The 72,089-nt window shown below is 37.9% G+C and overlaps 1 protein-coding gene, 1 non-coding gene and 2 pseudogenes across 4 annotated transcripts; all 4 read right to left on the bottom strand.

Moving 5' to 3' along the window:
* Window positions 1-874: 874 nt before the first annotated feature.
* Window positions 875-993, bottom strand: LOC111782744 (5S ribosomal RNA; annotated as a pseudogene).
* Window positions 994-1,470: 477 nt separating this feature from the next.
* LOC111782760 (5S ribosomal RNA) lies at window positions 1,471-1,589 on the bottom strand (annotated as a pseudogene).
* Window positions 1,590-28,387: 26,798 nt separating this feature from the next.
* LOC111804091 (uncharacterized) lies at window positions 28,388-58,415 on the bottom strand. 3 transcript variants are annotated; one of them, XM_087118540.1, is made up of 25 exons: window positions 58,283-58,415; window positions 58,002-58,192; window positions 57,043-57,152; window positions 45,121-45,286; window positions 44,912-45,012; window positions 44,750-44,822; window positions 44,518-44,653; window positions 41,827-41,987; window positions 41,029-41,153; window positions 40,855-40,954; window positions 40,189-40,285; window positions 38,028-38,079; window positions 37,689-37,790; window positions 37,452-37,598; window positions 37,176-37,338; window positions 36,841-37,068; window positions 36,592-36,746; window positions 34,977-35,105; window positions 34,474-34,591; window positions 31,963-32,158; window positions 31,673-31,784; window positions 31,398-31,552; window positions 29,488-30,958; window positions 29,180-29,374; window positions 28,388-29,073 (listed from the first exon to the last, which is right to left on the bottom strand). In XM_087118540.1, the coding sequence occupies exons 2-25, from the start codon at window positions 58,132-58,134 to the stop codon at window positions 28,603-28,605; spliced, it is 4,896 nt and encodes a 1,631-aa protein (XP_086974666.1). In that variant the 5' UTR covers window positions 58,135-58,192; window positions 58,283-58,415; the 3' UTR covers window positions 28,388-28,602. The 3 variants fall into 3 exon arrangements, with proteins under 3 accessions (XP_086974666.1, XP_086974665.1, XP_023544563.2); XM_087118539.1 differs by having other exon boundaries at window positions 58,002-58,160; XM_023688795.2 differs by lacking the exons at window positions 44,750-44,822; window positions 57,043-57,152; window positions 58,002-58,192; window positions 58,283-58,415 and having other exon boundaries at window positions 45,121-45,260.
* On the bottom strand, window positions 38,941-39,038 carry LOC147787902 (U6 spliceosomal RNA). The gene has a single exon (XR_015412652.1). It is a non-coding gene; the product is annotated as a U6 spliceosomal RNA (small nuclear RNA).
* Window positions 58,416-72,089: the final 13,674 nt, after the last annotated feature.

The following is a 72,089-nucleotide window of genomic DNA, read 5'->3' as shown; positions in this document are numbered from 1 at the left end:
ATTGCTTGGTTTTGTGTTAAATGATTCCAGGATCGTTGAAAAGTTTTTGGTCACTGTTCCAGGGAAGTTTGAAGCCACCATTACTACTCTGGAGAACACCAAAGACCTGTCAAAGAATTCTCTTACAAAGCTCTTGAATGCTTTACACGCACAAGAGCAAAGGAGGTCTATGAGGCAAGAAGGGGTGATTGAAGGTACCTTACCTGTTAAGCATCAAGACAACAACAAGTATAAAAACAAGAAAATTTTTAAAAACCAATCGACGAATGGAGATTCATCTGCCAATTATCAGAAGACAAAAGGAGGTTCCAAAAAATCCTATCCACCTTGCCGCCATTGTGAGACGAAAAGTCATCCACCATACAAGTGTTGGAGAAGACCTGACGCCTTCTGCTCCAAATGCAATCAACTTGGATATGAAGCTGTGATTTGCAAAGTCAAAGGTTAGGTGAAAGAAGTAGATGCACAAGAGGTTGATCAAGAAGAAGAAGATCAATTGTTTATTGTGGCAAGGCCCACGCGGACACGTTGGGGAGAAGAAACGTGATGGGTGTGAGCGTGCGAGCAGGGGCGGTTGCCATTTGTAAAAAAAGGAAGAAAAGAACGGGGAGAAATTGAAATAACAAGTAAAATAAATAAAAAAGTAGTGCACCACTCTCACCCAAGCACGCATAACTACGGAGTTTTGATGGGATCCGGTGCATTAGTGCTGGTATGATCGCACCCAGGATGCAATGCGCACAAATTGCATTTAACACATGCGGGGCGGCATGATCGAGGCGACGGTGAGTGCACGCACGTGCTTGGAATGGCCGGTGGGGCCCGCACAGACAGTTGGGGAGAAGAAATGCGATGGACGTGAGCGTGCGAGTGGGGGGTGCAATACGAGGACTTCCCAAGTAGTCACCCAACTTAGTACTACTCTTGCCCAAGCATGCCTAACTGGAAAGTTCTGATGGGATCCGGTGCATTAGTGCTGGTATGATAACACCCGACATGCAATGTGCACAAATTGCATTTAACGCATGCGGGGCGACATGATCGAGGCGACGGTGGGTGCACGCACATGCTCAGAACGGCCAGTGGGGCCCGCGTAGACACGTCGGGGAGAAGAAACGCGATGGGCATGAGTGTGCGAGCGGAGGTGGTTACCATTGAGAACTTCCCAAAGTGGTCACCCAACTTAGTACTTCCCTAGCCCAAGTGCGCTTAACTGTAGAGTTTTGATGGGATCCAATGCATTAGTGGTGGTATGATCGCACCCGACATGCAATGCGCACAAATTGCATTTAACGCTTGCGAGGCGGCATAATCATGGCGACAGTGGGTGCACGCACGTGCCCGAAAACTGTTAGCGAGGAGAAGAAACGCGATGGACGTGAGCGTGCGAGCAGGTGCAGTTGCTATTTGTAAAGAAAGGAAAAAAAGAACAGGGAGAAATTGAAATAACCAGTAAAAGAAATATAAAAAGGGGTGGAACATGAGTACTTCCCAAGTGGTCACCCAAATTAGTACTACTCTCGCCCAAGCACGCTTGACTGCGGAGTTCTGATGGGATCCGGTACATTAGTGCTGGTATGATTGCACCAGACATGCAATGCGCACAAATTGCATTTAACCAATGCGGGGCGACATGATCTAGGCAATGGTGGGTGCATGCACGTATTAAGGGGAATGAAGCATTTCTTATAAGGGTGTGGAAACGAATCGCTAGTAGATGTGTTTTAAAACTGTGAGACTGAAGATGATGCGTAACGGGCCAAAACGGATAATATCTACTAGCGATGGCCTTGGGTTGTTACAAATGGTATCAGAGCTAGACACTGAGCAGCGTGCTAGCAAAGACACTTGGCCTCCAAGAAGGGTAGATTGTGAGATCCCACATCGGTTGGAGAGGAGAACGAAACATTTCATCATGCCTATACATAAATTAGGGTCTAATCAGGTTTTTCAACCTTCTTGCGTATCTAGCAAAGTACATTCAACATATCATGTTAGAGTTGTTGAGATATGATTCAAAGTATTCAAAATGAAGATATGATTTGAAGTAGTTGAGATATGATTCAAATATTCAAACTACCAAGATTTTAGGAGATTGTTAGTAGATTTGAATTTATCTAGATTTGCATGATTTACTATTTCTGGTTCAGTGTATTAGCTATAAATACTGGAATTGTGTAACCCTCTAAGCATCAAGTCAGTAGACATTAATAAAGCACTGCAGCTTCTATCTATTTTATCTATTCCTATCTCTTTCACTATCCCTCTTTCCAACAATTTTGGTATCAGAGCCAAGTTCGTTCGACACGAGGGCGAGTGATTATTTTCTTTCACAAAACAAAAATGGCAGTAGCTGGTTTTTCTTCCTCTGCACCGTTGTTACCAATCTTTAATGGTGAGAAATATGAGTGGTGGAGCATCAAGATGAAGACCTTGCTCAGATCGCAGGAGCTATGGGACTTGGTGGAGCACGGGTTTGTTGATCTATTAGAACCCACAATAGAAGAAAAGGAGAGACTAAGAGAAACCAAGAAAAACGATGCCAAGGCTCTATTCATTATTCAGCAAGCAGTTCATGAGACTATCTTTTCACGAATTGCAGCAGCAACCACATCAAAGCAAGCATGGTCAATTCTGCAGAAAGAGTTTCAGGGAGATTCAAAAGTCATAATAGTGAAATTGCAATCTCTAAGACGTGATTTTGAAACTCTGCTCATGACGAATGGCGAATCAATTGCTGATTTTTTGTCCAGAACAATGACAATAGTCAGTCAGATGCGCACCTATGGAGAGAAAATTTCAGACGAAACAATTGTTGCAAAGGTGTTGAGAAGCTTAACTCCAAAGTTTGACCATGTGGTGGCTGCCATAGAAGAAGCTAAGGATCTATCCATACTCTCCGTTGATGAACTGCTGGGCTCACTTCAGGCTCATGAGGCAAGAATCAATAGAGCATCAGAAAGGAACGAAGAAAAGGCACTACAAGTGAAGGAGACAACCAACAACGAAAACAACGAAAGAGAAAATATTCATTTAGCAGGTAGAAGTCGTGGAAGAGGAGGATTTCGCAGCTTCAATGGTGGTCGTGATAACAGGGGTAGATGGAGAAGTGATGGACAGAGACAATTCAATGAACAAAGGAATGTCATACAATGTTACCATTGTAGAAGGTATGGGCACACAAAATCTGATTGTTGGTATAAAAATCAACGAATGAATTTTGCAGCAGAGAATGAAGAAGAAGAAGAAAAGTTGTTTGTGGCGTGCATGGATACTAATCCGAAAAAAGGTGACTTATGGTTTGTTGATAGCGGATGCTCGAACCATATGACAGGCACAAAATCCTTATTCAAAGAGCTTGTTGAGACGCAAAAGATTAAGGTGCAACTTGGAAATACAAAACAGATGCAAGTTGAAGGAAAAGGTACGGTAAATGTCAAAACCAGTCACGGTAAGATAAAACAATTAGATAATGTTCAATTTGTACCTGATTTAGGGTACAATTTATTGAGTGTTGGGCAATTGATGACCAGAGGGCATTCTGTTCTATTTGATGACAACACTTGTGTCATTACGCATAAGAAATCAGGCCATAAAGTTCAAATTGACATGACTTCAAATAAGATGTTTCCACTTGATATTTCTAACATGGAGGATTTTGCTCTTACTGCTAGCACGAAAGATGACTCAACATTATGGCATCTCAGATATGGACATCTTCATATGAACGGCCTGAAAATACTCAGGGATAAAGGTATGGTTTTCGGATTACCAAGAATTGACTCAACTAATTTATGTGAAGGATGCATTTATGGCAAGCAGACTAGGAAGTCCTTTCCTGTTGGAAAAGCTAAAAGAGCTTCACATTATCTAGAACTAATTCATGCTGATTTATGTGGGCCAATGCAAACGAAGTCCTTGGGTGGAAGTATATACTTTTTACTATTCGTTGATGACTATAGTCACATGAGCTGGGTTTACTTCCTACAGCATAAGTCAGAAACTTTTCAGAAGTTCCAGATTTTTAAAGCTATGGTAGAGAACCAAAGTGGCTGTCACATTAAAGTTCTTCGCACAGACAGAGGTGGCGAGTTCATATCTAAAGATTTCAATCTCTTTTGTGAAGAAGAGGGCATCCAAAGAGAATTAACAGCTCCCTACACTCCAGAACAGAATGGAATCGCTGAACGAAAAAATCGAACTATTGTGGAGATGGCAAGAAGTATGTTACAAGCAAGGAGACTTCCAAACCAATTTTGGGCCGAAGCCGTAGCAACATCTGTTTATCTATTAAACATCTCACCAACAAAGGCGGTTATGAATCGAACTCCTTATGAAGCATGGCATGGAAGGAAACCATCTGTAAGTCATTTACGAATCTTTGGTTGTGTTGCTTATGCTCTGAAACATCCTCAAATTCGTCAAAAGCTTGATGAAAAATCTGAAAAATGCATTTTCATTGGCTATTGTACTCAATCAAAGGCATATAAATTATACAACCCCATCAGTGAAAAGATTTTAGTTAGAAGGGATGTAATATTTAATGAAAATGTGAGTTGGGATTGGAGTAAAGAACAGGAGCAGCAAAATATTACAGTTGAAGTTTCCCCAAATGAAGAGACAAGGGTCAACTCCAGTGCATCTCCTAGTGCATCCACTGCAACACAAAGTGTGTCAAATTCATCATCTTCAGAATCACTGAACAGCAATTCTTCTCTTGAAGAACTTTCAGATGAGACACCTCCAAGGAAGTATAAATCTTTAGCTGACATATATGCATCATGTCAATTTGCTCTTACTGTTTCAGACCCTATGAATTATGAAGAAGCAACTGAAAAAGAAGACGGGAAGAAAGCCATGGCAGTAGAGATGCAGTCCTTTAAGAAAGATGAAACATGGGATATGGTTGACCTACCAAACGAAAAGTTTTATGGAGATTTACAAGAAGAGGTTTATGTAACACCGTCAGAGGGATTCATAAAGGAAGACAAAGAAACAAAGGTATACAAGCTGAGACAGACAATGTACGGATTAAAGCAGACGTACTTACGAAGGCCTTGTCAGAAGAAAAGCTCTATACTTACATCGGCAACTTTGAATCATGGGGGAGTGTTGAGATATGATTCAAAGTATTCAAAATGAAGATATGATTTGAAGTAGTTGAGATATGATTCAAATATTCAAACTACGAAGATTTTAGGAGATTGTTAGTAGATTTGAATTTATCTAGATTTGCATGACTTACTATTTCTGGTTCAGTGTATTAGCTATAAATACTGGAATTGTGTAACCCTCTAAGCATCAAGTCAGTAGACATTAATAAAGCACTGCAGCTTCTATCTATTTTATCTATTCCTATCTCTTTCACTATCCCTCCTTCCAACAAGAGTTGCAACATTAAATTCAAGTCCAAAAACATGCAATTGAGCTAAATCATTAAATATTTCATTTCCTATGATTGGTTTAACCCTCCTGCCCATGTCACTCATCCCAATGTCAAGTATTTGTGGTCAGAGGTCTGACCACTAACTGCTTCCAACTATTAAGCGGCTAGGACATTATGAGAAATATCGCTCGATATTGGTCAACTGTTAGGGTGACTCACTAATAGACCAAATAATGCATCTCAACTGAGAGAGGGGGCGATCCTCGTGCTTGCCAAGCTACTACCCTCATGTTATTCTTCACCCTTGTAGACGAGTTCCCGATCAAGGGATAGTTGGGGATCCCTTAGTTGTACCAAAGTAAGGTCTTTATATGGTGCATTGTACTTCAAGGCACGACTTGCTACTCTAGCTCCTAGGTGGTCACTATGGATGACTGCGGATCTATATTCCTATTATAGGTTCACTAATAGAAACTACTGTCTTGACTGTTAGTCCCCACAGGGCCATACAACTTGTGAGAAATGACCCCTATATCTATCATCACCATAGAGACCTCTATCCCTCCTTGTAAATGAGTTCATGATTAGGAGTGAGTTGGCGAGCCCACTAATTGTTCTTGTATGGTAAGTTGTTGATCTACTCAACACTAGCTGCTAAGACACGGGTCGACTTTGGTATAACTTGTATTCACACTCTAAAATCGGACATCTAGGTTTGTTTGTGATAACATAGCCTTTTCACCCCTCATGAGCTGATAAGAAAATCTTTCAAATCTATAATATCATTAAGGGTCTTGAGCAGCCCTAGTTGTACTTAACCCCTTGAGAATTGAGGGGAGTTGTCCCGAGCAACTTGTATGTATTGATCTAGGGTTTTGAACTGCTCATCACACCCTAGTGCACATTTATGGTCCTACAAGGCTCAAAGTTTTGGAACAGTGTCGTCTCCTAACTAACCATCCTTAGGGGTCAATGTATGGCCCTCGGTTCACATATATAGCCTAGGTAGAGAAATTCATGTTAGCAAAAATTAATAGTAGGTCATGAGGCTTTAGATGCAACTTTAAGTGCAAATTTTTTTGTATTTAATAGATTAAAGCATCCATAATTCAGTCATACGCTCTCTATTCACGCTATTCTAAATCAATCCTACATATAAACTTATATAGAATAGTCTAAAAGAGCCTTTACGGAGTTTGGGATGTTTGGGTGCTCAGTTTTCCAATTTTAATATCCGAAGTGGGTCCTAAAATGAGTCAAGAGAAGAAAATTGGTGAAAAAGTCTTGAAAATTAGATTTTGAAAGGTTATAGAACATGAAAAACTAGTAATTGGCTGCCTGTTCACCTTGTCAACTTTGACTTAGGTTAGCTTCTATTTCCCCATGTCTGCCCTATTTTCTCGCACTTTCTCACCTCATCGTCATAGTTTCAAACCCTCTTTCGACAACGAGCTCGGTTGGTAGAGAGTATATGAATTTGACCTTTCGGGTCTATTTGATAAAAAATAGAATAACATCCTAACTAGTGAACCCTTATAAGACCTTTACTCTTGGGTCGAGGTGCTACCTTCTAAGACTTTTTCTCTAGTAGGTACATTATGGTTTGTGCTTGTCTACTCTCATCATTCATGGGAGGCTAGATGGTGAACCTTACCCATAGGACCATCTAGCCACCCAAGATTGGGGGAGCGACCCCCTGTGCTTGCCAGCTACTAAGGCTACCCGCGTAATCCTACGTCCCTTAATAGGATGGATGTGCTATGTAGGGTAATCCAACTGAACTTTTGTCATTCTTGGATGTCATAGAGGTCAACTAGGTTCTAGGCCGTTTAAATAAAATAAAAAATTAATGTATAAAATTTAAATCAAAATAAAGACAAGAAGCAAGGCCATCATTAAAATTAAAATAAAATCCAATTATAAGAAGGGTTCAAATTTATTGCGAATGAAAAAAAAAAAAAAGGTTTGAGATATAATTACAAAACAAAATAGAAAATATTCAAATACAAAAATGAACTTACGATCTACAGAGACCCCCTCTATGACCGCACCTCAAACGCTTCCCCACCTCGACCGACAACCTTCAAACACATGAAAAAAGAAAGAAAATATGTGAGTATATAAATATACCCAGTAAGCATCCTACTCGTAGGCTCTCATTGCATCTTTGACCTAGCATAAGACCACATGTTTTACTCTAGACTCTAGGTATATTGCTATTATTGTGCGCAATCTTAGTTAGCTAGCTTAGCAATATTTGAGGTGAGGCGCTACCCCACGTAACCTTGTACCAGGTGGGGGAGACATGGTGAGTGCTAGCATGCTCATCATCCATGAGGGGTTAGCTGGTGAACTCATACCACAAGCTATGAAGTCGCCCAAGGGTGAGGACATTACCCCCCTATACATGCTAGCTCCACTAGTTACCTACATGATTAACTTCCTCCCGTTGGACGAACCTTCCATGTAGGATAACCATTAACTACTAGCGTGATCAACGTCCAAGCACAGAAAAGATACACCATGCAGAGTAATCAATCAAACCAATGAGTAACACAAATCTAACTAGCCTCACATCTACCTCGATGGTACCGTATAGGAGTGCAAAGAGAAATGGAAGGTAATTAATACTATATTAGTTACTATCGGCCTCGGAGGCTACCATTATCATTCTTAAATGTCGTGGAGGTCTACTAGATTTTTAGGGACATCTAGGTGACTTAAATCACATCTCTTTGTTTCCAGGACATTCATAGTTAGCTCCTTGGGCTAAAAAAATCTCTGAATGCAAACATCAATAATAACTTTATTGAAAATAGAATATGTTTTTGTTTAGAAACTATGAGTTTTAGGACATAAAAGCCAACAGAAGCTTGATACCTTCCTCTTCGTACAACTTTGAGATGTTCTGGGATAAGAACTCGCCACTTCGATCGGTGCACAAGGTTTTCAGCTTGTTATCATACCTATTTTTAGTGAGTCTTTTGAACTTCTTAAATGCACGTAATGCCTCTTCTTTATCTTTGAGCTTGTTCATCCACACCCAACAACTATAATCATAAAGTAAGAGAAAATACTTGTTACCTGCAATCGAAGATGGGGTGATCATACTACACAATCTGCATGAACCAGTTTCATTGGTCACTCAATACGAAAACTTGTTTGAGTTGGGAAGAGTAGTGTTGTTTGTTTGGAGACTAGGCAACTTTCACATAGCTTGTTCGGGTGTATGATTTTGGGTAGCCTTGTAGCCATCTTCTTCTATTCCATCATTTTGAGTTCTAAAAATTCACGTTCCGAAGTCTGGCATGCCATAGCCAAGTTGGGTCTGTAAGTATTGTCAATAGGGAGGTGGGCTGACTGGTCTCCAATAGTATCTTCTACAGGTGGTTATGCAACCATTTTATCATCATCAACAAGGTTTTATTTTTGTCGAAAACCCTGAGGAACGAGCCAACTAACTCTGCTCTACTTCCTTCTTCTGTCATTTAACCAAGACGGATAATGTTACTCTTCATCTTGGTCAGTAAACGTTGGTCATCATTCTTGCACTAGAACAAGATGGATCATTTGCATTGGATTGAAACAATCGATCCATCGCCAAACTACACATTTTCAATGAGCTTCGCATCAAGCACTTTGAACTTTGTTCGATCAACGGTCATGTGGTTGCTTGCTCCGTTGTTAAGGTACCACATGGTGGTCTCTACTCGGTCTTCTCCTTTTGTGAGAAGGTTTTCCATAACCTTTTCTTCGTTGAGAATCAATAGGTTGGGCATCTTCTCGGCCAACATTAGTGCGGGCAATTGATCTTGCGTGAGTGTAAGGTTTGCCTCCTCATCTCAATTCTTCTTGCGGCACTCTACCGCATAGTGTCCATATTTTCCACAAGAGTAACACTTGATCAATCTCTTGTCGTTCTAAGGGTTGAAATTGTCATGAGTTTGTGAGGTATTGTCACGGCCTTCTCTGCCACCATGTCCGCGCCCATGTCCTCGACCACGTCCACGACCTCTGTTTTCCTTGTTATGGCTGTCAAGTCCCCTTGTACTTGAAAAAGAAAAAAAAGAGTCAACTGCATTATTCTTGTTCATCTGCGCGAGCCACTCCTCATGTGTGAGTAAGAGGTGTTTTTCCTCCTCTTTGTCTTTATAGCCACGAAGTCTCTCCTCATGACCTTAAGACGACCAACAACCTCCTCAAATGACATATTTTTGAGGTCGTCGAACTACTCGATGGAGGTAACAATTTGCATGAATCATGGGAGAACAACTTGAAGGAACTTCTTGAGACAGAGATCTCCTCCACCATGTTGCCTAATGAACGGAGGCCACTGACGATTGTCATCAACTTCATGGCAAAGTCATCTATTGACTCTCCGTCGTTCATGCGGATAGCCTTAAACTCACCCTTCAAGGTATGTGCCTTTGCTTCCTTGACACATTCCACACTCACATGCATTGTTTGCAACATCTCCCACGCTGCCTTTGTCGAGTCCTTTTCTCCCAACAAGAGAAGAACATCCTTCGGGACTGCTTGTTAGATGATGGCAAGAGCCATCTTGTTCTTACGCTCGTCAATGTCACCATGCTCGATGACATCCTATGCCTTATGCCTGTAAGTTGACATGCATCTTGATCGACCATGCTGCGTAGTTACTCTTCGTGAGTAATGGGTACTAAAGTGTTACACTCCCCTCCTTTCCGCTCTTTATCGTTGTCACTTCTCCTTCGGAGACTTTGTATGGAGACGACATTTGTTTTCGCATCTTTGTTCTGATACCAAATATTGGATTTGACCCATAATTGAAATATTTTGAAACAAATAAAAAAGGCAAAGGTAAGACTTGAGGGGAGAGTGCTTTTGGAACAAAGTAATCTTAAGCAATAACTTTTCAATTCTCTTTTGTTGTTAGGTTGTTGTGAAAAAAGCATACGTCTCGTGAGTATTTATGGTGGAGAAAGCACAAAGTTGTTTCCTAAACTTTCTCCTCAAGTTATGAACCACTAAGTCTCCTATAGTTGCAATTTGGCAGCTACTACCAAACAGGTTACTCCGATGCTTTGTATAGGATTTTGCCAAGATAGCCTCACTACTTACGAAATTGACTCGAAAGGGTGCGTCATTTGTATTAACTCAAGATTGTGAGGCAAGTTTTCAGGATCTAAAAGATAAGCTTGTGACTATTAAATAAATCTCACACACACTAACAATAGAACGCTCTGATACCAATTGGTGAAACTATATTACTCGCGTATTTGTGAAAGAGATGTCACGCACACTATTTTTTCTTTTGAGAGTGGAGAGACAAAGAGACAGAACACTAAGTTTTTTCCAAAAAAAACCCTTCTCTATTACTTCTCTGTTTCTTTGCTCTTTGACTTTACAATAGAAGGACTAGGTATTTATAAGTTTTTCTAACTCTAATAATACGTATGAGAGAGCTACCCATAAACCTGCCATTATTCCTACAAAGGCTCTCGGCCTTTTCTTTCGCGCTGACTTTTCAAATTAAACTCTCGTACCAAATTAACTATAATTGGCATTTAGCATTTAAAGTTTATTCAACAAAACTCCCCCATAAACTTAGATGCTCTATCCAACGACTCCACCTGTGCCATTTTTGTTTTCTCGAGCTCAATCGTGGTTTCTTCAATTTCCTCTCCTTATACTCGAGCAGCAAACTAAGCTTATCCTTTTCTGATGAAACTTTATTTGGAGCTTCTCGAAAAAAGCCCATTTGAGACAGCAACTCCTCATTTCTCCTGTTCTCAACCACGTTCGACTCAGTCAAAGACGTCATAGCTTCTTTCAGTTTACTTAATTCCTTTCGCAAGTCCATAACGACATTTTCCACTTCCACTTTTGCCTCCTCAATTTCGGCTTTATCACAAGTGATTATCTCAATTGTGCATCGTATACTCACTGCCTCCTATTGGACTCGATTCAGATTCACGTCAAGTGAGTCTCTCTATTGAGTTAGTATCTCTACATCTTTCTCCTCCCTCACTAGCTCTTCCACTCAACCATCAATCTCCATTAATAAGTCATTCTCTTTCTCCACACCTTCTTCAATTTTCTTCACAAGCTCAGAGATTACCTTTCCATTCTCTTCCTTCTCCTGTTTGAGATTGAAAGAACTCTCACTCAGCTCAGCCACTTCCATCTCTAACCATTCAATCTCCATTTCTAAATATTTCTTTTCTTTTTCAATCTCTTCTTTCTCCTTCGAAAGGCGCTCGTTCAGGGATTTCAACGTATGCAACTGAGACTTCTCTACAGATTTATCCATGACAGTTTTGGGTTGTTGCTCTAAATCTCTGTTCTCCTCCTCATGATCTGGCAGTTTCTTTGGCTCGTTCGCTGATCGCGTGGGCTTCTTCTTCGCCATTGTTTTGAGAATTTGAAGGGAATGCGGCTTGCATTTGCATCATCTGTTTCTCATGTTCAATCTGCATTTCTGTCATCTTTTCTCTCCTTTCCATCTTTTCTTCTTCTATTTTCTCTTCCATTCTCATCCTCTTTCTTCTTTCTTCCTCAAATTTCCTTTCCCGCCATTGAAGCTCACTCTCTTCAAGCTCAAGCTCTCTGTTATCCAGTTGTTCATCCTTCATTTTCTCATCTCCGATATCGCGATTTTGCCAAATTCGCTACATATCACCTCATTTCCAATGGTTTCCACCGCCTCACGACTATCGCCATTGTCTTTCACGCCGCCGTGTTCTTTTGCTTTCACATCTTTATTTTGGGCCATCAAGACAATACCTTCGTTTGTTGCGTCATCCAAGGTTAGGTTGATCTTTTCTTCCACCTTTTTATCGGCTCGACAATCTCTTGTAAAATGCCCCACTCTACCACAATTGTAACATTTGTTGGAGTTACAATTGTTCGCATAGTGACCATATTTTTTATGGTGTTAATATAACACATGCGGAAGCAATTTGGATCATAGGCACTTTTAGAACATCAATTATAGTAAATAACGAGCATGTTCATAAGTATTAAAATTTAATGAGTTTAGATACTAACCTTTTGTAGTTCAAACTCCTTTTTCCTCACTAATCGGTTTCGAACCACCACTAGTGTCTTCTCCACTATCCTCCGACCTTAGAACGGGATTGTGGAATCCGGTGGGTGACTAAACTTGGGAGGGATTTTGTATATGTGAAGAGAATGTTTGTGAGAGGTTTTTCTCAAGGTTTTTCACCAAGAAGAAGAAGACCTTCCATGTACCATGATCACTCTATTTAAAGAGTCATGTTTGCATGTTCATGCAAATTTGAGATCACCAAATTTTGACACTTAAAATTCCACTCAAATGTTTGGGATTATGTGGCAAGCATGCATGTTTGAGTTAACCAAATTTTGACACTCAAAATTCCACTCAAACTTGTGGGGTTTATTTGGCAAGCATGCAAGTTTGGTTGAACCAAATTTTGACCCCTCAAAATTCCACTAACATGGAATTTTCCATTAAATGAAGTCAACATTTTTACTTTCTTCGTTTTAATTCAACAATTAATTTGAATAATGAATTTCAAATTAAACTAACATTAAATGATTAATTAAACTATTTAATTAATATTTAATATTAATTCAAATGCCAATCTCAATCAATTCCGACACAATTGATTAAGATATTTAAATCTTATTTAAATATCTCAGTTTCTCTCTTTTTGTTTAATTCGTAAATAAAACAAAAATGCGGTTAAATATATCGTATATATGTACGCATATTCCCTAATTTGAATTCGAACACTTCGAACTCACTCGTCACACTGTTCTATTGTTTAGTCCGATATGAGCTAGCAGAGGGACCTAATGGACCTATAGATCATGGGCTCCAACGATCCAAGATTAATCGGTTAAACTCATTAACCTTATTAACCAACATTCGTTAACTACTAGGACACTCCATTATAGCCTAGTAGTTGCACTCCCCTCACTATAGATATATTTATTTCCATTTTATATAACCATGATTAGTAAGTCGATCCTTCACAGGTTATTCGTAACTAAAGCTGGGTCAATTTACCGTTTTACCCCTAAAGTTACTTCTTGTTCCTTATGTCTCACTGATCCTCTAATGAACAATTGGTTTGTGGTCCAACCAGTAAACCGAATCCCTCTCAGGCTAATGAGAAGGTGGGGCCCCTTGTTCAAGACCTGGAGTCAGTGCTTAAGGGAACTACCTCTCTTCTATCCCTAAAAGTGGGTAGGAGTGAATTCCATCTTGCACCCCACGTCCCCAGCCATTCACCCAGTCTTACCCCTGAAATGGGAGGCCTATTGAGACGGTGAACTAGAGCCACTCTAAGGATTATTCCGAATAAACAGGATTAAAACCGAGTTACCTAGGTTATCGAATAGACGGCGAACTAGAGCCACTCTAAGGCGAACTAGAGCCACTCTAAGGCGAATTAGAGCCACTCCATGCAAATCTAAGGATAATTCCGAATAAACAGGAGTTTATGGTTAGCTCAGGATTAAAACCGAGTTACCTAGGATTTAGATTAATGATCATAAAGTTCACTTTATTCAATAACAATCTTTACTGAATAAACAACAATAATAACTTTATTGAAAATATAATATATTTTTGTTTACAAACTATGAGTTTTAGGACATAAAACCCAACAATTTTTTACAATTGTAGCCTTGAATATTGGAGTAAATTGATCGGCCGCCTCTTCATCGACTGCGTCCTCTTCCACGCCAATTTGCATGGCTCGACTGTCCCTTCTCCTTATAGTATCCTTCATTACTGCTGCCTTGACCATCTCGTCCATTTCCGCGACTTCCATGACCACAACCTCTACCTTGAAAATTTTGAGAGTAGAGTACCTTTTCATCTTTAATTGATGTCTTGGTTTGAAGTGCTTGATCGAGTGTTTCCTTCTTCTTCTTCTTCTTCTTACATTGCTCGTGTACCTCGAGAGATCCGACGAGCTCATTGACTGTGAACGTCACTAGGTCCTTTGACTCTTCTATTTCATATACAACATTCTCGAAGTTGTTGGTAAATGACCTCAAAATCTTCTCCACAGCCCGCTTCTCGGCTAACATTTCTCCATTTTGGTTGAGTTGGTTTACCACGGTCTGTACACGCGTGATGTAGTTAGATACATTTTATGACTCCTTCATCTTCATGGTCTCCAACTCGCCACGAAGAGTTTGGAGACGCACTTGCTTGACTAGGTCGGTTCCTTTGAACATTTTTCCTAAAGTGTCCCACCCTTCTTTTGAAGTAGTTGCACTGGCAATTTTCTCAAACCCCGACTCGTCAACGGCTTGGAACAACATGTATAGTGCCGCCTTATCCTTTGATCGCACCTCTTTCAACGCCTTGTTTTGTGTAACTGTATAACCCGTGGTATCTTTTGGTTCTTCAAAACCTTCTTCGACCACCTCCCATGCATCTTGAGAACCGAGAAGAGCTTTCATTTGAATGCTCCAATTCTCGTAGTTTGTCTTCGTTAGTCGTGGTAGCGACATTTGACCCGTCACATATGCTATTGACTCTGAAACCAATCAGTAGAACGCTCTGATACAAATTTGTGATGATGGAGTTAATATACACATGCAGAAGCAATTTGGATCTTAGGCATACTTAGAACATCAATTATAGTAAATAACTAGCATGGTCATAAGTATTAAAACTCAAGTTCTTTGAGTACTAACCTTTTGTAGTTCAAATTCCTTTTTCCTCATGAACCGGTTTCGAACTACCACTAGTGTCTTCTCCACTATTCTCCGGCCTTAGAACGGGATTATGATATCCGGTGAGTGACTAAACTTGGAAGGGATTTAGTATTATATGAAGAGAGAGTTTGTGAGAGTTTTTCTAAGGTTTTTCCAAGCAAGAAGTTCCATGTACCTTGATCACTCTATTTATAGAGTCATGTTTGCATGTTCATGCAAATTTGAGTCACCAAATTTTGACACTCAAAATTCCACTCAAATGTTTGGGATTATGCAGCAAGGATGCAAGTTTGAGTTAATCAAATTTTGACACCTCAAAATTCGAGTAACTCAAACATGGATTTTTCCATTAAATGAAGTCAACATTTTGACTTTCTTCCTTTTAATTCAACCATTAATTTGAATAATTAATTTCAAATTAAAGTAATATTAAATGATTAATTAAACTATTTAATTAATATTTAATATTAATTCAAATGTCATTCCCAATCAATTCCGACACATATTTGATTAAAATATTTAAATCTTATTTAAATATCTCAGATTCTCTCTTTTTGTTTAATTCGTAAATAAAACAAAAATGTGGTTAAATATATCGTCTATATGTAGCGCATATTCCCTAATTTGAATTCGAACACTTCGAACTCACTCGTCACATTGTTCTATGGTTTAGTCCGATATGAGCTAGCAGAGGGACCTAATGGACCTATATTTCATGGACTCCAACGATCCAAGATTCACCGGTTAAACTCATTAACCTTGTTAACCAACATTCATTAACTACTAGGACACTCCACTATAGTCTAGTAGTTGCACTCCCCTCACTATAGATATATTTCTATCCATTTGATATAACCATGATTAGTAAGTCGATCCTTCAAAGGTTGTTCATAACTAGAGCTGGGTCACTTTATCGTTTTACCCTAAAGTTACTTCTTGCTCCTTATGTTCCACTGATCCTCTAATGAACAATTGGTTTGTGGTCCAACCAGTAAACCGAATCCCTCTCAGGCCAATGAGAGGGTGAGGCCCCTTGTTCAAGACCTGGAATCAGTACTTAAGGGAACTACCTCTCTTCTACCTCTAAAAGTGGGTAGGAGTGAATTTCATCTTGCACCCCACATCCCCAGCCATTCACTCAGTCTTACCCCTGAAATGGGAGGCTTATTGAGTCGGCGAACTCGAGCCACTCTCACCCATGCAAATCTAAGGATAATTCTGAATAAACAGGAGTTCATAGTTAGCTCAGGATTAAGATCGAATACCTAGGTCATCGAATGAAAAGAAAATCAGTCTCGATAGTAAACGACATTATAAAGTGAGAATGATTTTCTTCATGGTCCGATCTTATGTAATACTCATTGCATAGAACGCCCCCACTCACATGTCTCCGCATGTACAATTTAGTGATCACATTGTTTATGTCATATACAAAAGTGGGCCGCATCCATAGTGTTCCCAGGATAAGGTACTCAGCCTTATCCCTGTACTATAGATCATTTTGACTATATACTTGAACTTGATCCACTCTTATGTCTCTACATATAGTTCAAGTAATCATACTATAGTCAAAGTGTTCTTAGTTTATTGGATTTAGATTAATAATCGTAAAATTCACTTTATTCAATAACAATCAACATCAATAATCTTTATTGAAAATAGAATATGTTTTTGTTTACAAACGATGAGTTTTAGGACATAAAACCCAACATGTGAAACTATACTACTCGCATATTTGTGAAAGAGATGTCACGCATACTATCTTTTCTTTTGAGAGTGAAGAGACAAAGAGACAAAGAACATTGAGTTTTTCCAAAAACCTTTTTCTATTACTTCCATGTATTTTTCTTTTTCTCTACTCTGTTTCTTTGCCGTCTGACTTTAAAATAGAAGACCAGGTATTTATATGTTTTTCTAACTCTAATAATAGGTATGAGGCAGCCACACATAAACCTACCATTATTCCTAGGGAGGCTCTTGGCCTTTTCTTTCACGGCTGACTTTTCAAATTAAACTCCCATAACAAATTAACTAAAATTGGCATTTAGCATTTAAAGTTTATTCAACCGTGACGACATCAGTACTCAGGATGTCTGACGACATAGGAAACTATGTAATTTATAGTGATGCTTCCAAAAAAGTGTTGATGTAGCGCTGAATGGTCATTGCATATTGATATATGGAAATCACTACAAGGGGAGTAAGATTCGGATTACCTTGTTGATCATCTCAAGGCAAGAACATTGTTTGAGATTCGAATCACTTCACAAGCAAGATCGATCATGTTGAGCTTGAATGATTCTTGTTGATCAAATATCTCAACGCAAGAACACTTATTTGAGATTCGAATCACTCCAAAAGCAAGATTGATCATGTCGAGTTTGAATGATTCTACATGCAACCTAAACTACATAGAATTGCAAAGAAACTTAGTCATTGGCTAAAGAAAAGCACAAATGCTCCTTTTACTATATTTTCCAAGTCTACTTACAAATACAACATGCATGACTTTATATAGCCTCAAAATGAAACTATTCAAGGCATTCGAAGAGTTTTAACATTCATACTTAATGGTCACAATTAACCATTAGTAATTATAATCTAAAGTAAATAAAAAGTCTTAAAATACATTAATGAAATACAATAACTCTAAATTGTAATCCATCCAAAATTTATAACATGAAACTTCATTCTTCTTCAATGTGGTATGAATTGAAATATCTTTTGATAATTTCAACAATATTTTCTTCCCATCTTCATTGAAGCGTATTGTATGATTGATGTCTCTTGGTTCATATCAAGAGGTGTAAGTACAATTATTGTTATAAAGAGTATGTTTGTCATACTATTTCTTATGGAACTAGCACATAATGGAAACATTTAAAAAGTCGGTGTAAAAAGTACCCATATAAGATGGAAGACAAACTACAAACTACCTTTAAGTATTCAACCTTCAATAAATGAAAAATGTAGTAGTAATTTTGTAATTTCATTGTTTAGTCCAACAACATGTAGAGCATGTGCTAAGATGATAATTATGGATGAATTGTGATTTAAATTCGTAGAGAATGAGAGTTTTAGATTTCTTTGCAGTATTGTATGTCCTAAGCCTGACCTTCCATCCAGAGTAACAAAAATATTTCAACTTAATAAAGAAAAAAAAATGAAGTTAAAAGTTTGTTTTAGTGAGTAATTCAAAAATGGTTTGTCCTACTGAAACCTAGACATGATAGTCACGACATGATTTATTGATTTGGGATTGAATTTGCATAAAGGAATTGTGAACTTTTGTCAAGTTACAAATCATGAGGGACAAAATTATTGAAATTGATAAGGTTTATAACTTTACAAAAGTTTATCATAGTTGATAATTCAAATTTCAATGATGTGACTTTTTCATATATTATGAAAAGTCTCCAAAGCTAAAATTCAGCTTGATGGAGAAGTATTACACATGAGGTGGTGTGCTCACATAATTAATTTTATTACGAATGAGGAGATTATAGAAAGGTATGACTCCATTTTTACTGTTGTCAGATCGTCTCTTAGAGATTGGAAAAATTTAAAGATGATGTGAAACAAGAAAATTTTGAACCTAGAACACTTGTTTATTTAGATGTAGCAACTAAAATTCTACTTATTTAATGCTTGATCGTGTTTTGAAACTTTAAAAAAAATTAAAAAAAAATTAAAAAAAAAATAATTAGATTTTATTGAAGATGATCATGGAAACAAAAGAACAAGAACAAGAATTGGTGATTGGAAAAATCTTGTAAATGTTTGTCACGTTTTTTAAGGCTTCTATGATATCACTACAGATAAATGATTATTTATACGTGACTTCTACTTCTTGTTTTCATGAAAATGTTATTGTCGTTTAGTTTTGTGCTTGAATTTAGGAGTGAAAAGGAACATCTTTATGAGATGAACGTAATCGATAGATCTATTTTCTTTAGTTAGGACAAATTCACTTGCTTTAGGGTCCTTCATAGAATCTCTGACCGTGTCCCTTCCTCAATGAGTCAAGAGCGAGTCATGCCACATTGCATGGGAGGAACTAATCTTTCACTTCCTTTTTGAGCTTTCGATTGACGGTCGTCCCTCCGGTTCTTTCAGGTTTTCGCTTTCTTCCTCTTTTCTTACAGTTCAATCAGGTGAATGGGTTTACAAGAGAGTCAATTCAATTAGAATAGGTTCAGGTAGAATAGGTGAAGGAGGAAAATCAGGTTCAGGAGTTTACAAGAGAGTCAATTCAATTAGAATAGGTGAATTAATAAATAAAGGTGAAGGCAATGGAATTGCTTTACCGAATTGGAGAGGTTCAGGCAATGGTGAAACCGACAGGTGAATGAGTTTACAAGAGAGACAATTCAATCCTCAGCTGCTTTACTTAGTGAAAGAAGAATCGGCCAGTTTACCCTGTGAAATCAGGTCAGGGAATAGAGGTTCAGGAAGAAGACGAGTTTACAGTTCAATCCGGGAAGGGAATATCGGTTCAGGTTCAGTAGTTCAGTCGAATTAATCTTTCTTCTTCGTTTACAGTGAATAAATAGGGACAAGTGATTGAGTTCAGGAGTTTCCCTTGTTTACTATTCATGAAAGAATAACAAACAAGAACTGAATAGAGGAAAAGAAAAGGAGATTATCATCCAGCCGCTTTACCTAGTGTTTGAGTTCAATCTGGTTCGTTCAGTACAGTAGTTCAGGAGCGAAGCCGAGGGGAAGGAAAAAGCTACTTTTACCTCCTTCAATCAGGCAAGGGAATAGAGGTTCAGGGACAGGTTCCGGAGAAAGAAGAAATATCTCAAGAAGAAGAATTGAAAATCAATAGAAAACGAAAGAAGAAAATATGCGAGATGAGTTCAAGAAGGTGATTGAGCTTCTCTTGAATTTTCATTGTTTACTATGTTTGAAGGGAGAGGAAAGAAAAGATTCGAGAAGAGACCGTAAAATAGCTAGACCTTTTTCTTTTCTTACAGTTCAATCTGGTTCAGGAGGTAAGATCAGAGAAAGAAAGAAAAAAAGGAAGGTTAATTAATAAATAAAGGTGAAGTAGCTCAGGGAATAAATAGGTGAACGTTCGGTAGTGAAGGAGTTTACCTTGTTCAAGAGTGAAAGAAGGGAATAAAACAAAGCTGAAGAAAGTAAAGCTGAATAAGGAGTAAGGATCAATAGGTTACGGAGTAAACTCGAATCAAGGAGAAAGAGAAGAGCTAAGATTCCCAGTTTACAGTGAAAGAAGGATTGAATATGCGAGTGAAGGATCATTCATCTTTCTTCAATCCGTCCAGAGCGGAAGAGAAGAATAAAACACCTATTTACCTTGTGAAATAAGGGAAGGGAGAGAAAAGAGAAGAGACAGACCCTTAAATAGTTTAGTTCAACCCTTGTGAAAGAATAACTCACAATCACTTCCTGAGAATAACTCTCAATAACTAAAGGGAATAGATATGAAGGTTCTTCAAATAGCTTTATCGAGTGTTTGAAGGTGAAGGAGTTTACAATTAAAGAATAAAGAATAAATAGGTTCCGGTGAAGGAGCGAAGCAGAGGTGAAGGTTTCTTCTTCGTTTCTTACAATTCAATCTGGTTCCAGTTTAGCAGCTTTACCTTGTGAAAGAATAGTTCAGAGCGAAGCCGAGGTTCAGGTTTCTTCTTCTTTTCTTACTGTTCAATCTAATCTGGTGAAGGAGAAGATTAAGAATGAATCTTTCTTACCGGAGGGAGAGTAAAAGAGTGTTTAAATAACTCACAATCACTTCCTTCCAATAACTCACAATAACAAGAATTAAGGATAATATCAGAGAAAGAATAAAACACCTATTTACCAGTTCAATCATGTTCAGATTCAGGTTATTATCATCCAGCCGCTTTACTTACCTTGTGAAATCAGGTGAAGGAGAAAGAATCTTGTCTTGCTTGAGTCTTGAAATTCCGATTGAATTCATTTACTCTCCTGTAAAGCAGCTAATTCATTTATTCTTGAATGGTAAAGTAGCCGTATGACAGGAGAGTGTAAACTCTTGAACTCCGGGAGCGAGGCCCTAAAAAAAAGAAGCTATGAGTGGTAAACTCTGAAAAGAAATATGGAAAGAGGGGATTTGGCTGATAAAGATGGACAATTACACATCAGACTACCTTTACCCTCCCCCGCCAGAACAAAGAAAAGACGAATTCCAATCTCCAAATCTAAGAAGATCCACACTCCTTCAAAGTCTCTCAACTGAAGAAATGATTTTTTTATTGAAAAAAGAGGGTCGACCAAGCGTTGGCGGCTAAGGTCTCAGGACTCCTTGTTTTATTGAAATTCAAAAATAGTATTTCTTGACGAATCGAAGTTTTCTCAACTTCAAGCTGTAGAGTTCCGCCCCAAAAAAATTCATGTAGCCCCCTCGGGCATGCTCTTTGTACAACAAAGCGAAGAGCTAGTAAGGGCCAGAATTGAATATCATATTTTGTGTAGAATCGGATCTGAGGCTTTTTACTAGGATTGGAACAAACGAAGAACGAGTGACCACAAGCTCCGTCGCTCGACATGCAGTTAGCTCAAAACATGTTCATTATGTGGCCGAGCGAAGTGCACCTGCACCTATCTTTATGAAGGGTGAAGGTGAAGCAGTCTAGCATTACTTTAGATAGGAGCAGAATAGATGACTTACAACTCAAAGTTAGTTCTTCGGATCAATAAATATATCGTACCACGTAATGGAGATCAGATCTTGGTTTAGATCCGATGGTTGAAGGAGGGCAACGGGAGGACTAGTCGATGTAGGCCCTCAAACCGGCACACCCAACTTCTTAGTCAATCGGCACTTTCATCTTGTTCTATGTCGGGATATTCCATTCAAGTTAGACCACCAGCATCTGATCTGAGTCAGCAGAATCTAAGCTAGTTGCGGTTTTCTCTTTGATAGCTAAATAGGCGTTGTCAGTATCTACTGTTGAGGCCTTTCAAAATGCTGATTGAATTTTTATTTCTAATTTATACAAATTCTCACGCTCTAATAGTTGGACAAAAAGGTAAAATCAAGTCCGTAATGTAAGAGCATTCTTTTACGCGCCATTCAAAAATGAATTCTGACATTAGTAATGCATCAGATGGTTGATACGGGGGTCACATTGAAATATTCATTGAATTGTATGCCTCTTTTTGTTAAGCTAAGCTTAAGAAAGAATCAAGATCTTAACATCAGATCCAGATTCCGCTCCTCGAATTGTATTTGTTATTGGCTCTTGCCTGTTCTATCAGTTATCATTCTGGCTATCTAAATCACAAGCAGAGGTTTGACGGGACTATGACAGGCAATTTCTGTTGTTAAAATGGACCCACATTGCACCAACAAGTCACCTACTCTGCTTAGTTTGAGAAAAGTAGGAATTCCCTTGTACTGCGCGAACTCATATGCATACTTGGATGCTAACTCGAATGATGTCTCAGGATAATTCATTTATGAAGGCACCTCGACTAGACGACATTTCAAACAAACTTTGCGGAAGCGTTTCACCAAATCGATCGTGGTGAAGTCAGCAATCGATTCGGCGTATCATCCGCGTCACGAATTGGATGGCAAGCACAATTCTAACTAGTTTTCCGCACTACTTTTATGCAGTTTCAGACTCTCATGCCTGTCTGTTTAATGAAAAACTAGCATCCCCGAAGCCTTTCATTTAGGTTGACTTTGCTTTCTTCTTAGTCTTCCGTCTAGTAGTGGAAGGCGTGTCTAGGAATCCATCCTCGTAGAATAGGGAAGCCGGCCTTTCTTCAAATACCACGGCCCCAGGGCCAAACCATAGGTCTCCTGGTGCTATGGGGATCTGCCACATGGTTGTTGCTGAGAAAGATTCAGGGTAGAACAACCATTCTGTTTTAGTTCTTCTCCACATTCTTACCGAGTGATCCAAGAATTTGCCTATGATTTTTTCAACTGAGATTTCGATATAGAAAGATCCCTTATTTCTTCACCGCAGATTCTCGCGTCGTTTTCTTGAAAAGATATTAGATCACCGTGGGACACTTTAAAATGAGTAATGGGTACCATTCCTTTATTCACACAAACCCTTCGATGACTTATCAACTACCTTGCTTGAGGAAGAGTTTCACTAAAATGGAGACGAACCGGAATAACGTCCGATCTTGTTTCTAGATTGAGCGGAAAAGGGATATAAGAAGTTCGTTCTCTTCCTTTGTGCATCTTTGTGATGGGTAAATCCCCATGAAAAAGAGGCAACTTTCGTGTAGTTTGTGATTGTATGTAACTGTTAAGATTTTCTCTCGAATAAATCTCTCTTAATAGATCTCCTCTTGTTTCTCAATTTTCGGAGAATGCGGCATTGTATTATTGTAAGTTCTCTGTTCCGAACATTTCCTAAAAGTAGACGACAAGTTTTAAATCTTAATGCAGGCAAGACATATCTTGTTGAATCCGTTTTTTTGCCACATCGCATATAATGGGAATCAAACCCCCTCTGTAGCGGCGGGCGTATGGAGAATCTTCGAGATACTTCAGCAACTTTTTAGGAGTTAGTTTTGGTTTGCCCCTTTCTCTGATAATCAGGTATCTTTATAACGGGAATCAAACCCCCTCTGCAGCTGGCGGGCGTATGGAGAATCTTCGAGATACTTCGGCAACTTTTTAGGAGTTAGTTTTGGCTTGCCCCTTTCTCTAATAATCAGGTATCTTTATGTCATCCTTCAGCTGGTGCGCAGGAGCACACTTCTGTTTTCCCCAACCTATACAAGGGGGTGGTAATGAATAGAGATCTCCCGCCAGCTGTCTTCTTTTCCAATCACTGAACTTCGTTCGAGAGATCTGATCTCATCAGATCTCACCAGGGCGGGCGAAGGGGAAGGAAGGGATGGGTGATCTCGGAACAGCAACGGGAAAGGGCTCGTAGCCCCCCCTCTCCCTCTTCCTCACGCCTATTTGTTCTCCCGGCCTTGGGTGGAACTCTTCTTTTTTAATAAAAAGATGAATGGATTGGGCCATGATACATTCCGAAATATTTTTGTAAAGGAATAGACTCTTTTCGTCCCCGCCTGCTTGAGGACTTATGTGTATGTTTTGGAATAGGGATGTTCCCCTTTTGTAACAAGTAGACCCATGATACGGACTAATAGCTGTTCATACTCTTACCCGAAAGTCAGATATCTATATCATAGTTGGCCAATCCCCCACGGCTTCTCATGAATGTCTCTCCCCCTCCGCTTATGGAGTTTGACCTGCCTTTGACTCCGCTTGCTTCTAACTCCTAAGCTGTTTGACGATCTGACTTTTTCGAAGGGTCGGCGGGACATGGGAGCCTCAGCTCATGCATCGGTTTACCGAAAGAACCAATGCTATCCCACTTCCTTCTATTCAAAAAGGCGAGCGGCCCTTACTTAAACAAAAAGGCCAAATTTGGGGGCTCCTTCCCTATTTCTCGGTCTCGCAGCTTCCTCCTCTTTATATATTACTAAGCCCTCAATCAAGTGGGTAACCCCGAAAGGCGAACTCAGCCACGTTTTAGGAGTTGGTTTTGGCTTGCCTCCTATTTGATTAGTAAAGCGGTAACGAGCAAGAAAACGGATGCGTTAACGCTTTTACTTGAGATTTGAAAATGCAAATGAAAGAGGAAATAGAAAAAGAAGTAAATTCCTTTCGAGTTTCGCCTTCACCCTTCCGTGCACCCGCCTTAGGCGAGGCCAATCCCACGGCTAAGATAGTTGCTCCAGAGGTCGCGCAGCAGCTTCTTGCTTCGACCGCGAATCCTGCCAGTTCCTAGGGCCGTCCAACCCCTATCAAAACCCCAATCAACGACCGGGGGCAGCTCAAGAGGCGCTGCCAGAGGCGCTGCCAGAGGCGCTAGCACCGGCGGAAGTTCCACACCGCTATCCCCATCCCCTGAGGCACTTTGCAAGTAAATTCACACGTTAGTCACGCAGCAACTACGTTTAGAGTGGGAAAGAGGGCGAGTGGCCCTCACTTTCAAGAAATGAGAAATATGTATTTGGAAATAGTTAATAACATTCTTTCTCAGGATCTGGAAATATCTACGTAGATGGATGTCGAACCCCCCCACGAATGGATGGAGCAGATTAGAGATAACCATACAATCTGCTAAAAAGTCTTTTGGCATAATACCGCTATGCTATGTTATAAAAAAACAGAAAAGGTTTCCTCTCCCTCTCCCTATCGGTTGAGCTACTTACTCCTTACTCCCTCTCCTTTTCTCGTCGAGCTCCTTACTCCCTCTCCCTATCGGTCTCGCTCCTTCCTTACTCATGACTCCTTCTCCTCTTCTCCTTGCCTTTTTTTCTTTCTTTTTTTTCGATATGCCGCTCCACGAGAAAGAAAACCAAGTGTGCTGTGGTGATGTAAGAATTGAGTTTTTCTACTTTCACTTGTTGAGAAAAGATATCGGGGAGACCCTTGACCTGGGCAGGCTCTCGCGCCCTTCTTTGTTTAGTTTGTTTATCCCGGTGGTTGTCCTCTCGAGTCAGGTTCGCAGTTTGCTGGGTGCTTTTCTTGCTTTTTATGAAGTTGCCCCTTTTCCTTCGTTTGTGTATCTTTCTTTCTCCCATGCTTTCCGTTGGTCAACAACCAACCACATCTCTCTATAGTTCTTCACTACTCATACAGGAAGGAGTCTCTTTATGTCTGGAGGGAATAATCATTTTCTCTCAATCAAGAATGGCTGGATAAATTGACTTATTTCACACAATTCTTCTGGTCATGCCTTTTCTTCTTTACTTTCTATATTCCCATATGCAATGATGGAGATGGAGTACTTGGGATCAGTAGAATTCTCAAACTACGAAACCAACTAGTTTCACACCGGGGGAACAAGATACGGAGCAACGACCCCAACTGGTTGTACAGTGTTTGAATGGAAAGAACAGAGAAGACACCAATAGCTGAATCACTTGAATCAGTTTCAGGCGCGAAGCTGCTCGACTGTAAAGAAGAGTAGTGAAGACGAAGACATAGTTCTCGAATAGTGAAACCCTTGTTTACGAGGTGAAGGATAAAAAGAAAGAAGGAATCAAGGAGCAAAGCAACTCGACCGAGAGGGAGAGGAGCAAATCTTTCTTTTATTTTCAATTCCTTTGCAGTGAAAGAAGGGAGAGTAAATGAATTAGCTACTGAATGAACCTATTTACCGAGTGAAATCAGGGAAGGGAATAGGGGTGAAGGGGCGAAGCCACTTTACTGAGTTTACTGTGTTTGAATAACTCATAATAACTGGAGGGAGTCAAAGGTGATTGAGCTTCTCTTTCATTTTCTTAGTTTACCGTTCAAGAAGGTTCAGGATCAGAGGAAGGAGTGAAAGCTAGAAGGATTGAATATGCGAGGTCAGGAGTTTACAATTCAATCCGGTCAGTCAGGGAATAGAGTTAAAGAGTTCAATCAGGTTTGTTCAGTAGTGATTGAGTTTACCGAGTGAAAGAGTGAAAGAAGGGAGAGTCAATGAATTAGCGGCTTTACCTCCTAAAATAAGGGAAGGTCATATCGGTGAAGGTTCTTCAAATAGCTTTATCAAGTGTTTGAAGGTGAAGGAGTTTACAAATAGGAAAAGGAGTTCACTCTCATTAATGTTTCGTCTTTCCTTGATGAATAAGGATCAAGATCCGTTCAAGAATAAATAGGTGAAAAGGAATCGGAAAGGGGCGAAGCTGTGAGACCGAGTTTACCTCCTTCAATCAATCTCATTCATCTTTCTAATAAGGAAGTCCTTTTCTTGACTTGGCCTGTGTGCATTATACCTATCCCCTTTTTAAAGAACTTGATTTCAATCTCAATAAAGAAATGAAAGCAACACTCTTTTGCATGTTGTCCTCTTACTCTTTGAGTCTGCCTTGTGGAGGTCTCTCGGGTGTCTATGGTAGATCCGATCAGTCTCGTGATGAAGATATCAATTTTTTTCGATCTTCCGCTAAGAAAGGGTATCATGACTACAACTCAAGTTGCCCGGTAAACTACTCGGGGCTCCCCATGGTTTAGTAAGAGGGAAAATTTGCTCTGAATCCGGGGGTGAACTTCATTCATTATTCACTCAAAAGTGTAAGCATGCCCGAATGTGGACAATGTTATAAGTACTATAAATTCAAATATGAAGATAAAGTATAACAAGTATTGAGACCTAGTTGACAAAATCAATAAATTGATATTTATAGCTGTGGTACTCGATCCTCATTACACATTGGATTGCATATCATTTTTCATGGACCGAGACAAAAAAAAACTCTTCTATCGAAGAAGCCCGCGCTTCCTTTGTTGAAGTAAGTACAAATGGTATGGTTTGAAATTTCCTACGAATAGACTTAGTGAAATCCGATACTTCGTATATCATACAAAGGCAAGATCCGTCAGGTTCAAGATTGATCTTTAATAATGAGTCAGAAAAGGGTTCCACAATCCCTTAATCAAAATCAAGAAACTATTCGTACGTTGTTGAATAGAAATAAAGAACACCACTCTTTGATAATTTTGTCAGTATCGAATTGTTTGCCAATGGATCTATTCAATGATGTAAAAGATTATAATGCTCAAGGTGATCATTCATATGAATCAATACTTATATAATACAATGAGGAACTTAATAATAATTTTGATGGTTTAGTGGAAAGTAAATAATTTAAAATACTGAGTTCATAAAAATTTGAGTTTTTTGTCTATTGAACTTCTAAATCAACATTGTAAGAGGATTCTAGATTCTTTTAAGAGTTCTTTGACACTAAAATCCAGAGATGTTTTGATATTTCCACAAAATTAGAGAATTACTTATTTATTATCTATTTGTTACAATCTATTATACATTATTTTATCACAATAATGGGAAACTTTTCTTAAAATAATGGGAAACTTTTCCTAGACATCATATTTGAAAACCTTCAAACAAACACGAACTTCGTATCTCTAAGCTTATTTCCACTTTTTAAACCATTCAACTAAAAGGGTTCTATTATTTTATCGAACAATTTAATATTACATATCATATGCATCTCTTCGATCATTGTATAATTCCCACAAATTTGATCCTATAGAATGATTACGACTTTGGTGCTATGAACTTCTAAAATCCGTTCAATATCGAATGTTGTACAGAACAAACATTTGTATGGTCCAATTGGTTACATAAAGTATGGTCCAATTTTAAACCATAAATATTGTTAGCGTTCCCCAAGACCATATGAAGTTTCACTGTTTCTTGGGATTGGCTTCGGGCCCTTTCCTACGCAGATTAGCTTAGGTGGAGGGCGAAGAATGCCCCCTTCCGAGGGGGCCCGATTCCCCAAGACCCCAAATCCAACCCAAAAAGCTAATAGAGGGGGAAAATCATTTAATTATAGGCTTTAAGCTCATAACAGTATATTAAATGTACAAAACTGGGCCAACGCTTCCAATCACTAACTACAAATAAATAAAGAATTGTAAGCAAACAATCCCAATGGGGGGCGAAGGATGGAGGGAAAAGATGAAAAAACTGAGTGAAGGCCAATACCTGAGAGTTCATCTGGAGGCAGTGCCTAAAATTTTAGCCAAACGGTGAAGGTACAGGTTCTGCAAGAGCATCTGATCTTTTTATGCTTCCCATGCCACATATTATGCATCCAGGAGAGGTTAGAGCCGAAAATTTAGCGCCACAAAGATCGCATATATCATAACCAATCGTCGACAATCGACTGAGGGTGGCAGCACAGAACATTGAGGGATCTTCCAGTGGATCAATGGACTTGTTCATCAAACCCCTTTGAATACAAATGTCAATGAGGCTCCTCAACTCATCTTGCTTACTTGCAGGAGCTTTAGAGAACAGAAGTTCAAGCATCTGTTTAGAATAAGAGAAATTCTGAACCTCCATATTCCGTTTTATAGCAGTTCGTATGCAATTTATACGATGCTTTGCCAGAAGAGGCAAAGAACCTAGATGGCGTGATAGTCTGCCCATCTCATCTTTGGCACTCAGTGCACTCGGTCCTTGTACCTTTTGTAATCTTCCGATTTCCTGCACAAAATGCAATCACAAGGAATTTGCTTTATTTCCTACTTTACAAAACTTCATTAGCTAGAAAACAATTAGGGAACAACTGAAGGACCTCAGAAATGATTACCTGAAGAAGAGTCACAGCTATCTTGTACTGGGCACATATGGTCGCTTGAGCTTTAATATCAGCTCCTCGAGAATGGTCTTTGGCAAGTGCCAGAAAAGATTCATCAAAACAAGACAAAGCATCTGAAAGATTATTCTGCTCTAGATGTGCTAGCCCAGTCTTGAAGCATACAGAAGCAGCAGCACCACGGGGAACCTGAATGACGAAATTAAGGTTGAAGATGGTAAAGAAAAAAAGTAAAAAGACAATAAATGAAACGTTACTGTTAGAGTTAGAGAGGCAAGATGAAATTGTAGATAGTTGAGAACCTGTCCAGGTCGCACAGAAGCCGCTTGAGGTGGAGTAGGCTTTACAGGATCAACAGAATTTGGAAGTCCTAGGAAACTAAGATCAAGAGGCTGTGAAGAAAGTAAAGGCTGAGCTGGCTGAACTGGCTGAACTGTCGGCAGCATGACAGTGGGTTGACCCGAGGATTGTGGTGGTACACCCCCATCAGGTAATCCAATTGGTTCGAACGATACAGCCAGTTGCTGGGTGGCCTGAGGGGTGGCTTGAGGGGGAACACCACCATCTGGAAGGCCAACATTAACTTCAGGAACATTGGCCTGGTTGGAAGCGACCTTGTTGCTCTCAACGCCACGGGACGCTGGATCTAACTGTGAAAGGTAAGTTCCAGGAGGAGGAAGGGAAGCTGCAATCTGAAGAGAAGGAATTGTATTTTGGAAAAAGTCCTCCGGAATGGGTCTGGCCGCAACTCCCACACCCGTGCCCGTGCCCTGGGTAGAAGGCAGGAACACTGGTGCAGGTTGCATGAATGAATTTGAACCAAAAGGATCAGTCGAGGCAGCAGAAACAATTGGAGCGGTTAAAGCAGTTGTAGCAGGAGGTTGGGATAAAGTTTCCACAAGGTCCTGAGTGCTACCAGTCAATGACTTGGTTCTGCTAATGGGTGGACCAAATCCCTCCCCAAGTTTAAATTGCATCGTAGCTTCTTTGATCTTTTTCACATCAACTGTTGGAGATGCAACAGGTTTATCTCGTATTCTAATGTGTAGCTTTCGAGTTTTTGAAACGTTCTCTTCATCGCTACTGCTACCATCATGAGCATTACCATACATTGTTTTCTTGAATTCTTCTTCAGCTTTAGCCTGTTCATCTGCAGAGGCTGAACTAGAAGATTTTTTCATAAGAGTTTCCAAACCCATCAAATTATCCTTTGACTCACCATCAAATGATGCCTTGGATTTATTGGAAATGGATTTTGCTAAAGGTATTTGAAGCGCAGTGGACTTATCAATACTTCCAACAGCAGGTGGAAAAGATCTGACCAGTCTATCCTCACTTACTACTTCAACAATACTACCTCTACCTTTAACCGTACCAAGGTAAACACCAATATGATCTGCAACGATCGAAGGTATAGAACCGTCATCTGTTTTCATATACGGCATGACTTCTGCAGCCAGTTCCCATTGAGGTATAGCCTTCAAATTGGTGGGAGTTTTGATTTCCCAGTTTCCACCACCCCATTCTGGACCTTTGGGAACCACGCTCTCAGCAGCAAAATTTGCAAAAATGCCTTGTGTCCATCCTGTAGAGCGGACCCTTAAAATTCGCTCGCAATATCGTCTCAGTTCAGAATCTACGCCATCCTCTTCCAATTTTTGAGCTAAACGACGCAATGCACTGGGGTTAAGGTGGCAGATAAACAAATCAAGTATGCTTTCATTGTCTGCTATAACTTCAAAAGTTTCTTTGGCACTATCGAACTGACCAAACCTGCAAGCTTAAGTCAGTCATTTTTTTATAAAAGGAAAAAATAAGAAACAAAATTTTCATTCATGGAAGAAAAGGAAGAAAATTATTCAGAGATACACTTCCCAAAGGGAGAGAAGAAAAGCGAAAAGAGAAACGATAGCAGCAAAAAGAAATTTTCACAAGTTAACTAAAGGAGACAGGGAACCACAATTCATTAGATTTCTTTAAGAAGCATTTAAAGTAGCATGAGACCAAAAGCAGCCAAGCCCTCCAAGTGAGAAAATTAATTCAAACAATGGGATAAAGATAAATGCAAAGAAAAAGAGATTAAAGAAAAGAAAATTTAAAGGGAGGAATGCTAAAGCACACTAAGTACTCAGGACCAATGAATTTTGAGGTATTGAATCAGCATGCATGCATCAAAGAAAACGAAAAAAGAAGTATGATCTTATCTGCATACTTGATACATGCGTAACCCAACTGTCGAAACCGATGGAATAAATGCGATGTTGGAGGGCATCTTGGGTAATCTCTAGATCGTAAGTATTCATCCTTTAAAACGGATAAAGCAGTAGAAAAACGAAGGGCTTTAATAGCATATATACCCCGCAGCACCTGAGTTAATTGAGCAACAGGTGGAGAAAGTTCTTGGTTAAAAATATAAAAAATAATAATTAGGATAGAGGTTTGGAAGGTACGGAAGTGTGAGACAAAATAATATTATCCATCACTCACCTGCGTAAACTGTGGACCAGCTTGGGACAAGGACACTGCAAGATCTCCACAGACAGGAGGACCACCAGCTAAAATATCAAGAGACCTTGGAGTGATACGCAAGCTGTCAAATCTTCATGGAGTAACATTACAAGTTAGATTTCATAACTTCAGATGAATTCAACACAGATAAGGTAACAAAAATCCATTAGAAAAAATATATAGAGTTAAAAGATCTTATTTAGGGGTCCAAACCAAGAAGGCAGCATATCCGCAAAACTAAAAATATCTGCAGATGCAAAGAAGAAAACCTTGATGTGATTTGATAAAGTATTTCTGAAAGATCAAGCTTCTGCTCAAATCGTTGTTGCATTGTAGCAAAACCAATAAGAAGAGGTTCAAGAAGTCCAACAAGACAACTCCTTATCTCCACTCCCTTCTTCTGTCTGGGATTTATCTCTGTTGGAGTCACGAGCAATAACCGATCATTCAAAGCACCAGCGAGAACTGCACAGAAGTAACACATTTGCTGGTCAGACTTGTATAAGAAAGGTAGAATATGTATGGTTATGTCATGCATCATAGATAAATACATTATGAGTACGAATTATGGTAGGCCTTGCCCAACAATTTTATCTATTATCCAGAACAGAAGGGAAATTGTGCCCACTGCCTTTCAAAGTACAGAAACGTGAAATAAAGGATGAATACTTGTCCCCTGTGATAAGGGCAATTTGTAAGTTACCGGCCCGACTTTTGCCAGAATCTGGAATGGGCTAATGAATCTTGGTGCCAGTTTTGGATGCCTGTACTTGGAAGAGGAAGATTGACAGTGGAGCGCAACTTAACAAAAACCCAATCATCGACTACAAACTGAACATCACAGCACTTTTCAATGGCATATTTAGTCATTCGCAGTTAAGCTCAGAATAAAGTCTTTCACTTTCTTAGCATGGCTTCCCTATTACGGAGGTGAATGTCAACCTCAGCCACCACACTAACATCATCAATATAAAATCAAATCATTATAATGTAGGATGGGGTGAACGGCCATACTCGACCTCAAGGGGAAACTCAAGCCGCGGTATGATATGCAGTATTGTAACTAAATTCTGCCCAAAGTAAACATTTAAACCACTGTTTTGGTGTAGTCATTGCAAAATATTGGAGGTAGCTTTTAACAGCCACAAATTTTAATAAGATTTCCAGCACCTCAACTGGGGTAACTTCCACAAACAATGGTTCGAGCATAATAAATTCCACCAGCAACCTCTGGTCATCTTTGTCCACGACCTTCATCATAGATTTCAGTGACCCTTGGGATTTTACCAGACTAAGGTCACCACGTAGTTGAACCAACCAACCTCCAATTCAAAAATCCATCTCCAATTGGCAACAATCGAACTGGATTTTTCCTAGCATCACTAGCCAAGGAATTCCCATTGAAGTCAATGCTACCAAGGGGTTAAGGAAGAAAGTCACATATTACAGTTAGATCAGAGATTGTGAGAACTACATCTTGACATATGCTGGTCATGCAAACGAAACCTCCTGTTCCCAGAACAACCACAGAACTTGTGGATGGAGAAGCAAGCAATGTTTTATTCTTAACGATTTCTTCAATGATTATGAGTAGCTCCACTATCAATCAACACCACATCGTCCTGCCCTACAATCATCCCTCAAACTTTCATTATCATGGGTGTATTTAATCCCCATCATCTAATTAAGGGAGAGATTGGCCATTTCATATGGTTTCATTTGCTCGTCAATATCAGTGCGCAATTCAGTTAGCATTCCTCACGAGCAAGCTCCTCTCTATTCCCTTCTGTTTCACCATTGTGCAAAACAATCCCTTGCAACTCCTTTCTCTTACAACGGCAGCCGGGAGTGTACTTATCACCACATTTAAAGTAGATTACCTTCTCCATCTTGAGCCTGAGTTCACTCTCTGTGAGTCTCTTGAAGGGCCACTTCGAAGAATTCGTTGAAGTCACAATTGTCAAGATCCTCTAATCCCACGACTACAACAAAATGTAAATGATCAGGCAGTTGAATTATTTGACTCACTTGACCTGCCCGTAGCAGATGCATTCATACCCTACCCAGCCTAATTTTCGAGACTAAATGTAGCCCCTAGAATTTTCTTTTGCCAGACCCTATCATCATCCTCAATCAATTCAGCCATCGTCAAAGAGCAGACTTCTGGATATTAGGTGTGCTAATTCCCCCTTTCTCGATGTGAATCCCCCCTACAGTGCAAGAGATAGCTGCTTTCACTTCTTCAAAGATGACTGTAAACTATACATCCACCTTTACATCCAAATCCAATTGTCTCTCACTTACCTCAGCAAAGAACGAATTCATTTTTTGTTTCCATTCCGGAAAACTGTTTCCATTTCCACTTGCTTTTGTCTGACGCTCAACCTCTTTTCTTCTAACTCGTCAATCCTTCCTTCCATCTTCCCCACCATTCCCAAGAATCGTTGCTTTGATACCGAAGTGATAGGCCTTGTCCAACAATTTTATTTATGATCGGATGACAATGTAATAAGGAAATTAGAAAGCTTCCTACCTCTCCTAATTCTCGCAGGGAATACAAAATGATGCAAAATGATACCCTTCCCCAAACAGACATCACCCTAAATAACCAACTCTCCAGCCCATTCTAACTATCATAAAACTTTGGGCCCTATAATTGCCCCTCATTCATTCACTCCTCTTCTTTCCTCTCTTACATGTAGACACCTTAGTAATCGGGGGGGTCTATCAAATTATACAGTAGAAAGAAAGAAAATTAACAACTATATTGTGAAACACACCTGCATAAGGCATACTGATCGAAAGAATGGTCCTCACTTTTCCATCCCAGCCAAGGACACTAATCGCTGTTGCAGTAGAAAAGATGAGCGCAGGTCCAATCCACAACAGGGATCGATAGTGCACATTAGTTAAGTATTCCAACAAGTTCTTTTGAGCAGAAAAGGTCACAATTTGTGAACTAAGTTCTAAGCATTACAAAAGGCCTAACTCGTGTTTCAAAAATATATTGTATTGATTAATATTATTTATAATGGTACACATTTCCTAAGAGTTTCAGAATTGAGGTAAATACAAACTGCTCTCCAACATTATTTTCCCACTAATAATCAAACTTTTAACTTGGTAATAAATTAAAGCTTGCCAAAAACAGGTTTGATCTATTCCTGGAACAAAAAATAAATAAATAAATAAATAAAAATAAAACTCAGCCACATGTACAATTTTGTCTTGTATCATGTAATAGGTAAACAAAGAACATCTTATCAACCAATGTCAAGGATATTGAAGGAATTCCCTTATCATATTTTGTGTAACTGCTAGCCAAGATATCAAAATCAGCTGAAAGCATAAGCACTCTCTCGGTGGTTAGTACTCCAGCAACAAGTCCTCTAAGAGTTTCTTGCCAGTGAACCTGCAAAAACAAAATGATTGTTTTTTCCATGAGTGTCCTAGAAAATGATCGGTCTCCAGAAGAAGAATTCTTTTAAAAGTCGATTACTCAGTTGAAGACTATACGCCCTGTGACAAAATATATCTCAAACAAATTCATTTAACTTATTGATTTATTAATTTTTTCAGTTATCTCAAGTTGAGGGGCAGGGTATGTGATATAACTGCTACAGTTTGAATAGTACTTAATGTATTAACTGTGGCTAATGAGTAATCTTTTAATCATTCTAATATAGTATAGATTTTTTTCCCCTAAAATAGTCCTGTCAATTAAAAAATAAATAAAAAACCTTAAACAGGATAGATCGCACAAATGGGAGAAAGACAGCATCCTCTCCTTTGCTGCCACTTTCTTATCATGGTATCAAGCATTAGGATTTGTAAGCAATTAAAATTTCTTCTTCATTTTCCATTCTCCATTCTCCATCTAACAAGACCTAAAGTTTCAGATCAGGAAAACCAGTTTAAGGAGGTAGTTATTTTCATACACAATCCCAAGAGGACCACCATTAATGAATGTGCAAGAGTGCTACTAAGTACTGTTGCTGATTGCTACAAATGAGGCACGCATACTACCTGAAAAATAGGGTGCCTCACCCACATGCTGATGCATAAGGGATATGCTGCAGGTTTGAGTTCTATATATATATATCACAACACGAATGTGCCATAGCCACTCAAACCAGCTCTCTCAAGTTTTTCTAGACTTCTATAGAAATCTAAAGAAGTTCTTCATCCCAAGAATGTTAATTCAGTCTCTTTATAATGATTCGCGAGGTTTAGGCATCAACAATAAGACACAGAAAAATTCTCAATTCCTACCAAAACCCCAATCTCACTCCTGCTACTCTATTCAGGAAGTTTGCAGTAGAAGAATTTTCAATGCTACAGAAATTTCTGAGAAAGCCTCAGGAATTTAATTTATTTTCCTGCTTCTACTTGGTGTCTCAACTGACCAAATCTAATATCTCTGTAACTACTCTCTAATTACTTTAAGCACCAATTGGGGAGTTGTTAAATAACTTTATCAGCATCAACTTTGTAATTTCATTCACATCAACTTCAATAGCATGTACTCTAATAGCTTGTTGCTCTTGTATTGTTCCATATGTTTGCCCCTAACTACTGAAATTGGTTTCAAATTCTTTTAATGGATTTTTCTGGGTTAATCTCATATTTAAAATGGATTCAAATGCTATTTTCCTAGTCCTTACAGGTGCCTTGTGTTAGTCAATGTCATAATTTTTTAGGATAACGCTTTTTTCTGCATCATTTCCATGACAAACTTAAATTATATGTCGTGTGTGTGTGTATACATGTACCACAAAAAAAATAATAATAATAATAAATGAGAATATTCTCCTTTGCTTCCCCTTTAGTACTAATACCAAAAGCACCAAAATCCTCGCATAACGGCAAATTCTTACTGCTCGTGCAGTTCTGATTACCTGAAGGACAACCTCATTTAATCTCAGCTTAATTGATTTTCTCCCTTCACCCTTCGTTGGTATATAGTTACCATCAGCTGTCGAATTACGATGTCCTTGAACCAGTTTAACCAAGCCAATCTGGTCCCCATGAGATGCAAACATCAATGTTGATTCTACAAATGCAGTGAATTAATCTATCAGCATTCATGGAACCAATTTAATAGAATAAGGAGTGAATAGATGAATACATAATGTCTACTCATTTACCTAATGGAGTAGAGAAAATACGATCCACTTCAGTCTCAAACATAAATGGCATAGGTCCACGGATAGAATTGTTATTAGTATCTGTACTGTGGTTGTCTTCAAGAACTTTTTCATTGTCATTCTCTTGTGAAGCATTTCCTGGTAGTATATGTAAACCAAGTCCAGTCTTATCATCATCTAGAATAGCAAACTGATTCTCGTTGGGGCCAATAAAAGCAGCATCTCGACCTAGTGACACCAAACATGTAGCAATTCAACTATGTTGCTAATCATGCTTGTATTTCTCATAAATTTACCATAATGCCTTGAAAAAAATTGAACATATTAAAGCAAACCTTTGACTGTGGTACATTTGCTGTTTGCTGTTAGAGAATCAGTATTTTCCCAATAAAGTACAACTTCATTTGTGGCCCCACTAAACTCAAAAGTAACAAGAAATAGACGCTGCTTTCTACTATGAACAATACACTTCGGATGAAATTCAACATTCCCTGGAATCTGCAAGATAAAAAAAATTTCAACCTTAGAAGCCTTGAGCAAACCCCCTTTTGATTTGGATAAAACGAACATTACATGATAATGAATAAAGAATACATTAGTCAGAATATTACCGATGTATAAAGTTTCTTATAGATACTATCTGATCCGGAGCATAGATTATGTGCCATGAGGTTTTGACCATCTACATAAAAAGCCCTAACAGGATAATGAAGAATTCGGTTTTCTTTACTGAAGAAATTCAACTCCAAATGAAAGGGCTGTCATTTTCTACAATAATGTTAGATATCCAAGAAAACACTGTATATTTGTTAATCCTTACAATACAAGCATTGCACTGGAAAAGATACCTGACAAACTGGAACATCCTTCAAATGATGTTTAGTATCTAAAATTGTGATGATAGGTAACCGAGAAATAGGAGTATCTTTTGCATGGCCTTCCATAAAATGCTAGAAAATAATACAAGAAAGACAGAAGAGTTCTTTAAATAAAAGGAACAATAAATAGAAGAGTTGAATTGAAAAAATATATATATACTCTGAAAAGGGCATACAAAATTCCAGGATTTTGGATAAAAAAACCCCATCAGAGACCATTACACTTTCTAGAACAAACATTCACATTTAACTCAGAACTTAACGTTGCAGATATAACACATAAAAATCACAAATATGAATGTAACCTACACTGTAAAGGAAAGCCTTCCGAGCAATGTCCGATATAGTAAGCGAACTATGGCTGCCCAAAATGGTAAATAAAATAATCAAAAAGTTATCCAAGAATCCTCAGTTTAAACTAACTTTGACAATCAAAAGTTTGACCAACTTTGGTTACAGACTTGGGTTTCAGTTTCCTATTCAAAAACAAATAAAAATAAATAACTTTGACTAAGAAAAATATACCGTTGGATAAAGCCAAAAATGGTCGCAAGTATAGAAGTACCGCTAGTTTAAAGTTTTTTTTTTTTTTTTTTTTTTTTTTTGGAGAGGAAACAGGTATACTATTTCATTGATGAATGAAAATACAAAAAGGAGAAAACCCAACCACTTGAGGATTACAAAAATAATCTCCAAGAAGTAACCACTAGTGTCAGCTTTAGGACATGCAACATTAGTATTTTTCATTTCTTTTCAACAAAAAAGAGGAATGAAATAAAGGAACCATTGTTTTTCATTTAAATATAAAATAAAATATCTCTATCCGACAATATTATAGGTAAACTACATTAAAAATCTCTATCTGGTTTCCCTTTTTTTTTTTTTTTTTTCTAATAACCCTTTATTAGGGACCCCACCGCCACAAATCCAGGGTCACGCCCCTATACCACTCTTATCCAATGGTATTCTAGGAAGAAAATTGAATTGTGCCTTCAATGAGGAAGTTTGTTTCAAGAAAATTGAAATTTTAAAATGTCATTTATGTACTCTGTTTTTGAAGTTAGCTGCTGGTGAAGAATTCAGGAAATCATCAAACTCAGGGGTGCATAATCCTTTGTCTATTGAAATGATTCAACCGAAAGTAAGAAGTAAATAGTTGCACCTTGGAAGATGAAAGATCTGATGATGACTCTAATATCAGTGTTAGTAGTATAGATGAGGAGGAGATGTGGACCACTTCTTGAATTATGCATGTCACCTTGCATAGGAGCCAAATGTACTCTGTATCGTTCCAATTATATCTAGTGTCCAAGAAGGAACTATAGATGAGGAAGGGATTGGTTCATTGCCGAAGGGTCATCAAAGGAATCATGCGAAGAAGAAGATTAGTGGAGTTTTTTAAAATGGCTGTGACCTTTCATTGCCTTCATAGTTCTCTTAATGGATAGTGAAAAAAATTAATCCTTCCATCAAAGCACCTGAAAAATGAGAATATAATGTTATTCCAGACAATTCTGGAATTCCTAGATTTCTTTGGATCGACCATCAAGATGGTTGGAGGGCTTCCGGTTCACTAAACGATTTATGTTTGGTTGAGTAGTGTGTTTGCAGTCCAATCACGTGAGGTGGCATGCATGAAAAGGTTCTGATTGGGAAAGTTAATGTTGCTCTTTTGCTTTTTGAGCTCCTTTCAGTTACGAAGCTTTTTATTTGGTTGTTTCTGTCAACAAGAGTGATCTTGCAAACTGAAGACAGGCATTTTCGTTGATTTTTTGCTTTCATCGAAGGTTTCTGGATGTTCTGTTCTTCTTGGCAGTAGATACAGCTTTCGCAACTTGATGGGATTGGTTTTATTGCTTCAGCTCATTGGCTTGTCAAGATCTTCTTAGCCGTTTTGATCTTCAATGTTTTTTTTTCTTTTCTTTTTTTTTTTTTTTTTTTTTTTTTTTTTTTTTTTTTTTTTTTTTTGTGGCTCTTGTAATATTTGGAGATTTTTACTTCATTTGGTTGTTTGATTTTCTTTGTACTCCCTCCCTGAGCATTTTTCTATCTTTGTTAAAAAAAGCATGCAAACAGTAGTGAATGAAAGAACTCAACAACTACTTGAGACTTCTTTTACTCTAGGGATTTAGCATCGCCCAATAATTTTTTAAAGAAAAAAAAAACAGGGGAGAGAGAGAGTATTCATTATTTTAAAAGTGACCACTCAGGAACTGCGCCATACCTTGCCATTTAAACAAATGAAAATGTACTGGTGCCTTGAAGTACCATTCACCAACGCTTCACTACTTGAGTTCCCCTTTCATTAACAAAAATCATGTTTCTTAACTCTAAACCTAACAGATGTCTAAAAAATTCAAAAGTTTACTTTCAGCTTCATCAAAGATTAAGATCAAAGTATCAAAAAAAAAGTAAAGGAGATCATAGCCTTTTCCCTTTTCTCAATCAAGTAAAAAAAGCATAAGCTCACCCTTTCAGATGATGTTCTTGCAGTTGCGCTTGAAGTTGATGGTCAGCTAATATTCCAGATGCACCCAAGGATGAAAGCTTTTCTTTCAAAACAGAAGCTGTAATAGCCAAACAACAATAAGTTGGACATGACGTGTAGAAGATGGCACGCTTACAAAAAGAAGAAAGCTTCTATGATTTATGGGAACGTCAAATTGTGCGGGCGTGACAAAAGGCAATATAACATCAATTAGAAAAGGTGTGCATATCATTTCATTAACCTATTTTTGGATCTGCAAACAGGAAGTACACCACAGTAAACTAATTACAATTGGTCAAGGTAGTTAGAGCATTTTTAAAATAATGTCAACCTACTAACAACTTCCCTTAAGGAGATCTACAAATCATTGGGAAAGTTAGGCCAGGATTAGGAAGCCTTTCAAGAGTACGATAAGGATCAACACACTTGTTTATTATTACTATTTTAATAAGGAACACAATGCATTTTATAGAAGATATGAAATTATAAAAATGAGGGGAATATAGGCAAATTCCGAGCCAAGTGGAAGTTACCAATTGGCCAAAGAAAAGAGAGAATGCAAGATTTGAAAGGAGCAAAATATTTACACCATGAGAACCCAACTGAAAGCATATGGCCCAAAGTTTGCTCAGTAAGGAGTCCGATTACCAGAAGATCCTCTTGCACTTTGCAGAACTGCAAATAGTTGTTTTCGTCCTTCCCTTGTGTATGCAGCCCTATTTTTTACAGTATCAGCACCTGACACATTCTGTCAACCAAAAAATGTGAATCTTTCTGAAAACTAACAAACAATTAAGACTCTATACCATCAATTCACATAACTGCAAACAGCAATGCTGCTAAATTGAGTTTAGGGTGAACTTCTAATGCTTTGATCCTCGGTAGGGGATAAACTGCTTCTCCACCCTTCTGGGAAAGGATGCGAGGTATATCGATTGATTCAATCACTGCCAAAACATAAATAAATATAAGAAAATTAAAACAGTTAGTACGACAAATACATAAAAAGGAATGATAATTGTCTTGATTGGGTTGTCTTCATATTCCCTTGTAAGTTTCATTTTTCTGCTTTCTTCTCACCCAACGAGATTTTTTTTTTAATCAATTTTTGTTTCTTTTAGGCATTAATGAAAAATTTGTTTCTTGTTCCAAAATTGATCGATCACGGACACTTTGGGCAAAAAGCACAATAGAAGGAGAAGGAGAAGAAGAAGAAGAAAAAGAAGATAATAAACAAACTAATGATTGTCACAATCAAAACAATCGATATCGATTACTAGAGGCAAAATGAGCATACCATAAGCCATACAACTTCCACCAAGGGCAGAATCAAGTAAAGAAACAACAAAGATGGAATAAGAATATTCATACCAAAAAACTTTAAATGTTTTAAAAAATGCATAGAGCACCAGAAAAACTTTAGTCAACTCTTCTATCGAATAATAAACAAAAAGTATTAAAGAAAAAAGCTCAACTGCTTATATTAAAAAATAATAAGAACTCACGTCAGTAATTGACTTCCACAAGGGAAGACCTCAACAAAAAACCAATATTAATTCAACAAATCAACAATATGTATCCTAATAATAGATTTCTGTTGAAATCATTCAATAATATCACCTGCAGGCTCAAAAAAATTTGCTTGCGTGGGAGGTCTATTTGGATTCAGAATGACTCGTGTTTTCCAAACTTGGAGGTTACCATCCTTGGAGAGACTTACAAGTAACCGCAACATTGGTAACCAAGCAACTGAAGTAATTGGCTGAGAACCTACTTGCGTACTGAAATTCCAATGAAAAAGAAGACTGTTATGATATTTTCCAAGGTTTAAAAGGAAAACTACTTAAAGTGATTAATGCAATAAATGACATCTACTCTTGAAGAGACTAAAAAAAAACCCAATGGATCCAGCATTTCAAGCAAAGATGAACATTTAAATTACTGTAGTCTGAGGGCTAGTTGAGACTCTAGCTATAGAAGGGCTAGGTAAAGTAACAACTTTATTTATACAACCTGGAAAATTAAAAGTGGCTTCTCCCCAAAACATCGATTAGGATAGGATATCTTTGTTTTCTTTGAGCATTAGACCATGTCAAGGGGATGAAGGCGAATGTCAGGGCAGTTAAGAGCCGAATCCGATTCTGAATCCTAATTTGAACCTTAGATATAGTTTTTACTATGTTCATGATGTTAGTACCAGCCATATGACCTAGCAGTCTATCAAAAGGAGTGCTTAAGGTTCAGGACTTCCGCTTTGTATTGTGTGTAGAAAAGGAAGTGGACAGCCTAATCGGATCCACTCTCCTTAAACCCGTCTTGAAAGGGACGAGGGACCACATAAGTACATAAGCCAAAACTTAGCCATAAGACTGGTCAAGGCCTCAAGACTTAGAATCCCAGATCAAAACCTTTACATATATGCCTTATCATCATGTTAGAGTGTGGAATCTCAATTGCACCTTGAGTGTGGAATCTTAACTGCCCCTATAGATACAATAAAGAGCTTACAAATAGGCAACTTACAGAGTATTTTATACTCACTCTAGTTCTTTACTGTTTTTTAGATAATGACTAGATGTTGGTCGAGGCGAGAGCGGTCTAGAACAAGAGGCCATAGAGATAGTCTAGGTTAGAATGTCTCCTCTGATTTTTGTACACTTTTGACCCAGTCTTGTCTTTTAAGTATCGTTCCCTCTTTTGTATTTAAACTCAAATATATATGTATGTACTTTTGTATGTTTTTATTATGTTTTCAATGTTCAGCGTCCTCCTCTTTTTAAAAGCGAAAAATTTTACCATATCTTCAGAACTCTTCCACGTTAGTCCACATCGCGATCCATGTTTGGAGTAGCTCAAAAATCAAGTTTTGACACCTTGCAACCCTTTCCCTTGAGAAATTTAAATGCGAGTATTTTGCTTCTCTTGAAAAATTAATTTGGGCGAAATAGAATCATCACTTGCAATCTAGTTTTTTTTTTAGCGAAAATCAGTGGGCAAGGATTTGTTTTAATCATTTCCAATAAGGGTTATAACTGAGTTTAATTTCAGAAATTTATTTTAGGTTGATCTGAGAATATTTGGTTGAGCCAACTGTGATTTTTTTTACCTTGAATTGCCGATCGGCCAAATGACTTTAAAACACTAAGTGCTAGATTGAGATTCTACTAGAAACACTTAAGAGCTAGATTGGGATTCTTTTAATAATATATTTCACCTTGTCAAACCGTTTTTATACAATAGAAAAAATATTTTTTTGCCAAACAGTTTTTGTATGATAGCTTGAGTGTCTTTTATGTGATGATGGATGAGGATTTTATAAATGATGTTTATGAAAGTTTCATAATTTAACATGATGAGTATGTAGTGGGATCTCACTTATAGCATGATTGATATGATAGTCGGTGGCAACTACCCCTCCAACCATAACTGATGTGTGCATCCCACATTTACCAGAATTTATGAACAACACAGATTTACAATTCATATCTAGTAACCTAGTACACTGAGGCTCTGCTCCACTAACTGGATGTCAACTAACCATCAGTTGGGGTAAGTCTATAGAGGAGTTTGCTATACCGAATAGTTGGGAGAGGCTATTGTAGGATGAGGTTAATTGTCCACTAAGATGACCATAACAAAACATTTACATAATAATCAGTTTTAAGTCCCACTCGTTAGAGTCATCCACTTCATGTTGCATGTCTGTCACTGCATAGTGTCACAATCCACAGAATGATTATCCCCCAAGTAAGTCATCGAGGACGATGACTAGTTTAAGCGGGAAGAATGTCACAACCTAACTATGAAGAGGGTAGTAATGACCCCCTAGAGGTCTTAGAAAGTTAAATTATTCTTGAAATTTTCTGTATCATGCATGTAGTAGTAATGACCCCCTAGAGGTCTTAGAAAGTTCTAGTTGGATTGTTAGAACGTGAACTTCTTTCATATCTAGTAGTTAAAACTGCACATGCCCCATTAAACCCTTACAAGATGCAGAGATGAGCAATCCTGTCAGAACCCCCAGAGTTATGCTTAATGGCAGAACCAAGCTAAAGATCCAACAATGATACAGTTAAGATATTCAGGGAATTAGAACTATGTTCACTAAACATAACAAACTCCTTTAGGATCAAGTAATATTGTAACTACTTAAGAGTTAGAACTTCTAGAGTACCAATTTAAATATGTCGCTAGCAATAATGTCAAGAATAAATAAGCTACTTCTTATTGATGCACCAGAAGATGGCCAAATCTAATCAATTTGTTGGCATGTAAATCATGCAAATGGAACATGTAAACATAATGACTTACATTCCAATCATACTAGGTTTATCAGTTGAAACGTCCCAAGCCAAAAGTGTACCCCTACGGTCACCAACAAAAATCCACTCCAGCGTTGGATGAAATGCAAATGCTCCAGCACCAATGAGTTTTATAGTGTTGTCAACTGAGTGCAAAATGACATTAAAACATTTGTTACTTTCATAAATACAATATGCACCATACTAACAAAGAAAAAAGGAAAAATCTACTATCATCTCACGTTGCAGAGTATAATGAACAGCGTAAGTATGAATGTTATATGCTCGAATCAAACCATCAGCATAAGCAACATACTGTATGGGAAAGAAGAACAGAACCTTAGAGTATCATATAAGACAAAAGAAGAAGATATTTAAAACTTAGTGAAGGATACAAATATTACCAATAGAGGTAGGCGAGGATGGCATGCAAGATTCACAATAGGTTTCTTCAAGTCAGTCTTAATTTTTGTTGGTGTCCTACCCCCTTCAACCGTCCCAACAACTACCAGTAGCAACAAATATTCGACAGTTACACGGGCAATGAGTCTTAACAAGATAAAAAGGCATAATCCCAAAGAATATGAAAATTTATTAATTGATAGTAGCTGACCTGTCACGCTCATTCTTTTGTGGAATCCAAAAAACACAACAGGTTGTAGGGGTGTCAAAGCAAGATGTACTTCTGTATTAGAGGAAATCTGTTCCATCTTCTTTTCAGGAGAATGCAAGACACAAGTTTGCTCTGAGTCAAAGTCACAAGATCTAATTGTGCAATCCTACAAAAGGGAAGGTACGATATAGATGAACTAGGGTTAAACAATTTCCTACATAACGTGCATTCATACTTCTTTACAGTATTTCTACTACAAATCCCGTCCACCAGCTATTATACGTAGTGAATCAGGAATAGATACTGTAATATCCAGATATGTACAAAAAAAAAAAAAGAAGGAAAGAAAAAGAAGAAAAGAGGAAAAAAAGAAAGAGGTTAGTGACATTACGCGGAGGACATCACTGGAAGTCAGCAGAGGGTCAGCATGACCATACAGTCAACGGTCAGTTTCCTTGACCTCATCCCTCTTTTATGGTTTTTTAAGCCTTCCGGAGTTTGTTTTTCGAGTTGTTTTCACCAAATTTATTCTTTTGACTTAATTTAGGGTATATTTGAGGAATCTTGAAGACCCGAACTAAGCCTAAGAAGTCAACAACTAAGTAAGTCACCATTTGGATTTTTAACAAGAAATACTTCTAGGAATCGATTAGGACTCGAACATATGGACTGTTAGCATGATTTATGAATGAATTGAGCATGAAAATGGATAGCTAAGTCTATAGAATTATGGATTTTGATCCGTTTAGCTAGAATCCATGTTTTAGAACTTCCGATATGCAAAAATTGACTATGAAGGATTTAAATGCTTCGTTAGGACTATGGCATGCTATGATTTGTCGTACCTTGCTCAATATGCATGTATATTGTGCGGAGATGTATGGTTTATGAATTAATGCCACTTATGCCCCTAGAAGTATGTTAGGAGGCTAGAATACCTATACATGCCCTGATTGACTCATGGACTAAATGTTATGTGCCTTAGATAATATGCATGATTTGTTAGCGAGTTGTAGCCTATTTTTACTTTTCCTTGGTCCTTCAGCCACTTTTAGGGTCCGTTATGATATCATGGATTGACTAGATCTATGCAAGGACGGTTAGGGTGCAACCCTTAATCATGAACTCACCTCAACGGGTAAAGGTCTACTTATCCTATAGGAATGCGATGTTACCCACTTAGAGTCTGTGGCACGCCAGAGAGTACTACTGAAGGAGCTCTGGTTGTGCCGAGTGGGGAGCTGGCCTTGCACTATTCTAGCCTAGAATGACATAAGAATAGGGAGCATTGACAGGTGCCATTAGGGGAGCTTCCGGCTAGTACTTAGTAGTAGGCACATATGGAATTATAGGTAGATTGAGAGGTCACCTATTACGAGCAACGACTCCTCCGTACCTGTTAAACTTCCTTAGACCTCGAGACATTACGAGGCACCCCGACTTATGCGCAGAAAGCTCAATGACCTGATGAACCTTGAAAACTATGAAACGAGAGGCTAAGTACACCTTGAAACCTTAAGACAACCCCATGGGTGACTTATACCCTTAGAATAAGAGTTAGTATGGTATATGAATCCTACCAGCCTGAGAGTGCTAGATGTGAACCTTAAGAGTCTAAAAGGGCTACATATGAATCTTAATCTGAGAGGGCTAGTGATGAACTTTAAGAGTTTGAGACGGCTAGATTTGAACTCAAGTCATGGAATTAGCCAATTATAGGACTATGATCCAGCACACAGCTTAAGAAACATTGAGTATGAGAAGTTTCGATGAGAGCCTACAAGTAGATGCCTATTGAGTATTCTTATACTCATTTTTGCTATTCTTTGTTTATAGATGGGTCATAAATCATTGTCAAACAACGGGACCACACAAAGCTGTGTGGCTACGGGGGGGACCTCTAGATCAAGCTTTTATCTTGGTTTAATATTATTTTAATGCCGCTTTCTTGAAACTTGTGTTATTTTATAAATTGATTTCTCTCGACCTCGCGACCACGTTTTATACTTTTAACACTTTTTATGTTAGTTTACTATTTAAGCTTGGCTTTAATTTTCTTATATTCCTCGTTTTACAAAATTGCAAAATTTTACCGCTCTTTTACCCTTGAGTCCACGTGGCAATTCATAAACAGTTTTTCCTAGATAGACAGCCTTGAAAAGCAGATCGTTACAGATTGGTACCAAAGCCCTAGGTTGATCAAGTCCTATAGACAGTTTCTCCTGGATTGGGAATCGTTTGGGTCCCTACAACTCAACTCATAGCCACACCTCACCTCGATAGATATGTAAGTAGTAAGTAGTAAATACAATCTAACTCCAATTGAATCGCATGCACATGTTGGTTAAGTTTATGAACCTAATTAGGTTAAACTTTGGTTGGACTATCTAGTAACCAGACTCTACTGAATGAGGTTACATTATGGACCCTAGAACTTGAAGAGGTTCTTCATGTAGTAGCAGAGGAGGTAAGGCCCCGACCGGGTCCAATCCTATCCGTGACTCCTCATAAGCAAATGCATGCCAAGGACTAGTGTTCGAGCAAGTAGATTCCCCAGCTTCCGTCATGGTAAGGATGCCATTACGCTACAATCTCTGACCAAGGCCATTATGGCAAAACACGGAAACGGAAACAGTGAGAACAACGTTAGAATGTCCTGGAGGTCAAGATATCTAAGAGACTTTTGCAAGCATGACCCACCGACATTTGACGAGAAGAACATAACCACAGCTCATCAAGTAAGAGAAGATAAGAATATCATGAGTGGGTGATGTCATTGCTCAAGATAGGGGGAAATGAGACAAAGGTTAGGCTAGAGAGGACTATGCTTAAGGAAAGTTTCGGGATTTAGATTGCCTCGGAAAGAGCACCAAAAGGTGAAAAGCTCCAATAGCTCAAAAATAGCTACAAGGACCGGAGTGGGTCCAGCAACATCATTGCGGTCTTAGAAAGGGCTTAGGACAATGAGGGTTCAACAAGCAAGCCCTATTGGGAGGGCGTGAGCGAGTGAGGATTCAGTGCCCCAAGAGAATACTTGAGGATATAGCCACAAGAAAATCGAGATAATTGTGTCTAGGCTTGTTAAGAACTAAGTGGAGATGCACCATGAACCTAGACACGCAAGGTGATGTAAGATGTGAAAGCAAAAGAAAAACAGATTGTAAGTCCTTAGAATCTCAATGACGAATGTAGCGAAGGCAACTAAATGGAACACCATTGCTGCATGACCAGGACCATGGTGGCCAGAACCGGTGCCTATGTGGAACATGGCACAAGGGAGCGTTAGAGAATAGGGCGCCCGTACTCGAAAACAGGTAACTTGACTAATCGCCGAAAATCCTTGAATAAGTGGAGTGGAATAGAGTGGACGTTCAAGTTTCACCATGTCTAAAGGATGGAACCCGACTAAAGAAAATAGAGACCTAGGGTCTCGTGGTAAAGAAAACCATCCTAGCTTGGATAGCTAGTAGATAGACCAAGTTTGATTGTGCGACATGGAATAGTGGTATCACTTGAGGCAATCCCTATCATTAGAGGCAGAGCCTACCCCTTCTAAAGTACCATAACGAAGGTCGTGCTAGAAGATAAGCACGACGATGAATATAGGAGTGTAAGAGAACAATCATAAAGCAAGGTACCTAAAGTTGTGAGTAAGGTATGGATTGTCAGTTTTGCCACTAAAATGGTATAACGGGTCGACATGTGAGTTCAAGGCATGGCAAGCAGACACTCTCCAATGTGAGTCTCGAGAAAAACAAGATATTAGCTAGTGACTAGCTAGAACGACTTCGGTTGAAGCCAAAAGACTTGAGTATAATTGCTTGCATGCCCTAAACCCGATGGTTCAACTGCATAATATTCCCCATAAGTTGGGAAGTATGAGCTTGAGACAAAAAAGGCATCACATGAACATTATAGAGAATATCCTTGAGGACTTGTTCGAGACATAGAAATGGACACGGTTAAAGTGAAACAATGCCCTATGATTAGGCAGAATGCCCAAGGCGGTCTAGGAAAGAAACAAGGGTCACGTATCCATGCTAAGCAAAATTAAAGAATCAATGCCCCATGATAATTCAAAGTCCAAATGTCATCCTCACGCTTCATGATAAGGGATTGATATGTGTCTCAAGTCGTACGTTCTTCTTCATCTTATTCTCAAGATCTGGATAACCAAACATTTTAGTCACTTTGGGTTTCACATTGTGTCCGCTTAACGGTCAGTTAGCCCCACATTGTGCCAAACCTTAGAAAATCTGTTCAGATCGTAATTATCTTTTAGTTGTCCTAGGTCTCAAGATGTTGAAATACTTTCAAAGTTGTAACAATTCAGATTTTTATTCAAAAAATGATATGATAATATATTAATTACAGCATTTATTCTCGCCGGAAAATGCGTGATTTTCGGCGAGACAATTATTGCCATAATTGGAAACGTTCATAGACCCTTATATCTCTCTATGCACAACTTTTCAGCATCCCTTGAAACGATTTTCTTCCAAACTTATCTCCTGTGTCTGAGTGTGTTTGAGAGAGCAGAAAACCGAGAGTTTTTGAAAGGGAATGCGATACCAACTGGCCCCTACACAAGGATGACACGCACAAATCAAGAAAGGGTCCAAATTTTCAATGTAACCATTCAGATTTTTGTTCCAAAAATGATATGATAATATATTAATTACAACATTTATTCTCGCCGGAAAATGCGTGATTTCCGGCGAGACAATTATTGTCATAATTGGAAACGTTCATAGACCCTTTATATCTCTCTATGCACAACTTTTCAACATCCCTTGAAACGATTTTTCTTCTGAACTTATCTCCTGTGTTTGAGTGTATTTGAGAGCAGAAAATCGAGAGTTTGCGAAAGGGAAATCCCAAACACACTCAGACACAGGAGATAAGTTCAGAAGAAAAATCGTTTTAAGGGATGCTGAAAAGTTGTGCATAGAGAAATATAAAGGGTCTATGAACGTTTCCAATTATGACAATAATTGTCTCGCTGGAAATCACGCATTTTCCGTGAGAATAAATGTTGTAGTTAACATATTATCATATCATTTTTTGAATAAAAATCTGAATCGTTACATTGAAAATTTGGACCATTTCTCGATTTGTGCGTGTCATCCTTTGCACAGGGGCCCAAACGTGCACGCAGCCCGCGGTTCTCGCCTGGAATGTGGGCTAGAGTAGAGGCTAAAACAGAGGGTTGTTGGGTCGCGGGTATACGAATGCGAGGAGAGAACCCAACTCGATCCAAAAACTCGTCTTCCTTACCCGAAAAACAACGAAAACTCTAATCGCAAAAACCTTCCTTATCGTTCACCGACGAACGCACAGTGATTCCGACGCCGACTCCCTTGCTTCCACCTCGGTTTTCCTCTGATGACTTGCGCAATAACACCACACCAGCTTTCGATTCGGAACCCCAAAAATCAACGTTGGCCCACAGATCTTCGCGAAAATCCACTCGATTTCACTTTCGACAACTCTCAATGTTTTGCTCTCTCAAACACACTCAGACACAGGAGATAAGTTCGAAAGAAAAATCGTTTCAATGGATGCTGAAAAGTTGCGCATTGAGAGATATAAAGGGTCTATGAACATTTCCAATTATGGCAATAATTGTCTTGCTAGAAATCACGCATTTTCTGGCGAGTATAAATGCTGTAATTAATATATTATCATATCATTTTTGGAACAAAAATCTGAATCGTTACAGAAGTCTTCTTTTTTCACACAACGAACCTTGCTAAGGGAAATTAAAGATCGTGACAAGGGTCACGTATCACAGAACCCTAATGAGAGTCATGAAGCCTAAAGAGGGATCAAGCATCACTCAAGTTCTATCAACTTCATAGGAATATTATTAGGGATATATTTGCAATTAATTAGAGAGTTTGTTATGCTATTTGGTTATAAATAGAGGGAGTGGGAAAGGAGAAATGAAAGCATTGATTTGGTTGGATTAAGGCTCGAGTGATATCAAGGGAGGGAGGACCCAATAGTTCTCTTTGTTCATAAGATCCTTAAAGGGGGTGATCTAAGACATCCTACAAGATGGGCCCAGTTTTATTGTCTGGTTTCCCATGAAATATTAGAGAACTATTTTAGGCCATTACGGTTGGGTCCATGTTTTATTAGAACTGACCACCAACATACGAGTAGAACAATCAGGTGTCTCCATGTGTTAGTTAGGGTCGAGGTAGGCAGGTCATGAGCAAATATCCCATTTTTTAAAAGAAATCAATCCTTTGATTTTGCTTTTTATTGCTATATGTTTGTATGTAGATCAAATCATAGAAGAGCTTTCCTAAGTATTTCTAATATTCACACCCTTGCAAAGGCAAGGTTTTGCAAGGTTGTGGGGCAAGAATAACAATAGAGTTCAGAGAACCGATTAAAAATTTGTAGTGATGAATTGATTTTTCTGCTTGCCTGTCTTTTCAATGTCATTAAAAGGAGTACCCGAGTATGTTTTACTTATTTTCAAGCATCTTTTCTATTTTTTAATTTTTCAAGCCTTGTTCTTAAATAATAGCTCTGATCGGTAAGTGTGTAGAACGTCGAATCATTACTTCAAGCAGCCTCCAGATGCTTTCTATACATTTTTTAAAGAAGAACCGCCGACGGACAAAGAAGGGAAAGCAATGATAGAGGAGGAAAACCATTTAGTAGTGATTTTCTTAGGGCTGACGAGCTTGAGCAAACTATATCAACCACTACCCCAACCACAAATATCAAGAGTGATGAGGAAATAGTGATGAGAAATGCCTATATACTAGAAAAATGGTGAAGTCTATTAAGTAAAAAATGTGCATTCATAAGCAAACTCCTTTGATGGTAGTTCGGTTAGCAAAAAAACAATGAAGGGAGCTTGTGAAAATGTGAGGATAATGACAAAGATCTGGTTGAAGGTGAAGATAAAGAGAAATAAGGGCCAAAAGTTACTCCATGAAATTAATTTCTTGGCATGTACAAGGGATTGGAGCAGCGCAGAAAAGAGATCTGGTGAAAAACATTATGCTTAAGAATAGTCTAGATCTAGATATTCTCTAAAAGACAAAGTTAGATGGTCTATGGGAGGACTTATTTGTTATAGGGGTTCACAATGAACCCAACAACCTGAACCGACCCAACCCGAATTATAAGGCACGGGTTGGGTTAGATAGGTTTTTGGGTTGGGTTAGATAACAAGTCTCAACCTTTCTTTTAAAAGTTTTCATTATGAGTTCTATTTATTTAAGTTGAGTTTATTAAATCTTTTTTGTTGTGTTTACTGCTGAGATTTCATGTAAAAGTAGAGAGTTATTGGGAGAGCATTGAAATTTCCACATTACACAAAAAGGAAGGCCAAAAAGTAGAAAATTAAAATGGATTAAGAATTGTTGGTATGTTACAATTCTTGCTTGTTGCTGTGATTATATTGATGAAGAATTTATTCGCTTGAATGATTATGGATTGATTTGTGTTTGTTTGTGAACTTTTAATATCTTTTATTTAAGATTGTATTGAATGACTATGTAGTACGGATAAATAAAAGAAATTTAAAAAAAAAAAATTATCAATCTGACAACCCAACCCAACCCGAAAATAGAAGGTTGGGTAGAGTTGGGTTGTTAAACAATTTTGGGTTGGGTTAGTTTACCAATCTAATCAACCCAAATTTTTTGGTTGGTCCAAAAAATTTCCTCAACCCAACCCAACCCAACCCACCCGACTCATGTGCACCCCTAATTTGATCAAATGTGTGGTGTATTGGAGGACTTTAACACAATATAGTGGCTATCTCAGAAATTTAATGGGAGAAGTGATGGGGTATGATGGCCTTTAATTGGCCAATTGAAGACCTCAAGCAATAAGGTCCCGAACAAGGTAACTTCAAAATTCTAGTAACATTCTTCCCTTCCTTTGGTTCACGATCCTTGTTGTACTCGATATTCCTTTCGACAATGATAAATTCACATGGTCCAATAGCAAGGGCCTATTTCTACCCGAATTGATAGGCTATTCATATTTTGAAGTTAGAATGAGTGTTACAAGAAGATGTCTGTCACGAGGCTTTCACATATGACATCTAACCACTTCCCTCTTCTCCTTAGCTTCCGTTATCAAAAAAAGGGTCCTTCCTATCAAATTCAAAAACATTTGACTGGATATCCTGATTTGTCCAAGAATGTGAAGGAATGGTGGAATGCTATGAAAATTATTGGGTGGCCAGGAAATCGCTTAAAAAATTAGCAGATCAATGACCACCTAAAAAGATGGAACAAAGAAGTCTTTAAAGAAGATTGAGGATGGGAAAAAGAAAGTGCAAAGGAGAATGACGATTTAAATTATATGGAAGACATAGGCTTCATTGAACTCAAAATTGTTAGAAAGTATGATTCACTCAAGTTAGCGCTTACAGAGATACAAGTTAGTGCTTACGGAGATAACTTTAAAGGAGCAAAGGATGTGGAACTAAAAGTATTAAATTCAGTGGCCTAAAGAGGGTGATTAAATAAGAGTTTCTTCCACAAATGGACTACGTCTAGAAGAAATAAAGCCTTCATCTCCTTAATAGAAGATGGTAAAGCAAATATCCTTACTAAGAAAGGAGAAAGCAAGAGTTTGTTAGCTTATTCCAAATATTGTAAACTAAGATGAAAGGAAGAGATTTGTGATTTAACGTGTGAATTGGGTTTCAATGAACTCATACACCAGAGAAGAGTTGGAAACCCCTTCCAAGAAGAAGAGATTTTTAAATCTAAGATGATCCTTGACAACCTCATGTTTCACAGTTCGGATGACATGACTAATGAGTTTGGAGGAGTGACATAGCGGTGTAGCAAGATTTTTTTTTTTTTTTTTTTTTTTTTTTTTTTTGAAATGGTGTAAAAAAACAAATTAACTAATGACACCTATATTTGCCTCATCCTGAAGAAGTTAAAAACCAATAAGGTGTGTGAAGATAGACCAATAAGCCTATTTTCTTCCCGAGCTGATTGCTAAGGTGCTAACGAAGCATTGGAAGAAAGTGGTTGGAGAGAACCAAGTGAAGAAGAAAGAGGATTTCCTCCTTCCGTTAGACTTTGAAAAGGCATGATAAGGTGGATTGGCTATATTTTGATGCCATCCTCGAGATGGAGAAAGTGGATAGGCGGTCGTATGGAGAATACCAAATTCTCAATTTTTCTCCATGGAAAACCAAGAGGGAAGATTTTTGCTGGTAGAGGGATTAGACAAGGGGAGCCCAATATCCCCTTTGTTTACAATTGTTGACAATTCCTTGAGTCAATTTTCATCATTGTTTTGAAAAAAGGATTCTTCAAGGTCTTCAAGTGGGCAGACTGCAAATGATGCTAACTCACCTTCAATTTGTTGACGATGCCCTCATTTTCTATCCAAACAGTGAGGGGGTCTCAAGAATAGGAGGGCTTTCTTGGCTATGTTTTGGAGAGCTGCTGGATTGCCTTTAAATGACTCAAAAACTCCCATCACAGGCCTAAATATCAACAAGGATGAGGTTAATCAGCAGACTTCTTCCATGGGATGCAAGGTTGAGGAGCTCCCTATTACGTATGTGGGCATCCCTTTGGGGGGAAATTACAATACAACTGGCTTCTGTGACCATCTAATGGATAGTTTAGAGCAAGGCTCAATAAATGGAAGAAAATTCCCCTTTCAGAGAAGATGGCTCACACTTGCGGTTGCCCACCATAAGCAGTCTTCCTATCTGCAAGTGATGATCATGAGGAACTTCTAAAATGGTGGTGCCTATGGGGGTGGACTGTGTTGCCTTTGCAATATCTTGGCTTGGAATAGGCTCCTTGACACAAAGAAGTCATGCTCTACTTCTAAAATGGCTATTTAGATTTTTGCAAGAAGATTGTGCTCTTTGGAGGAAGGTGGTCTGTAGAATCTATGGGTGAGAGCCTTTAGTGTGGGTGTCTCTTCCACCAAAAAGTGCTGCAAAAGGAGAACTTTAGGTTGAAATAGCTAAAAGAAGTATCCTATTCTTCAATTTCATGAACTTCAAGGCTAATAATGGAGTCCAATCAAATTTCTGGTCAGTGTTTCCAGTTCTTAAGGGTGCTCGCTTACAAACGCAACACCTGCAGGAAACAAGAATTCTAACAATATCCCAAAAGACGTCCATACTAGCTTCCTCCCCTCAAACTATTCTTTCTTCTTCTTCTTCTTCTTCTTTTTTCTTTTTTTTTTTTTTTTTTTTTTTTTTTTTTTTTTTTTTTTTTTGTCTCTGGAATCAAATACTCCACAAGAGGAGCTATCATCCAATTTGGACCAAAAAGTCTTCACTTAACCACTGAAGTGAATTCCTTAAATGAGTTGGAAGGGGAATGGGCCAAGCTTTCATTTCAGTTGTGAGCTTTGCTTCATCGAATCAAGAGGACATTTGACGTACGACTTCGAAGAAGTATGGTCTCTTTTTTTCCAGCTCATTGACAAAGAAGCTGGCATCTGCTAGAAACCTTACGAATATATTTTTTTATCAACAGATTGGGAAGTGTCATTGCCTCAAAAATGTATAGTTTTTTCCTTGGAAGATTAACCACGCTTGAATTCATACTTATGATATGCTCCAACTAAGATCTCCTTGGTTAGCTATCTCACCAAGTTGCTGTCGCTTTTTCTTAAAGAACCTGAGTCTCAAATTCATTTGTTCAGCAACTGCCCGTTTGCTGACTTATCTACAATAATCTTTTGGCTGGTGGACTATTACAAGACCAAGGGATATCTTCACTCTCCTCCATCTATCTCTCAGCGGACATCCGTTCAAGAAAGGCAAAAGATTTTGTGGAGCAACTTCATTAACCTTTGGTAAAAAAAGAAAATAAATGCTGGAATCTTCTCAGATAAACACCATAACATCAATATTTTTATTAATTTTTCTTTTCTAGCTTTATCTTGAAGATCATCTCCTCAATTTTGTAACTGTAGTTTATCTATACTCATTTCTCATTAATTATTCTCTGAGAGGATTTCCTTTTGCAATATATTTCAGCAACCAATGAAATTGTTTTTATTCCTATAAAAAGATGAGTTAGAAGGAAGCATCCCAGGCATTATTTGCGAAGCACCAACCAACATTAAAGATGTTGGAAAGATTGCACTAGCAAAAGACAGCAAAAGAACAAGTAAAGAAGAGATCCAACTGATTCTCCTCACAAATATTGCAATACACATTATTCTGACAACTAAAATATGAGATTACGAAAAGGGCTCTGTTTGTTAAGAATACAAGACAAAGATATGCCTTAAATACAAGCCAAAATTAAGCCTAGCTATAGACCATATCTACCACAGGACTTTCGTTTCTCTCGAGCCAAAATTTCAATAAAATAACAAAAAAGAATGTTGCACACCAAAAGGGCTCATCCCTTGTTTGTTGTCCCAATATAGTGACTGGAAGTAAACCTCTGTCTATGTCAAGTGGCATAATCTATTCAAGTCAAACACGCACCAAAAATCTCAAAAAGAATGTTCCAAGGCAAATTTGCTCACTCACATTCTCCACAAAACATGATTCAAGTCCCCAATAGTGTATTTGCACAAGACATATCATTGCAACCCCAATACCAAAGAAGAGTACCTCTAAATATGGTCATTAATCCACATGACAAGCAAAAAGGGCATCTGCACCTAACTACAAAAAAAAACTTCAACCCAACCGAATAAAACCTAGCTCGTGATTACAAACAGGTTGTGTAACCGATACCTACAAGGCGGCATTACACCCATAAACCTCCCAAACCTCCCAAACTTCCTCGCACAATATCTCCACCTCTCTCACAAAACTACTGTCTATTCTTTTATTTTTCTCAATAAAATTTGGTTTCTTGTAAAAATATAATATTTGGGAAAAAAGGAAAAATAAAAAACTCGAGTGTTGAAAAATATCATATATAATGGACCAACCTCGAGCATTGCAATCACAGCATGCCCACTTGTGGGGCTATAAGACATGCGAACAACTCGAGCACCAATGTTAATGGAAGAGATCTTGCAACCAGTTAATGCATCACATTCTGTGGCCAAAAAAGTAACGTGAAAAAACATCATTCAAAAAGGTTACAGTGCTTAACCAGAAAGAAATAGGCTAATATAAGAAATGCTTTTCAAACTTGATTAATAAGATTGCCAGATACTAAGTTTATAACAATATGGCCATTAATTATGACTACCATCATTCAGGAACAGTGTCAAAAACTAGGTTTCCTTTTAAGTGAGAAGCACAAAAAAGAGATCGAGCAGAGGCCTAACTCCTAGGTAAAATAGCATTTTTGCCAATTTCAGCTGGGGAAAGGCTAAATAGCAAGTATAATTCTACAACCACGTTACAGCTTGGGAATTTTTTTTTTTGTAACTATTCTCTTGGTGATATTTTAACTAATTGGGAGGTTTCTTGTAACCCCAATTAGCCCTTTGTAAATTTAATGAAATACGAAATCCGTTCTCTGTTTCTCTTCCCAAAAAAAAAAAAAAAGAAAACTCAACTACAACCATATGAACCCTAGTAATGATCAGACCACTCAAGTCCCTAACATGGCTCCGAGCATTGTATCATGACTTATAAGATCACATAATAACAGCAAAATAGTCCACGAGAAAGACTACGCAATTCTCTCAAGCTCCCCTCCTTCCACTCTGAATTTTCATCATCAAACATTTCCATATTGAAATTTAGAAAGAATAATCAGCACGTTTCATAGGTCAGCAGCCTATAACATATGATGAGTATCCTTATCATAAGAACGTTTACCAATTATAGTAAGATCCAGAATTAAACCAGTCAATTGGCGTGAGATAGAAAAATAGAGAGAACCGCTCCAAATGAAATAGTTCACAAGGGAAATGAAGCAGAAATAATTACTGACCAACGATGTAAGTCCCAATGGCGACGGCAACGAGTGCCTGATGGGAATGAAATGCGGCAGCATGAGGTTGCAATGGTTTGAGACCTCTTCCTACATGTCGTAGATCCAGATGGTGAATCGTGTTCCACTCCATTTTCTACTGAGATTTCAACCTTCCAGCTTCCGCGTCATATAAACATAGGTGAGTGTAACTTGAATTCAAAAATAAAATCAAATTGGATCAAGAAGAATAACGAAAGCACTAACGTTAGATCTTTAATGCGGCATGATTCAAATGGTACCTGCTGAATGAACAATCGATCTGCTTTGGTTTATTCAACTCTGTCTCTGTCTTTGCGCCTGGAACTCGAAGGAAATGAAGAAACAGAACACGCTCTCGAATCGGATGGACCGATCGGAAGGTCGCTAACATGCAATATTTCTATAAAAATTTATAATTATATAAAATAATAAATAAAATTCTTATATTTATATTATATTCACATAAGTGGCATTTTATTTTTTTTTTAATGTTTTATTGATTTTTTTACCATATTATAAAAATGTTGATTCACGGCTTAATGAACATTTCATTCACAGTGTAAGCATCGAGAATAGATTGAATTTTAAAAATAAATTAAATTAAAGCATAAATATTTTATTATATAATTAGTCCATTTATATCTCATTCAAATTTAAATATATATTTTATATTTTAATATTTTAATATTTAATATATAAACAAATAAATATATTTCGCTAAACTAATGAGGGCTCATTTCACTATAAATCTTTAGTTAAACTCTTAGGTAGGACAAGTTGTGTCCATGTATATGATTACTATAGGCAAAGCAACCCACCCATTCTACTACAAATGATTTGATTCAAATCATTCGTATGGAGAAAGTGAGTAAGGGTATCCTATATAATGAGTTTGTATAAGACTGAATTATGAAATATTTAATATATCTTAAAAAAAAAAGGTAATTGAGGAAATCAATATTTTAAAAAAATAATCATATGTGACTAAAGATTAATCTTGAACGAGTTATAAACTTTTTATGAGAGATTTATCCCGTGATTTGAATGAGTGAGAGTGGCTTTTGCAGCCTAACCAGATAAGAAGCCATAAACATAATCTTACGAGATTGACGGGCTTTTTTTTTATTGTCGGACGTGATTTCGGAACTCGAACAATAGGGCTACACCCGCTCACTAGCTAAGGAGAGATTTAATTTATAGTTGGATCATAAACAAATTGTTCTAATCAATAATTCTTAGGTAAAAGATGTAATTACATGGGTAAGACAAACTTTTGACACGTAATTAGAAACAATTTGTAATGGATGGTCTTGTCTCTTATGAGTATATCCACCGACACAACTTGTCCTATAGTGAAGTAGCACAAACATCAACCATTCTTAAATCTACTATGTTATATATTTTGTTATACATTTAATGCACATTGAAGTGTATAAATGAATATTGGAGTTATGTCGAGTCAATATAATCTAGTAGCTTTTGTTAGATGAACACGACTCTCCACAATGGTATGATATTGTCCACTTTGAGCATAAGCTCTCATGGTTTTATAAACTCATGATCATTCCCTAAATTAGCAGACGTGAGACTTTCATCATCCAACAACTTTAATTTTATATTTGAAAGTTGATGTATATATTAAATATTTATTGATTTTTTTTTTAATTTTTATTTTGTAGTTTATTAGTGTTTTAAGTATTGTTGTAGTTTTAAAAATATGTCAAGTATTCATTAGATATTGTATAATGCTCCAATTTTTAAAATAATAAAAAAGAGTTTTCCTTTAAATAATAATAATAAATAAATAAATAAGAAAATATATTCCGGACAATCTATTGATCAAACTATTATGGAAACGATCCTTAATAGAGATAATGCCAAACAAATTTGGGACTCTATGAAGCAGAAGTACCAAGGTTCCACAAGAGTTAAAAGAGCACAACTCCAAGCTCTTAGGAAAGAGGTTGAAGTCCTACCGATGAAAGAGGGGTGAGAGTGTTGATGCTTATTTTGCTCGAACTCTCACCATTGCAAATAAGATGAAAATTCATGGCGAAAACATGAAACAAGTGGTGATTATTGAAAAAATCTTGAGATCAATGACCTCAAGATTTGACCATATTAAATGTTCGATTGAAGAGTCTAATAACTTAGACACTTTAACTAACGATGGATTGCAAACCAGCTTGCTGGTACATGAGCAAAGACTGAATGGAGGTGTAGGTGTAGGTGATGAACAAGCACTAAAGGTGACATATGATAATAGATTCGGTGGAAGAGGAGGTGATCGAGCTCGTGAAGCTTTACGAGGAAGAGGAAGAGGTAGACATCCATTCAACAAAACTATAGTTGAGTGTTATAAGTGTCATCAGTGTCCTCAATGGGAGAAGGAAGCAAATTATGCTGAGGTTGAGGAGGAAGAAGAAATGTTGCTGATGTCATATGTGGAGCTCAATCAATCAAGGAGGGAAGATATTTGGTTCCTTGATTCGAGGTGTAGCAATCATATGTGTGCAAACAAGGAATGGTTCTCATATCTTAATGAGGAATTCCAACAATCTGTGAAGCTTGAAAATAGTTTCAATATGACAGTGTTGGGAAAAGGTAACATTAGATTGCAAGTTGTTGGAGTCACTTAGGTAATCACTGATGTTTTCTATATACCTGAGTTGAAAAACAACCTATTAAGTCTTGAAAAATTGCAAGAAAGAGGTGTATCTATTTTGATACAACATGGAGAATGCAAAATCTATCATCCCAAGATAGGGCTTATGCAAACAACAACGTCTGCAAATAGGATGTTCATATTACTTGCAAGAATCTGCCACAAACCAACACTTGTTTCTAAATAATTATAGAAGAAAACACTCATCTTTAGCACTGCAGATATGGGCATCTAAGTTTCAAAGGTTTGAGAACATTGCAACATAAGAAAATAGTGAGAGGGTTACCCCAATTGAAAGAATCATCTAAAATATGCACGGATAGCACGATGAGAAAGCAACCTAGGGATGCATTTCCAAAGATAAGTTCATGGAGAGCAACATAAAGGCTGCAACTGGTACATGCAGACATCTGTGGACCCATCAAACCTCTTTCCAACAATAAGAAGAGATATTTTATAAGTTTTATTGATGATTACAGCCGCAAGGTGTGGATATATTTTCTTGTTGAAAAATCTGAAGCCTTTACTATCTTCAAGAATTTCAAAAATGTTGTTGAGAAGGAGACTTGAGATTTTATTCGTTGTTTACGCACATATAGGTGTGGAGAATTCACCTCTCACGGGTTCAATAGTTTTTGCAAAACTAATGTTATTAGTAGACAACTTATCGCAGCCTACACTCCCCAACAAAATAGTGTAACTGAGCGCAAGAACCGAACAATCATGAACGTGGTTAGAAGTATATTATCAGAGAAGTAAGTTCTAAAGAATTTCTGGCCAGAAGCAGCAAATTGGACAGCGCACATGCTCAACAGAAGTCCTAATGTCGATTATTTTCGAGTTTTTGGATGCATTGACCATGTTCATGTATCAGACGGTAAGAGAAAGAAGTTGAATGTTAAAAGTTTTCAGTGTGTGTCGCTAGGGATGAGTGAAGAGTCTAAAGCATATAGACTCTATGATCCAGTGTTCAAGAAGATAGTTGTAAGCAGAGATGTGATTTTTGAAGAAAATAAGTGTTGGAATTGGGGGAAAAGTAATGAAGAAGCTAGACTTGATACCCTTGAATGGAAAGATAGTAATATAGAAGGACGCGAACATGACTAAAGTGAGGAAGAATCAGAAAAGTATGTGGTAGCAGAAGAAGAAGGGGAAGTTAGTATATCTTTCAGTGAGTCATTTGAATCAAATTCTTCAACATCTGAAGAAAGTACATCCGAAGTGAGGAATAGAAGAGCACCATTATGGATGAAAGATTATGTAAGCGGGGAGAATTTTCTGAAGAAGTTGAGCACAACAATTTAGTTATATTAACCTCAACTACAGATCGGACTACCTTTGAAGAAACTGTTCAAAGTTCAAAATGGAGAGCTGCAATGGACTTGGAGATAGAAGCCCAAACGAAACGAGACTTGGGAGTTGACAGATTTGCCTAAAGGAATGAAGAAGATTGGAGTAAAGTGGGTTTTCAAAACCAAACTCAATGAAAATGGTGAAGTTGACAAGTATAAGGCTAGGTTGGTAGCAAAAGATTATGCACAACAACATGGTATAAACTATACGTAAGTGTTTGCATTTGTGGCTAGGTGGGATACTCTTCGAATGATAATTGTTTTAGCGGCTCGAAATAGTTGGAACGTGTATCAGTTTGACATGAAAAGTGCTTTCTTATATGGAGAGTTAAAAGAAGCCGTCTTTGTTGAGCAACCACAAAGTTAGGAGAACAAAGGTCAAGAATACTTGAAGAAGACATTATATGGCGTTAAACAAGCCCCACGTGCATGGTACAATCAAATTGAAGCACATTTTGTCAGAGAAGAATTTGAAAGGTGCAACTGTAACCATACTTTATTCATACAAACAGGAGATGGAGGTAAAATTTTGATTATTAGTTTATATGTTGACGATCTAATTTTTACCGGTAATGATGAGAGCATGTTTGTTAAGTTCAAGAATTCTATGAAACTTGAATTTGAAATGACTGGTTTGGAAAAAATGAAATATTTTCTCGATATAGAGATTTTACAAAATCCTGAAGGCATTTATATTAGTTAGAGAAAGTATGCAAAAGAAGTTTTGGAGAAATTTTAGGATGGAAAAAAGTGATTGTGTGAAAAACCCTAGTGTTCCTAGGGATAGACTGATAAAGGATGAAGGAGTTAAGGTCAATGCTACCATGTATAATGAGAATGTTTGCTTAATCCACCACGCCTAAATGGTGTGAAAGTTATCTCATTTATAATAAAATAAATTACAAGGATATGAAAATAGTAATAAATGGAAATAGCCATAAATGAAAAAATACCTATCGTAACAAGGCAAATATTAGATATTTGCCTTATAATAAAATATCGAATATAATATATATGGTAAACTATAATTTATTACTAAATATCCTTAAAATATCGAATTTGAACGAACGTGAAGCTTGGATCTGAAAAGTTCAAAGAGGTTGAGAAACACTTTTCGTGAAGATGTCAACAACCTGGTTCAGAGGAGGTGTAGAGAAACACTTTCTTGGCCATCGAAAATTGCAGAGGGATCGCCGCTCAGTGGCGATGCTGCCTTGGCTTCAACGAGAATATGTCTAACCCATGAAGAGGGATTGTCGCTTAGCGACGATGCTGCCTTGGCTCTGGTGAGAATATGTCTAACCCCAAGAAGTAGAAGAGGAAACCTAGAGCAAGGGACAAAGACAATGTTAAAGTCGGAAGAGTCGCCACATTGGGCGAAGGAGCCAATTTTGGGGAGAAGGGCGGCGACAACTTGGTTGGCGAAGAGGCCAGTGCGGCGCCCAGATTCCAAAGGTAAATCTCTGCATAAAGTCGATGGACTTCTCGAGATTCTGTATATTTCCGAAGGATGAAGATCCTAAGATTAGGGTTTCTGTGAAGGATTAAGGATGAAGGGAAAATTGGGAAGAAAATGAAAGAGGTTATGTTTGGAAAAGGTGAGGTTGTATGTACAGAGTATGGTGAAGGGTGATTTGGAGGTCAAAAGAGCAGAGCCGAAGAGTAATCAATCGGCTCTACATGTGGCAGCCATGACGACTGCCCCTGCGGCGTCAAAGCCAGCAGTGGTGGTGGAGAAGAACGGTAGAAGATTTCAAAAGCCATTGAAAAGAAAAGATTGGGGTTGTTAAACCGAAAAGGCTCTGATACCATGAGAATGTTTGCTTAATCCACCACACTTGAATGGTGTGAAAGTTATCTTATTTATAATCAAATAAATTACAAGGATATGAAATAGTAATAAATGGAAATAACAATAAATGAAAAAATACCTATCGTAATAAGGCAAATATTAGATATTTGCCTTATAATAAAATATCGAATATAATATATATGGTAAACTATAATTTATTACTAAATATCCTTAACATATAAACAATTGATTGGAAGCCTTATGTATCTAACTGCAACAAGGCCGGATTTAATGTATGGTCTCTCATTAGCAGATTTATGGCAAGTTCAACTGAGTTGCATTTGAAAGTTGCAAAAAGGGTGTTGAGAAACTTAAAAGGTACTGTAGATTTGGGAGTCCTTTATCGAAAAAGGGGTAATGGAGAGTTGATACAATATACTGGCAGTGATTATGTAGGAGATATAGATGACATGAAAAGCATATATGGAGTTGTGTCTTTGTTCTCGAAAAAAACAACCTGTAGTTATTTTGTCTACTACTGAAGCAGAATTTGTGGCAGCCGCATCTTGTGCTTGTCAAGGGGTGTTGATGAGGAGAGTTTTGAAAAAACTTGGTTATTTTCAAGACAAGTGTATCACTATGTTATGTGAAAACAGTTCCACGAGTAAACTGAAAGCATCCCTCCAATCAATTTAGGGGAGAAATTGTTCAAGATGGTCATACTAGACCGTATCTTTAGGTTTGAAATGGCTAGCTTATATCATTTCTTTAAGAATGTTATGACCACTAGTTGTTGATTTTTTTTTTATTTTTGGAGTTTACTAATTTTGCTCAATTCATTAGTTTGTATTCTCTCGTGTGTACAAACATTTAGCCAATATTCTTCCTTGCATTTTCTCTCCTATTTCTTTGTGTTCATCTCGAACAGGTGTGAGCATTGTTATGCGGTCCTAACAACTGGTACTAGAGTTAGGCGAAATTCACCATGATTTGTGAAGATGGAAAGTTCAAAAATTTCAATTGAGAAGTTCGATGGATCTGATTTCAATTTCTGGAAGATGCAAATTGAAGATTATCTATACCAGAAAGATCTTCACGAACCCCTATTGGGGGTGAAGCCAGATACCATGACCATGGAGCAGTGGAAGCTCAAGGATCGATAAGCCTTAGGATTGATCTGGTTGACGCTATCTAGAAACGTGGCATTCAACATAATCAAGGAGAAGACAACTTCAGACATATTGAAGGCAATGTCGAATATGTACGAAAAACTGTCAGCTATGAACAAGGTGTACCTGATGCGAAGGTTGTTCAATCTACAAATGTCTAAAGGTGGATCTGTTGTTGGTCATATAAATGAATTCAATACGATTGTAAGTCAACTAAATTCGGTGAAAATTAATTTCGAAGATGAAATTAAAACATTGATTTTGATGTCATCTTTACCCGAGTCGTGGGATACTGTTGTTGCCGCGATCAGCAGTTTCCAAGAATCTGAGAAACTGAAGTTTGATAAAATTTGAGATATAGTTCTCAGCAAAAGTATTCGCAAGCGAGAAACTAGAGATTAATCTGGTAGTACTCAACTCTTAGTGTTGACCAAAGGGGAAGAAGTACATTGAAGGGCCCGAACAAAGGTCAATCAAAATCGAAGAACTGTGCAAATTTTCAAAACAGACCAAACGTAACGTGTTGGAGTTGTGGGAAAAAAATGTTACTTTCAGACAGATCGTACAAGACCAAAGAGGAAGCAGAATCACAAATCAGAGTATGACGATAATTCTATAAATTCAGCATAAGACATTGGGGATGCTCTCATCCTCAACGTGGACAGTCCGACTTAATCCTAAATTTTGGATTCAGGTGCATCTTTTCATTCGTCTACAAATAAGAAACTGTTTCAAATTTGAAGTCTGAAAATTTTGAGAAGGTGTATCTTGTGATAACATAGCTTTCAAGATTGAAGGAAAGGGGGATGTCTGCATAAAAACTCCGGCAGGAAATCAATAGACATTATGTCAGATGCATTCTGCCTCGACAAGAACCTGATCTCTATTGGGATCAGTTGGACAACATAGGTTATGTAATAGATTTTGGGAAGAGTTTGTGGAAAATTGTGAATGGTGCTATGGTGGTAGCACGTGCCACAAAATTTGAAACTTCATACACTACTTCAGTATGTATGAACATGGTTGCTTTGCTGAGACTGCTTCAAATTCAAGTCTATGGCATAATAAACTGGACATATGAGCGTCAAAGGATCGAAGATGTTGGCTGCGAAATGAGTTTTAGAAGGTTTGAAATTTATTGATATGAGTCATTGTGAGAACTGCGTTATGAGCAAACCGAAACGAGTTAGCTTCACAAAGGCTGCCAGAGAATTGAAGAAATTGCGGTTGGAAATCGTTCATACAGACGTTTAGGGACCATATCCAGTTTCATCACTTGGCGGATCAAAGTTCTACGTCACCTTTATCGATGATTTCAGTAGGAAGGTTTGGATTTATTTCATGAAACACAAATCAGATGTGTTTGCCACCTTCAAGAAGTGAAAAGCTGAAGTTGAAAATCAGATCGGCTTAAAGATCAAATGTCTGAGGTCTGACAATAGAGGAGAGTACGACAAGTCAGAATTCAAAGCATTTTGTTTAGCTTGGGGAATTCAATTAACGAGAACAGTTCCTGGTAAAACAAGACAAAACAGTGTTATTGAAAGGTTGAACAGAAGGAGTATGAGGATTCATTCTGGATTGTCAAATACATTATAGGTTGATGTTGTTGAATACAACACTCTACTTAATCAATAGAGGGTCATTAGTACCCTTGGAGTTCAAGTTGCCAAAAGAAGTATGGACAGGAAAAGAACTCAAGTACTCTCACTTGAGAACTTTTGGTTGTACTGCGTATCTTCGTGTTGATCCAAAAAAGAGTGACAAGCTTGACGCTGAGGCTATGAAATGTTACTTTATAGGATATGATTCTGACATGTTCGGGTACAAGTTTTGGGATGTCAAGAACAAGAGAATCGTGAGATATTGTGACGTGACTTTAGATGAAAAATGTCTTGTATAAGAACAAAGAGAAAAAAGGTTCCCAGACAATGAATCAAGTGGAAATTAAGATTGAATTGCAGAATAATTCACAGAGTGATGTTGTAGCAGATACTCAAGAAACTTCTTAGACTATTGTTGAGGAACCAGAAGTGGAGCAAGTGATACCTAAGCAAGTGTTGAAAAGATCATCTAGAGCTAGCAGAGTACCTAATAGGTATATACCGTCATTACACTATCTGTTGCTGACTGATGAAGGGAACTAGAGCTCTTTGATGAGACCTTACAGTTGGAGGATACAACCAAGTGGGAGCAAGCCATGGATGATGGGATGTCTGGGCTTTAGAAATGCATTGCTCTTTCAACTACTAAAGTTGAGTACGTGGCAATAGCTGAAGTTGGAAACGAGATGATATGAATGACAGACTATCTAGAATAATTGGGCAAGAAGCAGCACGAGAAGATTCTTTATACAGATTAGTTAGTGATTCTGGTGGGTACCCAGTCTATCATTCAAAGAAAAAACATAGAAGGCGATACCATTTCACTCGCAGGTTAGTGGAAGATGGTGATGTGTTTGGCGAAGGATAGAAGGTCCAAAGAATCCAACAAACATGTTGACAAAATGTGTTGACGTTGGAACATTCAGATTGTGCTTTGGATCGTCGTATTCAGGTTCTACCAGAGCTTCTAGTAGAGATACAGATTTTTAGAAATAAGTCCTGATATCAAGAGCTGGAAAGAATCGAACGGGAACAACCGCGTCCGAGTAGGTTGAGGGGACAGAAGGTCCCTATGAAGTGGAAGGGACAGTAGGTCTCGATGGCGTAACGGCAGATGACCGTGTTGAAGAGGCAGAATGCCTCGTCGAAGTGATAACCTCCGTTTGTTTTCTAGAAAGTCTTGTTTTAGACCTGGTTACCAATGTGAAACCAGCATCCATCGCATAGCTGTCAGATGTCATTGGAGTAGGGGTATTTGAAGAAACAATGGGCTTCTTCCCTTTCTCTACCGTTTTCTTTTCGGTCATCTCTAGGTGAAAGAGAGTTGTTAGGGAGAAGATTTCTTCGAGTAAAAACTCTCTTGAGAGGTAGTCTGCCAAGGGGTTTTTGACCCATTTTATAGACAAAATTTGAAAGTCGAAGCAAGATAAAATTGCTTGCCATCTAGCAAAAATTTGTTTAGATACGAGATTCTTCACATCCTTTTCTAAAACAAATTTGGAAGCTCTGGAATCCGTTTTGATAACATAGTTTTTATTAATTAAATCACTTTGAAATTTCTGTACATAGAGTACTATTGAAAGTATTTCTCCTTTTACGGTTGAGTAATTCTTTTGAGTAGAATTCCATATTCCCGAATGAAAAAGGACAATGGATTCTTTCTTGTCAAGGGACTGTTTCAGGATTCCTCCATATCCTATATCGGATACGTCGGTCTCCACTATTAAACTAGCCCTCGGGTTTTATCAGAGATAAACACGAAATTAATTTGACAAGGGATTTGATTTTTTGGACTATTTTGGTGTGTTCTCCCGTAAGGCTTTGGATTCTTTTTTAAGCCTTTCAAAAAGTGGTTTGTAAATGCGTCTGATATTTTGAAGGAAATCAAACATAATTGAGACATCTCAAAAATCTTTGGAGTTGGGTCTTATTCGTGATTTGGTCCGGAAAATTTGAGGCAAACTCCGGACTTTTGGATGGGTTTAATTAGACCCAAATGGATTTCAAATCTAAGAAAACATATTTTTGTTTGAAAAAGTTTAATTTTTGGTTTAGTACCGTTTCTTTTGACTGCCGTAAAAAATGTTTGAATATGCTTAAAATGTTGATCGATGTTTTGAGAGAAAATCAGAACATCGTCAATATAAACAATTGAAAAGTCTTGAAAATGATTGAAAATATCATTCATAATTTTTTGAAATTCGAATGGAGCGTTTGTTAGCCCAAATGGCATAACGTTACATTCTTACTGTCCGAAAGGGACATTGAAAGCTGTTTTGTACTTGCCTTTTTTCAAAATCTGGATTTACCAAAATCTTGACTTCATATCAAATTTTGAAAATATTTTGGCATTTGAAATTCTTTGCATTAAATCTAATTTATTTGGAATTGGATATCTAATCCATTCCAGAACCTTATTTAAGGGTTTGTAGTTTATTACCAGTCGCGGGACTCCACGTTCCTTCTCTGTTTGATTGTTGACGTAAAAAGCCGCGTATGACTAGGGACTCTTTGATGGCCTAATATGACCCTTCTGCAAAAGATCATTAATTTCTGCTTTGCTGAATGTTAGTAACTCTTTATTCATTTGAATAGGTCGAGCCTTTGTAGGAATATTTTCCTCTTCGAAGTTATTAACTATATGTTGCTCCCTTTTCCAAAAAGCATTGGGAATAGTTGAACAAATTTCCCTTTCTATTTGGTCTTGTAAAGTTTTGATTTTAGACCGAACAGTCTTACTTTGAAGCCATTCTTCTATTCTTTTGAATGAAATCTCTTCCTTGAGAAAAGAGATTTGCTTTTCTTTGTAATTTAATACATTTACGGACTGAATAATTGTATTCTTTTGAAGGTTATTTATTTCACTATCCTTGTATGCGAAAGGAAATTAAATTTTATTTTCTTTCCTAAGGCTTTTGACTCTAACCCCTTTCAATTATTTTGAGAGGGTATAATTGAGTAATGATAGGAGTAGCTAGGATTAATTCTTGTCTTAAGTCATTTACTAAAAGGGAGGAATTTACGAAGCAAATTCCGTCATTACAAACATGGACTTTTGATAATTTGTAATTAATTTTGAGTCTGTTGTTGTTTACACCTCTAAGGCCTTCAGTAGTTTTTTCAAAATACTTCATAGGAATTAGACCTTCTTGAATGCAATTTTGATCGGCTCCTGTATCTATGAGAGGCTTTAATGTGATTTTGAATTCATAAATTTTTAAGGTAACGAGAGCGTACCATTTTTGATATTGAGAAGTGGTGATGGCTCCAACAAAGGAACTTTGAAAATCATCTTCGTCCAGGTTTGGTTGCGCCGTTTCCCTTTGTTCAGGCATCCTTTCTTGAATTTTGAGAATTTCTTGGCGAAGCAAATAAGATTCTGACCTCGATTCAGATCTTAATGTTTGTACTTCTTGTTTGAGATTATTAATTTCTCTTTGAAGGTCTTGGGTAGTTAGTTCTCTAGGTTTTTCAAACCTTTTGAGAACTGATTGGAGTATGTAGGGATTTCTTTCTTCCCTTTCAGATGGCTTAGAGATAAGCATCTATAAGTCGTTGAGCAATTTTCTATTGAATTTCTGGATCTTGAACTTTGTCTACCACCTCGAGTAGAATTTCTTGATCCTTTGTAAGGACATTTATGCATCCTTCGCATGTCCTTTTTCCTTCTTGTTCTGATTCGTATTCTGTGCTAGAATATGAATCAGATTCGTCTTGAAGTTTGAGGATCTCTCCCTCGCTGGATTGTTCTGAGTCGGTTAGAACTAGTCATAGTAGCTGATTCTTCAGCTCTTGATCAATATCCAACTCATTGATCTTTCCTCTGATCGGACACTTATTAGCATAGTGTCCTTCTTCTCGACATTTGAAGCAAGTTTGCCTTTTCTTTCCTCTATGGGTTTTTGTAGGGGTATACCTCTCCTTTGAATACGTTGTCTTTTGAGATTGCACGGGTTTATTCCGATAGTTTTCTCTAGGCCTGTATGAACTATAAGGCTTTGGATACGTTTTAACCCTTCCTTCTGGAGGTTGAGGGAGCTTCTATCTCCTTGCATCCATATTGATCCCAAAATCTTCCAAGCTCTTTTCTGTTTGCTATCAAAGAATTGAGCTTGTTTTGAATCTTTGACTCATTACAAAGCTTGAGTCCTTCTATCATGAAGGATGCTATGGATCCGTATGACAAAATTTGCCATGGAATTGTTTCATTATACTTTGTCTTAAGATCGTCTTTGATCCTTCTTGAGAAGTGTTTTGGTAGTCCGTTGACAAAATTCTCCTTCGAGAATTCCAATGAACTTGTCTGTTCTAATGAGAACTTTGCTTAAATACATGTCTTTGTACCACCTAAAATCACCTAAGGTAGGGGATTTTAGGTTCATGAGTATTTCGGCGGATCTCTCCTGGTACTTCAGGGGGTCGCCAATGAAGAATTCTATAAGGGTATAGATGAGGGTGTTGACAGCGTCCTCTACCCTTTCGTGTTGTACTTCGGTCCTGGTTGATGGACCTTCTTGTTTAATGATTTGAGTAGTTGGCATGATGGCATAGTGGTTTAATATCTGTTGGCGGGTTGATTCGTCAAGATATTTGTTCCACCAGTCTTTGAGTTGCCCGGTAAATCCGGTCAGCTATTTAATGGTCGGATTTATGGCCCTGTAATTTATACGCGCCTGCGACCATCATCATTTCATTGACAACATTCATTATCAGATAATCGGACAATCCATCGATATTCCACTCATAGATTGCTAGACTATCGTAATGAGCTTGAGTTTGTAGCGTCTTTTCTTCGAATTGAATATCCGTAAAAGACGGTTGAGGATACCAGTTTTTCTCATTACTCGTATTATTTTGACTTCTTCTGGAGATTCTTTGAATTCGATTGTAGAGAGGTTCTTCAACTTCATTTACAATCTCGTCTTCGGATTCCTGGATTTCATCATCATTGTTAACGACGTTAACAGATGAATCCTGAGATGTTATTCCAGGATTTAGAATCCTATCCAATTTTTCTTCTATTTTGGCCATTGCAGCCTCTTCTTTTGAAATCCTCTCAATAAATATGTCGAGGTTTGCCGGTTTGAGTATTGGGATTGACTCATCGATTTTTGGTACAGAGCTGCCTGCTTGTTCTTGCAGAGTACCAGAATTCTTCGAGATTTTTCCCTCGATACTCTCAAGTTGAGTAGCGATTGTGGATAAAATCTTATTTGAATAATTACTTTGATGCTAGATATTCTTGATATCTTTTAGGGTCAAATTACCCTTTTCTAGTCCTTCTGGGATAGTTTTGAAAGGACTTGCTTTGACCTTTTCTATGTAATAGTTGTCGAATTCGACTTCTTCCAACTGAGGATGTTTTAAATATACCTTGCCTCTTCTGATAGTCTTCCAGCTTCTCTGAGTCAAGGAACATATCTGCAAAATATTTCTCCAAACCATTCGAAGAAAGGTAGTTCATTAGAGGATCAGTGAGACATAA

The sequence above is a fragment of the Cucurbita pepo genome, chromosome 16 (genome assembly GCF_057944985.1).
Source record: "Cucurbita pepo subsp. pepo isolate OVF chromosome 16, ASM5794498v1, whole genome shotgun sequence".
In the NCBI taxonomy this organism is placed as follows: Eukaryota; Viridiplantae; Streptophyta; class Magnoliopsida; order Cucurbitales; family Cucurbitaceae; genus Cucurbita; species Cucurbita pepo.
Note: the sequence above shows the minus strand (reverse complement) of the source record. Positions and strands in the feature narration are given on the sequence as shown.

Bases quoted from the DNA above. Each gene is read 5' to 3' on its own strand.
- LOC111804091 (XM_087118540.1), bottom strand. From the start codon at position 58,134: ATGGAGTGGAACACGATTCACCATCTGGATCTACGACATGTAGGAAGA. The intron at 31,553-31,672 runs GTGAGTGATGGA...CAATTAACTCAG, and splicing joins CTGGTCCACAGTTTACGCAG to GTGCTGCGGGGTATATATGC. The intron at 30,959-31,397 runs GTATGCAGATAA...TTAAGCTTGCAG, and splicing joins TTGGGTTACGCATGTATCAA to GTTTGGTCAGTTCGATAGTG.